Source organism: Pleuronectes platessa, chromosome 14 (genome assembly GCF_947347685.1).
Source record: "Pleuronectes platessa chromosome 14, fPlePla1.1, whole genome shotgun sequence".
NCBI classification, from domain to species: domain Eukaryota; kingdom Metazoa; phylum Chordata; class Actinopteri; order Pleuronectiformes; family Pleuronectidae; genus Pleuronectes; species Pleuronectes platessa.
In genome coordinates, this window is record NC_070639.1 from 6,125,850 (window position 1) to 6,197,938 (window position 72,089).

General features: G+C 41.1%; 3 protein-coding genes and 1 long non-coding RNA gene across 4 annotated transcripts; 3 read left to right on the forward strand and 1 right to left on the reverse strand.

The window, feature by feature from the left end:
* The first annotated feature begins 3,759 nt into the window (after positions 1 to 3,759).
* cnga4 (cyclic nucleotide gated channel subunit alpha 4) lies at positions 3,760 to 7,633 on the forward strand. The gene is made up of 7 exons (XM_053440082.1): positions 3,760 to 3,911; positions 4,413 to 4,514; positions 4,595 to 4,701; positions 4,878 to 5,461; positions 5,564 to 5,809; positions 5,886 to 6,051; positions 6,562 to 7,633. The coding sequence occupies exons 1-7, from the start codon at positions 3,760 to 3,762 to the stop codon at positions 7,356 to 7,358; spliced, it is 2,154 nt and encodes a 717-aa protein (XP_053296057.1). The 3' UTR covers positions 7,359 to 7,633.
* Positions 7,634 to 13,610: 5,977 nt separating this feature from the next.
* LOC128456053 (uncharacterized) lies at positions 13,611 to 15,620 on the reverse strand. The gene is made up of 3 exons (XR_008341784.1): positions 15,586 to 15,620; positions 14,812 to 14,891; positions 13,611 to 14,570 (listed from the first exon to the last, which is right to left on the reverse strand). It is a non-coding gene; the product is annotated as an uncharacterized LOC128456053 (long non-coding RNA).
* Positions 15,621 to 17,154: 1,534 nt separating this feature from the next.
* Positions 17,155 to 41,979, forward strand: trappc10 (trafficking protein particle complex subunit 10). The gene is made up of 23 exons (XM_053439819.1): positions 17,155 to 17,335; positions 20,521 to 20,602; positions 22,824 to 22,959; positions 28,281 to 28,480; positions 28,586 to 28,781; positions 28,982 to 29,093; positions 29,248 to 29,495; positions 29,703 to 29,849; positions 30,101 to 30,215; positions 33,241 to 33,317; positions 33,533 to 33,624; positions 34,045 to 34,185; positions 34,495 to 34,604; positions 34,856 to 35,373; positions 35,493 to 35,634; positions 36,073 to 36,231; positions 36,797 to 37,026; positions 37,400 to 37,500; positions 37,717 to 37,840; positions 38,347 to 38,511; positions 38,641 to 38,821; positions 39,395 to 39,589; positions 40,267 to 41,979. The coding sequence occupies exons 1-23, from the start codon at positions 17,275 to 17,277 to the stop codon at positions 40,512 to 40,514; spliced, it is 3,780 nt and encodes a 1,259-aa protein (XP_053295794.1). The 5' UTR covers positions 17,155 to 17,274; the 3' UTR covers positions 40,515 to 41,979.
* Positions 41,980 to 45,557: 3,578 nt separating this feature from the next.
* gdf3 (growth differentiation factor 3) lies at positions 45,558 to 47,726 on the forward strand. The gene is made up of 2 exons (XM_053440315.1): positions 45,558 to 45,855; positions 46,755 to 47,726. Exons 1-2 carry the CDS (start codon positions 45,558 to 45,560, stop codon positions 47,606 to 47,608), a joined length of 1,152 nt encoding a protein of 383 aa, XP_053296290.1. The 3' UTR covers positions 47,609 to 47,726.
* Positions 47,727 to 72,089: the final 24,363 nt, after the last annotated feature.

The following is a 72,089-nucleotide window of genomic DNA, read 5'->3' on the forward strand; positions in this document are numbered from 1 at the left end:
GTTTGAGCGCAGACTGTAAGAAGCAACACTTTTCTGTGTGATTAAATTACAAATATATGATGGCAGTAGCCCAAGCATGGCCTTATAAATAAAAGTACACCAATGTCCCAGCCTCCTGGTGGACAAAGAGGGCCAACCCACTCGAGAATACAATTCACAGTGATGGGTCAGGGCTCTACAGTTAGTAATAAACCTCAGAGAAGCATGGTAAACAGCATCAATCTTACTTAGACATTTAGCTGAGGCATTCATATAAATCAAATCTCCATAATCTAAACTGGATAAAAACGTTTCAGTGACAAGCCGCTTTTTCACCTCAAAAGATAAACAAAATTTGTGCCTGAAGAAGAAGCCCAATTTAAGTTTCAATTTCTTCACAAGATTGTCAATGTGGGGTTTGAAGGAAAGGGAGTCATCAATCAAGACACCAAGATATTTATAGATATGAACCACCTCTATGACATTTCCCTCAAGAGTGGACACTGTGGGGACAGTTTGAGGTACTTTCTTAGAGTTTAAAAACAACATTTGTTTAGTTGTTTCAGTGTTGAGGACTAATTTAGTTGCAGGAGTGTGTGCTGGACTACATCAAAAGCTTTATGCAGAGATTCAACAGCTCTAGCAGGAGTTGATCCAAAACAGTAAATAATTGTGTCATCTGCATAAAAATGCATGTTAGCATCTGACACGTTTTTTCCCAAATCATTAATGTACATAATGAACAAGAGGGGTCCTAATATTGAACCCTGTGGCACGCCCTTGTGGACACTCACAAATTCAGAACACAGACCATCATATTTAATACACTGAGTCCTGTTACTCAAATAATCTGTGAACCAGGAAACTACATGATTTGACAAACCCAAGCAAAAAAGCCTATGCTTTAAAACAGCATGGTCCACAGTGTCAAAAGCCTTTGACAGATCAATAAAAAGTGAAGCACAGTGCTGCTTCTTATCAAGAGCAACTAATATATCATTGATCACTTTTGTAGCTGCAGTGATGGTACTGTGTTTTTTCCTGAAGCCTGATTGCAGTTTTGAGAGAAGATCATTAAATGTTAGAAACTCTTTTAACTGATCACACACAATATGCTTACTTTGTGTGTTAATTAACTACAGTTATCACAAGCTACACTCATATGAATAAGACAATGATTTCATGGACTATGGATTATTTTGATATAAAGATTTGTTATTAAAGGGAAAGTTCACTGAAAATTTTAAATGCACTCATTATCTACTCACCACTATGCAGAATGAGGGGTGGGTGAAGTAGTTGAGTCCATAAAACACTTTAGTATTTTCAGGGGTAAACAGAGTTGCAGCAAGCAACACCATAAAATGCCTCCACACTGCTCCTGTGGGGGCATCCAAGGTTTTGTAAGCCCCGGCATTCAATCTTTTAAATGTTGGCTGAACTTAAGTCTTACATAAGGATGTTGAATAACTCCAAATTAAGTGTAATTTGGATTTATGTTGAAACAAACTTTATCATTGTTGAAAGCATCACACAGAATATCTGTTATCCAGGGCAAAATATATATTTTCAAAAATAATCTCAAAAACCCTAATGAATAGACTCAAGACCTTGTCAAACAAATGAGTAAGACTTTATTCATGTTCTCTATTACACAGTTTCTGTTGACTAAATAATGATTTTAATGTTTATTTTCATTTAAATATTTAAAAAGTAATTTGAGCTAAAGCTTGCCAAATAATGAATTTATCACATTATGGGGGTATATTATGGGATCAACTAGAATATTTGGCAAAAAAAGAGGATAGATAGATAGATAGATAGATAGATATATAGATAGATAGATAGATAGAGAGAGAGAGAGAGAGAGAGAGAGAGAGAGAGAGAGAGAGAGATAGATAGATAGATAGATGGATACTTTATTAATCCCGAGGGAAATTCAGATCATTCAGTAGCTTGTACATTTAACACATTTAACACAGCGAGAGAGAGAGAGAGAAAGATGGTTAGAGAGTGAGAGGGATGGATGATGGATGGATAGATAGGAAGATACACACAACAGTCAAACACAAGAGCATATGAATTATAAAAGGTCAAAATGAGTCAAGAATCAGTTCACTGCAGTTAGATGAAAGTCTCGCCACCAGAACTACTACAAATCTGTCACTGTAAAGAAGTATGTGCTAATGGAGGTATTGACAGCACCAATATTTTAAAACAATTAGTCTATAGCAGTGGTTCTCAAAGTGGGGGCGCAATGTCACAGACAAAAAAAAAAAAACGGCCGACGACCTGTCAATGGATAGTGAAAGCTCCCTCAGTCGTGAAATGCTAGGGGCTGGACTGACACAAACAAATCAAATACTGTTTTGTTCCTGATCCACCAATCAAAAGAGGAGTGTTATCATTTGAACACGAGTTGCACGTAAGCTTCCGAGTATAAAAGTAACTGCAGGCATGGTCAGCGCTCACCCTCACTGAGACGACACCCTGCAGAGTTTGTGCGATTGCTCTTGTTTCCTCTATAATTCAGATATTCATTGCTTTATAAACAGTCTTTTTAAAGACTCACTCCTTCCTTGGTAATACCTTCCTGCACTTGTAGCAGGCCTATTCGTATCCTAATCTATGGAGTAATTTGCTCCACAGTCTTTTTTAGAAAGCTCATAGCCCCAAGAGCTAGCCTTCTAGCTAGCTAACTTTTTCCAACTGCATATAGCCCTTTTCTCCTTAACACCTACCTTTACATCTTCAATCGTCCACCGTGTTGCAACAAATAAAACACCAGCACTTGAATACTATTCTGTACTGTCCCTGTCTACATTGTGTACTGTTCCTTTTGTTAGGAACCATTGCCTAGCACAGCCTTATTCATTATTCATGTGCAAGTTGCTCACAGCCACACAAACACACTCACAAGACCATGCCATTGCAATTAGAACTTTATTAACATCACACACACTGTTTCAGCAAGCAAACACAACTATGGACAAGTTTCTGATTCGTAAAAGTCAGGCAACCGATGCACCAGTTGCGAAGAAGCCAAAGCTTCGCAAGTATTACGAGAGCTATTTGCAGTTTGGTTTCACCGTCACTGGCACGACTGAGCAACGTCCTCAGTGTGTTTTGTGTGCCGAGGTGCTGGCATATGACAGCATGAAGCCATGCAAATTAAAAAGGCACCTCGACACCAAACACCCCGACTTAAAAGAGAAGCCTGTGGACTTCTTTAAAAGGTAAACGTGATGGCCTCCAGAAACAACAATCCACCATCTCCAAGCATAGGACTGTCTCCAAGCTATCTATCTATCTATATATTGTGGTGTAGTCAAAAACACACAATACTGCACTCCTCCTCTCTCAAAGAAAAATAAATGTAAAGATGACTCAATTGGGACTAAAATTGGGACTAGAATACACAGGATTTATTTTTCATTTTGTGACTTTAACAACAACGGATGAATGATACTTAATGAACGAACCCCTCTGGGATGTGCAGAGGAGGACCTCTCTGGTTTTCTAGGGGAAGGAAGAACTCCCAAAGGACACATGACATCTGTTGTGCTTTCCTTCCATAGTGACCAGCATCACCAGGCAGTGTGCATGTTCAAACCTGGTTTGTTGTTAGGTGAACCACACAGTGCTGCCTTATGCATTTCATCTTGATTGTCTGAATTATTGTCCAAGAAAGTGCGACACTCATGCAGGAGGGAACAAGATCAAGAGTAACATTCATCCTCATCTAGAAGCATGTGTTAGTCTAATGCTAAACTTTGGAGAATGGAGAAAACAGGTGAGGTTAATGTCAGCGGTAACAAATGGCTGAGACTCGTCCGGTGGCATCAAGGGAAGAAAGTGAACGAGGAAGGAGAAGATGGAGCCAGAGATGAAGGGAAACATAACATCGCTCTGGATCTGAAGTTGAAAGTTAAGTGAGTAACTAAGAATTGGATCGATATAGTTGCAAAAAATATACATTTTTTAAAACACAGAACAGTATTTTAAAACTTTAAATAAATGTCCCAACTAATTCAATCTACTTGAACGCTTCCCTTTTTTCATAATTAGAACATTTCATCAATTGTATAATCATAGGCTTTTACTACATATCACATGACATGACTACAGTATATGTGAAAATTAATACTCTCATTGTTACCACAGGCTTTGTCAGGTAAAAGAACGCTCAGAACTAATCTTTGTTGATATTCATTCCACTGAGGTATTTGCAATATTCTATAGATTGAAACATATATATACATAGGGTTTCATTTGCAATTTTTGCTCAATTTAAATAATTTATTGTGATGTGAGTAATGAAACATTCTATATCTGTATATATTTTGTATCTCAATATGTACATTTTCCTTGGGTGTGACAGATGAAGTTCTCTTCTGTAAGTGCTGTTCCTTCTCTCCTCTTATTCTTTGCAGTTGGAGAGAGTTGGCGGTTGATCCGGCAGAAAAGTTTTATTATGTCTGGCTACAGGTCATGATCTTCCCTATTGTCTACAACTGGGTGATCATTATTTTGAGGTAAAAGCATGGGGTGTGGTATATATCATATATCTATGCATGCTGCCTATAATTTGTTAAAACTCTCTTGGCTTTTTCAGAACATGCTTCACAGGTATTGCAACGAGCTACCTGCCTGTGTGGCTTACACTGGACTATCTGTCAGACCTCATGTATATTGTTGACATGGTCATCACTGTTCACACAGGTAAATATTAATTTTCAATGGGATATTTGAAATATAACAGAACTTCAAATAGAGATCAGGTACATTTAGTATTCTTGAAAAGTTAGAACCAATCTAAACTTTGAAAAAGTAATTCCAGTGTATGAGTGTATGAAGTGTGCTGTGGGCCTTACTAAGTCTTGATCTCCCCACTCTAGGTTTCTTGGATCAGGGTATCCTGATAATAGATCTAAATCAACTGAAGAAGCGATACCTGCACTCAAAACATTTCTTGAGAGACTTGATTTCCGTGCTGCCCACTGACTTTCTCTACTTTCTCTTTGGCATCCAAACACCAATGGTGAGGATCAACCGCCTTCTGCGCATGCCACGACTCAACGAGGCCTTGGATCGCATGGAGACAAGAACCTCCTACCCCAACACCTTTCGTATCACCAAGCTCATGAGCTACATCTTTGTATTGATCCACTGGAATGCCTGTCTCTACTTTGCACTTTCCAACTACATTGGTTTCGGAAGTGACCGTTGGGTCTACCCAAACATCTCCAATGCAGAGTTTGCCTCCATGCGCCGTCAATACTTTTACTGCTTTTGGTTCTCTGCCCAGATTTTCACCACAGTAGGAGACACCCCCCTGCCGAAAAGGGAAGAGGAGTACTTGTTTATGATTGCAGACCTGCTCATTGCTGTGCTGGTATTTGCATCCATTGTTGGCAACGTTGGTAATGTCATCTCAAGCCTACGAGACCGAGATAATGTATTTTTCCCCAACCATGAGCTGGTAAGTTGTTCCATTTTTTTCTGACAGTCTTATTATATTATGACATAAAAAATGTAATATATTGGAGATGGATGATTGATGAATAACACAATTTAATTTCAGGTGAAGGCATACCTACGTAGCCATCACATTAGCAAGGAACTTCGTCAGCGTATCGACAACTGGTACCAGCATCTGCACATCAACAAGAAGATCATGCGAGAGAATGAAATCCTGCAGCAGCTGCCTGTGCACCTGAGAACAGAGATCGCTGTCAGCGTTCACCTTTCCACGCTTTCCAAAGTCACCATCTTCAAGAGTTGTGAGAAAAGTCTGCTGGAGGAGCTGGTGCTTAAGCTAACACCTCAGGTCAGGGAAAAGTTGGCTCTAACGTAAAAAATAATTGTTCAGGGATATATACTTTTATAATGCCTCTCTCACGCAGGTGTTCAGTCCAGGAGAATATGTCTGCAGAAAAGGAGATGTGGGCCATGAGATGTACATCATCAGAGAGGGAAAACTTGCAGTTGTAGCAGATGATGGGGTCACCGAGTTCGCTGTGCTGACTGAAGGAAATTTTTTCGGAGAAATTAGTATCCTCAACATCAAAGGTAAGTCAAGTACAATTTCTTGTACATGGTCATACAACAATTATTAATTAATGTAGGAGGTAAACAGACCTACAACAGTGCTAAAAATGCAGAATATCACAATATTTCAAATGCTTAAGGCAGATAATGAGAGACGGGACATATATTTCTTTGGTGTTTTTGGTCTATGTAATATATATTGAGTACAAATCAAGTGTATAAAGTACCAAGACTAGTGCTTACACTGGTCAGGACTTAACTGGGGACTGTTGACTATGAATGACTATGTGTTTGATTTGCTACAGAACAATCTAGTTAGCTTATTCGTTGCATAAGTAACAATTGAATCAGTCTTTGTTCTAATTTTTTCATTTATTTGTATCTATTTATTTAGATCAATCAGCTACTGTTTACCAAATAGCTGACAAAAACAGCACTGTGAGCAACTATATAAACAACTGTAAGATAAGAATACCTAAATATTACTTCTATAAGCCTCTGTGATTAAAGACAACTGCAATTTCCTTTTAGGTAACAAGTCAGGAAACCGTCGTACTGCCAACATCCGAAGCATCGGCTACTCTGACCTGTTTAGCTTGTCTAAAGAAGATCTAACTGAGGTGTTATCTGAGTTCCCTGCAGCCAAACATCACTTGGAGGAAAAAGGAAGACAGATCCTCACCAAGATGGGCATGTTGGAGGAGAGTGGGGAGGGAGAGCAGCAGGAGGAAGAGAAAGTGGAAACCAAGATAAAAAGGCTTGAGAGCATCTTGGAGGTGTTGCAAACCAAACTAGCTAGACTGATGATGGAACTAGAGTCGAGTAGCCACAAGATGCAGGCCAGGGTTGAGCAGTTGGAGAGGGAGGTGGCAGTGCTGGAGACTCAGCTGCCAGAAGATGGGGAAGAGGCAGAAATAGCAGAGGGAAGAGGTGAAGGGGTGGGAAAGGAGGTTGAGTGGGAGCGAGAAGAGGCAGAAGGTGAGGAAGAGGAGGGTTCAGATCCAAAGGTGAAAAAGCAGCAACAGACAGAAGATAGTAATGATGTGACCAAGGAGGGGGACAGAGAGAGCACGAAAAGCACAAAAGAAAATGTAGAGAGGCTTGTTGAGGGAGATAAATCTGGGCTTAAGGACCCAGATGACAAGGAAAAGAAAAAACACGATGATGGAGACAAAACCAGAGAAAAGGGATATGATAGACCTGGGAAAGGAGATGGAGCTGAGATCAGACCTGAAGAGGAGCAAGAGGATAAAAGCAGAGAAGGAGAATCTGAAGTGGGTAGAGAAAAGACTGGAGAAGAAAAAAGAGGAAAGGGGCCGAAAGATTAAGAGTAGAACAAATTAGTCTAAAATCAAAACAACTGAAAAGGAGAATGAAGTGTAAATATGTATTTTTGTTCGATTTCTATGAATACAAATGTTGAAAACCTCAACATATTTTTGCAGTATAACCTGTACCCATAGATGGCATCATTGTACCCTAGTGCAGAGAAACTGTACTAGATTGGAATCAGAAACGAGAGATGATGTCAGTATAATACATTTATATCCATACATGTAGGAGAGGTACACAAACATTCAAAAAGTATTTTAACGCATCTTTCTCTGAGGTAAATCAATCTGCACGCAACAAAACTATTTCACAAATCTCCTCCACAGTCACATTCCTGAGCAAAGGCCTAATCCTTGAGTCAGATGATGTCACATTTACCGTCGAGAACACACAACTAAAGGTGCATCAGTATAGTATTCACTCTATCTCTCCTCCTTGGGTTGGATGGTTGGTTTGGTTAGATTTGGGTTGTTAGGGTATTTGGTTTAGTTAAATCTCAACATGATCACACGTCCATAAACCACATACTTTACTGATAACCAAAGTACAAATTACTTAATGATTTAATTTACTTAATTCAATGTCATGGACTACACCACGACAGTGTAAGGTTTGAATCTTTTAATAAAATCCCGGCTGTATTAGATTTTGAGGATGGATAAATGGATGTAAAGGGCAAGGATGAATATAAATGAAGGACGTCTCTGTCAGGCTGGGGAGGATATGCGATGAACTAGGGCCTAGGTTCTAGGCCGATGGAGACTCATTGTAGGGGTTCCATCTCAAGCTCTTTTCCACCGAACTGGTGTCGGACCCCCCAGGACCTAGGTAGAGCATGTGAGAAATATGTGCCAGATTTAGTTGGAAGGGATGCAAGTAGGGATGGGGATGTAGGTAGGGGAGGATGAAGGGATGTAGGTAGTGATTAGGATGTAGTAGGGGAGGCGGAAGGGATGTATGGAAGGGTGGGTGGGTTTGAGAGATCTGAGGCAAACGGAGCAGGATGTGTTGACTAGTATAAGAAGGGTAGATGGGAAATTAGAGGAGTGGTCAAGGCGCGGTCCCCCTCCCGAGCCTAAGTTAAATTATTAACTTCATATAAATTAAATGTTTGACTTTATAATGTCACATGTGATCTCCATGTGTGTCGTCTGGAACAACAAAGAGAGAAAGGAAAGACCTGCTGATCTCAGAAAGTCCTGAAGATATGATGTGGAATACATTTTTTTTTCTAAATATCTCTTTTGGTTATTTTCTTAATGCACCCAGATCCAGTTCCTTTATGTCTCACGTGACACTGTGATCTGCGTGAGAAAAACATTTTTTACATAAATTATCAGGTTCCAGTGTAAAACACCGATCCAACTTGCAGGAAGCTGACCTGCCAGAAGACTTTCTTGCCTACATGTGTATTCAATTTAACAGACTCCACAGATTTTTGAGGAAAATCTTTTCTCAAAGGATGCTGAGAAACTAGTCCATGCTTTCTTTACCTAGACTGGATGTTGTGATTCTTTATCACCAATATGCTCCAGGAAATCTGTGAAAAGCCTCCAGTTGGTCCAAAATGCTGTAGCAGAGTGCTGACAGCAACTAGAAGAACAGACAATTTTACTCCAAGCTTCTGCAGTGGCTGCCTGTAAAAGTCAGCATAGAATTCAACATCCTGCTCCTTACTTACAAGCCCTTAACAATCAAACCCTTCATACATTAAAGAGCTCATAGCACCGTATTGTCCCAATAGATCACTTTGTTCCCTAAATACTCTTATGGCTCCGTCTGTAAGAGTAGAATGGGAGGTAGAGCCTTTAGCTGTAGGCTCCTCTCGGAAGGCTGACACCATCTCTACATTTAAGGTTAGACCTAAACTGTTCCTGTTTGATAAAGCTTATAGAAAACATCAGAAAACTGTCTTTAATCATCATGTGTCCCCTACTATACTGTTTGTTGTACTTACCACGTTTTAACCTCTGTAATTCTGTAGGCCAAAGTAACGGAATGCAAATTTGAACTGGAAACATAAAACACGGAATTCTGATTGTTGGGAAATAAAAGCTTCCAAAAAAAGTGTTTTGCTTTGATCGTCTGATTATTCAGAAGAGGCATTCACATACTCACTGTACAGGCTGATTGACTGTAAGGATATAAAAGTGAGACATTTTTATGAACCAACGAGACCGGACACATTTTGATGATAATTGATCCAAGCCATTGGTTGAATTTAGCTGATGTCCATCTTCCTGCAATGATTGACTCCTGTGCTATCACTAAGGGGGTTAGGGGTTGTACAAGAAGATGACTCCAGTGCTATCACTAAACAGTCATTCTCTTGTGCAGCAGGGTAATGGCGTTTGAAACAAATTGCCATTTTTCCGTTGTGTAAAAACTGTACAATGTACCTGCTCTTTCCACAAATATCTGTCACAGTCGTGTACCTCCTCACATAAAGTGGTTGCTAGCTGGGTTTCAAGTTTAATTTGTCATATGCAGTTAACACAGGGTCAACAGTGCAATGAAAGGTTTCGGACAAGAAGAAACCTTTCAGCTCAGCAGTGCAATAGTAAACGCATAGTTGGGTGGGGTTTCAACCTGGCTGCCATGTGGTTAAAGTCACGGCTTTTCTTACCTACAGTGCCTTGCATAAGTATTCACCCCCCTTGGACTTTTTCCCATTATGTACTGTTACTAACTGGAATTCAAATAGACTTAAATAAACTTTTTCCCGTTTGATCAACAAAACATGCATAGTACTTTGGAGGTGCAAAATAAATTTTATTGTGACACAAACAATAATGAGAACAAAAAAAGTTGACATCTGTTGGGTGCATAAGTATTCACCCCCCTGTGTCAATACTTGGTAGAACCCCCTTTCGCTGCAATTACAGCTGCAAGTCTTTTGGGGTATGTCTCTACCAGCTTTGCACATCTAGAGATGGAAAGGTTTGTCCATTCTTCTTGGCAAAAAAGATGAAGCTCAGTCAGATTGGATGGAGACCGTCTGTGAACCGCAATCTTCAAGTCTTGCCATAGATTCTCTATTGGATTGAGGTCTGGGCTTTGACTGGGCCATTTTAAGACATTAACATTCTTTAATCCAAACCATTCCTTTGTAGCTCCGGCTGTATGTTTAGGGTCATTGTCCTGCTGGAAGATGAACCTCCGCCCCAGTCTCAAGTCTTTTGCAGACTGCATCAGATTTTCTTCAAGGATTTCCCTGTACTTGGCTCCATCCATCTTTCCCTCTATTCTGACCAGTTTCCCTGTACCTGCTGAAGAGAAGCATCCCCACAGCATGATGCTACCACCACCATGTTTCACTGTTGGGATGGTGTGCTCAGGGTGATGGGCAGTGTTGGGTTTTCGCCACACATAGCGTTTTGCATTGAGGCCAAAAAGTTCAATTTTGGTCTCATCTGACCAGAGCACCTTCGTCCACATGTTTGCTGTGTCTCCCACATGGCTTCTGGCAAACTCCAAACGGGATTTTTTATGGATCCCTTTCAACAATGGCTTTCTTCTTGCCACTCTTCCATAAAGGCCAGATTTGTGGAGTAGACGACTAATAGTTGTCCTGTGCACAGATTCTCCCACCTCAGCTGTGGATCTCTGCAACTCCTCCAGAGTAACCATGGGCCTCCTGGTTGCTTCTCTGATTAATTTTCTCCTTGTCCGACTCTTCAGTTTGGGTGGACGGCCTCCTCTTGGTAGGTTTGCGGTTGTGCCATATTCTTTCCATTTTCTTATGATGGATTTTATGGTGCTCAGAGAGATGTTCAAAGCTCTGGATATTTTTTTATAACCTAACCCTGCTTCATATTTCTCCACAACTTTATCCCTGACCTGTTTGGTGAGCTCCTTGGTCTTCATGATGCTGTTTGTTCAGTAATGATCTCCAACAAACTCTGAGTCCGTCACAGAACAGGTGTATTTATACTGAGATTAAATTGCAGACAGGTGGACCCTATTTACTAATTATGTGACTTGCAAATGTGACTTGTGAATGCAATTGGTCACACCAGATCTTTGTTAGGGGTTTCACAGTAAAGGGGGTGAATACATATGCACTCAACACTTTTCAGATTTTTATTTGTAAATAATTGTGAAATCCATGTAATATTTCCCCCCACTTCCAAATGATGCACTATTTTGTGTTGGTCCATTACATAAACTCACGATGAAATAAATTTTAATCTGTGGTTATACCATGACAAAATGTAGAAAAGTCCAAAGGGGGTGAATACTTATGCAAGGCACTGTATAGCAGAGTGCCGGCTGAGTGCAGCCAGGTAGACCAGGAGGAGGAGCATGTTGGAGGAGTGTTGTCACAGTCCAGTTTGGATCAGCCTCCAAACAGGACACTTCTTAAAAACCAGTACAGGTGAATTAAGGGACAAACACGACCCTATAACAATGTGAGGAGAATATTGTGTTGTGACAGTAACTTGAATCTTTTATTAATGAATTGTATTGATAATTGATTAATCTTTCGATTTTTTAAATTATTATTCAATTATTAATCTGATAAAAGTCAAGCGCTGCATATTATCCTTTCCAGAACTTTATGTGAAAATATACTTTGTCTTCAGGTACAATGCTCTTTCTATGCGTATTACAGATATCAGATACTTCTGTAGGACTATATTTCCCGTTTCATGTACCTACAATTTAATTCTTACTAGTCACAATTCAATATATCTTTAATTCTCCTAAATTTGAGATGCCTTAAATTACATGTGAATTAGTAAGAATTCAATTGTAGATATTTGAAACTAGAGTTAGAGGTAGTAATAATTACAAGTGGTGTAAAGTAACGAATTACATTTACTCACGTTACTGTAATTGAGTAGTTTTTTGTGTACTTTGTAATTTTTTGAGTAGCTTTTGAAATGGGTAATTTTACTTTTACTTAAGTAGATTTTGACTGAAGTATTGTACTTCGCTACATTGGAAATTACAGCCGTTACTGAGTAAAAAAAAAAACAGTTCAAAGGGGCAAGGCAATTCTCACTGCAGTGGTAGATACTGCATAGAGTGGATGACGTTCCCTCACGTGCACGTTCAACATATGAAAACTGATCGTAAAGTTCACTGTTCGCGAAAAATATGCGCGACATGCACAACACTGCACAGGGAGCCACTGCTGAGCGGCTGCAGAGGCGCGGGTGGCCGACCTTGTCTACGGCGAAAGAGCGATTTGTTTACTGCTCCGCCGTTAAAGAGATGTGGACGTCATCACATTAGTTCGGCTATAATATTAGTTCCGCCTCGCATTTTCCCCTCCCGGCCGCGCGCGCACATGTTATGCCACCGCGCAGTTTGAGAATCACTGCTACACAGGGCCGGCCCTAGCCATTTGGTGCTCTATGCAAGCTTCACGCCTGACGGCCCACCCCCCCAGACTGCATTTCTTTTCAAATAAACAAAGATCGCAACGACATGGTGCAAGAATTCGATTTAGACAGCGGAAAACATTCCGTAACGTTTTAGCTAGACTTCAGATAATATGAACGTGTTAACCGTTCAAATTCATTATTTATCATTAAGTTGCGTTCAGTTCAACGTTCTCATACAAATGAACGTCTTCAATGAACGCGTTCTTTTGAACTCGTTCATGAACAACACTGCCTGAAACTCAACACTGGCCTACCCATAGATATATATAAACACTAGATGTCTCGTCCGCGTTGCCAGCCAATGGAGTCGAACGTCCGCACATGGCGGCCATCTTGCCACAGGCAGCTCGCTCACCCATAACATTGTGTTGGTAGTGGAGGATGTACTTTTTAATTAACTATAACTTGCTCAATTTTCAACCGATTTTTAAACGGTTTGGTTTGTTATAAACGCTGGAGATGTAGTTATGACACTGCATACTTATTAATAATTATGTTATGTTCTAAAAAATAGAATAATGTTCTTAAAATAGGTACAAAAATTCCCTCTACAAATGAGATGTATACTTATGAATAATTATAACCATGGGTTTTTATATGGAAATATCATTAAACAGAATAGATAGGGGCAATAAATACACAAATGCACAAGGTTTTTATGTTAAATCAATATATAGGCTACTAAAACTCAACATACAGAATGGCAACATGAGATATATGTATACTTTTATAATAGGAATATTACTAATATAATAAAATAATTTGAATTATCACATGTTTAGTTTAAACAAGTCATAATTCAAATTATTGTATTAAATTAGTAACATTCTTTTTATAAAAGTGACATTTATTTGCAGTAAAAAAAAAAGGTGTAAGAGTTCCATTTACAAATATACATAAAGAAATGCTGCAAGTTGAAAATCCTCACCCTTTACAGAGATGTATACTTATGAATAATTATAACCATGGGTTTTCATATGAAAATAATGAAACAGGACAGATGGGGCCATAAATACACACATGCACAAGATTTTTATGTTAAGTGAATATACAGGCAACTAAAACTCAACATACAGAATGGCAACATGAGACATATGTATACTTTTATAATAGGAATATTACTAATATAATAAAATAATTTGAATTATTACATGTTTAGTTTAAACAAGTAATAATTCAAATTATTGTATTATATTAGTAATATCCTTTTTATAAAAGTGACATTTCTTTGCAGTAAAAAAAAGGTGTAAGATTTCCATTTACAAATATAAATAAAATATAAATGAAAATTCCCACCCTCTCTAGAGAGAACTAGACTACTGTGGAGGTATACAGATGGAGGAAATCAATACAAATCTATAATATTTACTAACCTCTAAAGAGGCTGGTGATATTCGCCTAAAACGCTGATATGATATGATAATGGTGATTCTTAGGTGAGTCGCATCGACTTTGTGAACGTTATTTTTTCTATTTCCGGTCTGACTGAGACGTTGATTGTACCGGCTGTGGTGATCGGATCTTGAAATGGTTTACATCAGTGAAATCAGAAAAATCTTAGCTTTCTAAAGATATGTTGCTTTAGTACCTAGCTGTACGTCTGTAAATAACAATGTTTGATGCTGATCGGTAAAACAGCGCAGGAAACCAAAAGTGTGGTGCAAAGATCAGTTCTGTAAAACCGTGGTAACATTTGGCTAATGCCCTCCACTCCTGAAGTGCTCACTGCAGAGCAGCGTCCTGTCAGAAGCAACAAAACCGTCCCTTCTTAGGGCAACCTCCCACGTCCTCCTCCTCTCTCTGGTTTTGGGAAACCTTAAAAAAAAAGTGAGAAATGTACCCAGATATTTAAATTATTGTCAACATTTTCATTCCGCATTTTCATTTATGTATGTTTATATGTAAATTAAGAATAAGAACCACACTAAAAACAATAAAAAGGTGTCCAAACAATCTAGCAATACTATTATGCCATAGCCCCGCTGTTCCTGTACATACTTCCAATGAGTAACTAACGATTATCCTAAAACTAAATCATAATATTTTAATATCCTACGGGTGAAAGGTGATCCCACGGGTTCTCGTTTTGAGACATCGGCGATTGGAGCATCCGTAGGCGGCACAAAAGTCTGGTATCTTAAGAATCAGAATCAGAATCAGAAAGGATTTATTGCCCAGTAGGTTTACACCTACCTGGAATTTTTCTTTGGTAAAAAAGGTGCATACATTTAACAAAAAAAACAAAAAAAACAAAACAATAAGTACTACAAAAACACAATAAGGACTTCACATAAGAAAGAAATAACTATACATGAAACAAACAAAATAAAATTAATACAAGATGTAAATGCAAAACAGAACAGAATGAGGATGTGCAATATGCAATAAACTGTAGTGTGTGTAAATGTAACACAGAATTGAGGCGTGGGGATAAGAGTCAAAGACAGATGGGGGTCAGTTGCAGCCGGGAAGAAGCTGGTCTTGTCCACTGGCAATAAAGTCAGCAATTTCCTGTATAAATCATAATGCAAGATGTGAAACCTCAGTTAAATCATGTGCAGCTTAAGTTATATTGAAAAGAAAGAACAATTCTGCCTCTCCCATAAATGTAAAATTACTCTGTACTAGCCTAGCCTAGCCTAGCCGTGGTACACAACTAAGCTGCACGATTAAGTCGTTTTTCGGAGAGAAAAGCTGCGATTTCAACATGTTCAAGCATCCAGAATTATAACCACATTAATAACGTTTGTAAGAAACCAAACCATTTGTAAATCCGTCAAGATTTCAGCGAGATAAGAGTATAAGTGTTTGAGCAGATCACTGACCCTACCTCAGGTTCCACAGATCCTTCCAGAAAGCCTGCCTGTGGCAAGATGGCCGCCAGTGATGACGTTCTAGACTCCGCCGGAAGACATCTAGTCTTTATATATATCTATGGGCCTACCTGCCCCTGCCACCTGCGAGCTACTCTTCAGCTGTGCTGGATTGCTGTTCACTGCAAAGCGAGCCCGGATGAGTTCTACTCACCTTGAAAATCAGCTGCTGCTCAAACTCAACAAAAGTTTGTAGACTAGTGCTCTAAAGGTGGACCAAAGTTTAACCAAATGTTTAAATATACAGTGCGACAGTGGCATTTTAACTTTTTATTTTAGCTGTCATGTGGTTCAGGTCTTGACATGTCCTCCCAAAAGTTCTTAAATGTTGTGTGGACATGTTAAATGTTTAATGTTTGACATGTTTAATGTCATTGCACTTATATTTGTAAAGATTCTCCTTTAATTAAAAATAACTGTTTTTGGATTGGATTTATGACCCCTTGTCCTTTATTGCACTGTATAGGAGCGGCCCCCATCAAGTTGTTGGAAGTAACTAAGTAACTTTTACTTAAAGTACATTTTAAATGAACTACTTTTTACTTTTACTTGAATAGATTTTTAGATGGGTACTTTTACTTGTACTTGAGTAAAATTTCATCAAAGTAAAGGTACTTTTACTTGAGTACAATATTTCAGTACTTTTTACACCTCTGATAATTACTACATAACTTAACTGTATATATCTCTGATGAGAAACCCCACACACAAAATTCTAAAGTAGTTTGAATCATACTAATAAGTGTTATTACAAATGTTGAAAATTAGAGTTTTGAGTGGTCAAAACAATAAAACATACTAAGTGGATTAACAGTTCCTGTGCTTGTCCAGCTTCAGTGCTGCTTTCGTTTGAAGAGGCAGAAACCCATCTGTAATTATTTGTCCTTATTAATGTCCCTGTGTTTAATGCTATGTATGACTATTTATATAGCCTTGTAATTGTACCCCCACCTGTAATTGAGTATTTTTACAGGGTGTTAATTACACTTTTACCTGATAATTTTTACATTTTTTTACTTAGGAGTATTTTGAGTGAAGGACTTAATAGTGTTTTGACTTATTAATGATTTTTACAAGTAAATAAGTATTTTGGACACTGTGGTATTTACACTTTTATTGTATTTGAGTATTGTGTATGGTGTGGTGATTGCTAAAAGCTGTAATTTGGTATTTTTATAGTCTGATAATTGTACTTTTACTTGTAATTTAGTATTTTCATCGGGTGATAATTACTCTTTTACGTGTACTCTGTGATAAAAGTACTTAGGTAGCATTTGAATGCAGGACTTAACAGTGTGATACTTTTTCCTGTTTTTTTTATATATATATAGTGTGATGATTGTACTTTATTGTATTGAGTATTTGCTGTATTATGGCGTTTTTTTTTTTTTCGATGTTATATGTAATCAAGTATTTTAAGAGTCTGGTATTTGTACTCGAGTAAAGCATCTGAAAACTTCCACTTCACGTGCCCTTTAGAAAAAAAAGCACAGGTCGGCCCTTTAATGACGCACAGTTGACGTACTTCCCGGAAGTGCAGTTGGGACACAGGCCCCATCGATTGAACACAAGTGCTCACATAAGCACTTACTAATAATAAAGCTGTGTTTGTATGTCATCTCCATGGGGTCCCACCGCTGACACATATGGAGAGTCAAGAGGAAAAACCCATCATCTATACTATGGAAAACAAGCCGATCGTGACATGTGAGTGTTGATGAAAAACAAACGTCCACTCTTATTTTCTCTGTGACAGTTAGCCTGCTAGCTTGTGTCATTAGCTTGTTCTAGCTAAGCTAGCAGGCACACTCATATTAACCAGGTTGAAAGCACCGCATGTGTGTGTCTGTTGGTAATGGAGGTTTAATTTGTACTTTCTAGAGATGCGATATTTTCATACTTCAACGCTGTAAAGCTGTCTGTGCTAAGTGTTAGCATGGGAAGTGGTGGCGCCGTCAGCTAGCTTGTGGCTACATTGATTAACAGGCCGAGCTAACGATGTAACGTCACGGCCAGTCGCTGCAGATTTTTGGGGAAGGACTTCACCTTGTTCCCCTCTGGACAGCCACCTCTTCTTTGGCTCAACAGCACAGACACCAGTCGCCACATGATGCCTGGACGGTGGGGTCGGTTTTCCATTCACAAACCCCTTGGAAGCGTCTCGGTGGAGGGGTTATTTTAGGAGCCGGGTGACAGCTTCACCTCCCGCCGCAGGCTGCTCCTTTTTTTTAGGTCAGACTGGTCCTGAGAGGTCCGGTGCAGGCAAGTCGGAATTTTAAAGGAAATCGTAAACATGGCTGTGACACCATCAGTAGATTGTGTAGATTCCAAGTCACATGTGTTTCCTGAGAGTGTGTGCACCTGAAATCCTCACTGTGACATCTGTGGAATATGGTGGGAAAACAAACAACTTAAGGGTTGTGTCCCAAACGGTAATCATTATTATCTGTTACCACACTGATCATTGAAGCATCCTCTGGCTCCAGCTTTTCAAATGCGTTTCTACTATAGGGAATTGAATATTTTAGACTTTGAGAGGAGATGCAAACCGAGGCTGAGCTAGGAAAGGGCACTTCCAAATCAGAATATGTAATGAAACATTTTACATTTAACAGTGTTTGTTATTTGTTTCATTGTGTAAGGCGGCAGATGCCTGTTGTTTCATGCAGTGAGCAGTGTTCTGTGAGAGGTGGGTTGCAGATCTTGGAAACCGTCCATCCATGATCTGTAGGACTTATCCATTGAGGGTGTCGGGAGGGCTGTAGCCAGGCCCCGCCGACATTGGGCAAGAGGCATGGAATTTTTTCATTACATGCATACGTCCTGTCGTCATCACCTATGTGGGCTGTGTCGGCCTATATTTGGATTAGTTGTTGACAGGTATGCGTGTGACGGTGGCCTGTTGTCAGTGTAGCCATTGTATTTGCTAACTTTTTTTAAACAAAGTGCATGGAAAAGTTGTCTTTCCATTTTCAATAGAGAAAATGTATGAACTGATTCACCGTGTTCATTTCCTTGCCACTGTGATATCAATACTACCAGAAAAATGGATGTCCTACGAGCAATCCTGAGCACCGCTGCTGCTTCTTTTTCTTCTATTGTTTAATTCTGTCCCAACTACACTACCACTAAAAAAGGAAACAGACCTTGGTTCTCTTTGAACCTGACCGAGATTACATTTTGGTTCATTGTTCTGGACTGTGGTGTGAGGCACCTTTCACACCTGTGGTTTTGGTTTCGGACTAAATTGAAAAGTCACAAGGTCTGAACAAAACAACGGAGGTGTGAAAGCGCCCCAAGACAATATCAATCAGCTGAGAGTTTCACATCAAATCACTCAAATAAAAAAGATTAAGAAATATCTTGTCACAATGTTGAGTGGACACCCGGGATGCAAACATTAAACGTAGTTAAATTGTTGTTATGTTTATACAATGAGCAACTACACTAATTGATTCACAATGTAGTCAGACATTCAGCACTGAGAGGTGTTTGGGCTCAGCTTCACCACACTGGATTAAAAAAGAACTGACTGTGAAGTTTGAGTGCTGACTTTCCACTTGCAGGATGTTTGAAGGTGTTTACATCCAAGCTGGCTAAACAGTGGCAGAGCAGTGTTCCCGTTTACACTCTTACAAAAAGGGATTATTTTTACACGGTTCCTTCATTGTATGTGGTGACCCAGTTCTGAAATGAGGCACCAGATGTGAAATTTAAGTCACTTCATTCTTGAGCTACAGTGGAGATTGTATTAGGAGACCGGGGTCTTGGATCAACCCTCCAAAAGATGCTGCATGTAGCACTTTAGACCGACTGACTCTTGTGTCTCAAAGCATGTGCAGGAACATAGGAATCAATTGCAATCAAGAGCTAATATCCAAGGGTTTTGAAATGGACCTGAAGTTACTGTTTTAAAAATGAGTGATCAGTTGTGTAGTTTGGGTAAACATTGCTATAATAGTGTTGTTCTGTGTTTCAGTGGAAATTGTTCTGCTGATCAGCCCTATGAGATGAATTGTAATTTGTGAATACGGGCTATACAAATAAAATTTGATTGATTGATTGATGATCATGATACGCTGCTTTCAGTGTTATCTATTTAATTGGTCTGGAGCCTGCTGTCAATGACAAAACAAGTAAATCAGAAAAAGGTCAAGTTATTCATTGCAAATATACCAACAACAAAAAGGGAAGAAGAAATTTCAGCAAAGTGTCTCTGATTTTTTTTTTGGAAAGAGGCGAGAGTCTATGTTGCAAACACTGTCGTATACCTCGTCGTGTGGTAAAAGAAGTTTACTCATTCAAGATAACAGATTATGTACATTTAACAGGCTTTTAAACATGAGAGAGCAGATAAAGGCAAAGAGCACAGCAGGACATTAACCCATAAGTGGTCACTGTCTGTGTAAACCTTTAATACAGTACATTATCTCAAATGAAAATTGGATCTCTGGACAAACTGACAAACAGTGCTAGTGTTCTTTTAGACTTTAGAAATACCCTTAACTTCAGTTTGTTCTTGATAATTCTGCTGCATATATTTCCTGATATGGTTTCTTTGCTCATTAATGCAACATAATATAATAATGTCCTCTATGGTCACTGCTGTTGTGGAACTTCATCTATGTGGAATTTGAAAACATGAGCATAATATGTGCTCTCTTTACCAATTTTACTAGGAGAGTAAAAATTAAATTTCTGAGGTTTTGCATTTGCACTTGAGTTTTGGGGTGCGTTCCTATCACTTCAATTATTTCATGATTACAAATACAAGCACTTTCTAATTATGTGTTCATTTGTTTTGGGGTGCATTCCTATCACTTCAATTATTTAATGATTACAAATACAAGCACTTTGTAATTATGTGTTCATTTGTTTTGGCCCCATCCCAGGTGCTGGAGACCAGGGCTTGTTTACGTCTCTCTATACGTCATTGGCCCAACAACTTCCTAGGGAGCCAATGGAATGGAGGAGGTGAGTACTGCTCTACTGAATGCATCATGGGACTTAAATGGTATTAAATATATATTTCGGACGCTGTAGTCGATGGGCTATGTTGAATTTTTGTTTAGTTTTGGCCCTCTTACATATTCCACTATAATTACCACAAGACATCAGATGCATTACCCATTTATTTTAAAAGGCAAGCATCATTTAGTTCTTTAACTGTAAGAGTTTAGAGTTTAAATGTGTGGTTGTGGAAAAATAAATAATCAAAATTGACTTGGTCAGAAACGTGTCTCACTCCCCTTTCTTCCCTTTTTGCTCTGATAGAGAGATTTGATAGTAGGGATGTCCCGATCCGATATTGATATCGGAAATCAGTCCGATATCAGCCAAAAAAGTGAATATCGGATTTTATCGGACTGAATCTAAAAACTCCGATATAAGCGCTCCGATATAAGCTGTCCATTTACCGCTCCAGGACTTCTATAATAGGTGACTCTGGTTTGATCACACTCCAACACAGTAGGTGGTAATGCCCCTTAATTAACGTTGGTGCCGGCCGCGGAAGAAGAGCGTCTCTGATCCAGCATGCACAGCCCACGTGATCACAACAACGACAACGTGTGTGCCTGCAGCAAGGTGTAGTGATGTCGGCTGTGTGGAAGTATTTTACCGTAAACTCGGACACGCATTGTGAGTTATTTACTGGGTTCACACCGGACGCTTCAGCGCAGCGCCAAGCCTTAAATAACAGCTGCTCCCATCCACTCCCATGTTAAAACTTTGTGCCGGTCACACCGGAGGCTGAAGCACCGCGAGGCAGCCTTGGTGCAGCGCGGTGCTTCAGCCTCCGGTGTGACCGGCACAAAGCCGTGCAGCGATCTACTGGATCAACGGGTGATATTATTAGCGCTGCCCGGCGGTTCAGCGTCGCTTCAGTGTCCGGTGTGAACAGCCAGGCGCCGGGGCGATAGGGATTAGCGCGGTGCTCTGGCGTCGCCTCCACGTTCTGTGTTCCTCTTTCAAAATGAATGCGCTGTCGATGTCTTCTAAAATAGACTCAATGGCAGCATCTACACATCTCAGCTCGCCAGCGGCAGGCATGTTTGTTGAAAACGAATTCAACCCGAGGGCACTGTGATGACGTGGTTGATTACGTTACCGTTGATCATCTGTCAATCATCGTATAAAGCCCGCCCTGACAATCTGATTGGCCCAGTCCGGCCATAATTTTTTCTCAATGGAGCGACCCCAGACCGAACTGCCCGACCAAATCTGTTGTGGGCGGGGCTAAATTCGTCTGGCATCCAGGCTATGACAAACTACCACGGGACAGCAAAAAGGCAATGGCCATAACAGAAAAGATAGCCCAGTTTATTGTGCTTGATGACCAGCCCCTGTCGGTGGTGAGTAATGTCGGGTTTAAACGCTTAATGGAGCACCTCGAACCTCGCTACATTATTCCTACAGTTTTTGTTGTTTTTGTCCCTGCCCACAGTTGTTTCCAACATATGCTGACAGTAGAAAAATAACTGAAGTGAACTTGAATTGTTTGCACTTTAAAATTTAATTTATTCTATTCAATTGTATAATGATGTTGGTAACCAGTGGTTATTTTGCACTTTAAATATAACATTTTGTTTTCATTGGATTTGTTGAGGTAATACTCTTATGTTGAAGGTTAAAATTTATGTAACCAATTGGTTAATAATAAATGGGTCAGTTTTTCCTATACCTACTGTTGCTGACTATTGTTTTCTGTTATATCACTACAACATCAGTAACAGTAACATCACTTTATCAAGCCTTTTCTAACATTCCACACAACAAAATAAGGAATAAATATATGTATGATTTGTGCCTATATCGTATCGTATTGATATCGGTATCGGCCAATACTCAAGGCTACAATATCGGTATCGTATCGGAAGTGAAAAAGTTGTATCGGGACATCCCTATTTGATAGTGTGTGGGGGGAGCTCTGGGGACTTTGTATGACTTACTCTCATCCTCACGTTTTATTCTGTTGTGTATTATGTAAGGATGTCTTCTATTACGGCTGAATGGAAATGGAGGAGGAGATATTACATCACCTTGAATTTTACGAGTTGAAATGAGAACTAAAGTGTGTAAGGCTTTTAACATGACGTCTGCTATGCTATTCTATTTAAGAGTATTACGTGTGAGTGTAGATAAAGGATACCAGTGATGATTATCTATGTAAATCTCTGATTTCCTTTCTTTACAGGACGTACGGCCGTGCACCAAAAATGATCCATCTTGAAGCTAATTTTGTCCAATTTAAAGAGGAACTCCTCCCCAAGGAGGGCAACAAGGCTCTCCTCACCTTCCCCTTCCTCCATATCTACTGGACCGACTGCTGTGTGAGTACTTTTGCAGCACACACTAGGGATACCATGGTGTGGAAATGTTCCCACTTGGTAATAAACTGCTGACAGCTCCGGTGTTAGTGATACCACCTGACATTTAACCAGAAAAGACGTGTGTCTGTTCAGTGTGGAGCTCTGAGTGACATATTTAGATTTCACTGCCCTGCTTCACTCTACTGCTGCATTTGAACTCGTGTGTAGGGTTGCAAAGGGGCGGACAATTTCCGGTAAATTTCCGGAAACTTTGCGGACTCTTTTCATGGGAATATTCAGCTAGGGAATTTTGGGAATTTTGAAAAAAAGAAAAATTACACAAATTAAACGCTGAGCACTAAAAACATCATTCAAAACTCTATTTTAAAGATGTATGGAATGCAGCACACGCTGCAAGTTGAATTTCAACCCTCCACTGTGCATTTCTCCATCACATGCACAGATAATTGCCAGCATCCTGCATACTACAGCAGAGCTATTGAGGCCTGCTGTAGTGTGCAGGACTAGTCAGGTAAGTTTTGATGATTTTACCGGGGAAAATATATTAGCATGCTGATTTAGGATTGTTCATCTAGCCTATTTCTATTCATTTATCAATCAATTGTAAAATATTTTTAAAGACTATTCCAATTGGCCAACTATTTATATCTCTGGCATTGCTTTAGTGTTTTTTTACAAGCTTTTTTCTCATCTTATTCTACAGAGCATTGCCACGTGCATTATCTCCTGTGTGGAGACATTTCACCCCAGCCAATGTAGAAGAAAAGCTGTGTACATTTCAGTGTTAATTTCGTTGATGAAAACGATGACGAAAAATATTCGTTAACAATCTTTTTCCCATGACGAAGACGTAACGAAAACGATTGTTTGAAAATAAAAACTATGACTAAATCTGTTTTAACTTTCGTTGACGAGACGAGACGAAAATGTTGGTGGTTGACTAAGTCAGAATAATTTTTTTAAACATCATCGTATCAGGCCGCCATGAAGTATAAGGAGCGGGCGAGTGAGTGTGTGTGTCTGTGTGTGTGTGTGTGTGCGCCCCAGATAGCGCACCGGTCCCGAGGTTCCGCCCCCCGCCTCGCTCACTCGCTCAGAGACATAAGATCTGAGCTCGTCCATGTGAAGCAGCTTCTTAACAGTGGAAACAGTGAAAACACAGAGTTTCTCTGGTCTCAGCTGCTCAGAGATCAGCGCAGCAGCTTCTTGATCAGAGCAGAAGCTGCAGTTAGTTTGTACCGAGCTTCAGTTTCTGTGTCCGCCTCCAGTCTAACCTGCTCTCACTTTTTGTTTTCACATTTAAAACTAAATATATATTTTGCAGCTATATGTTTTTATTTATTTCAAAATAGGGTACTTCTTATTCAAATAGCCCTACAAAGTTCTGTATTTAATTTATTTCAAAGTAGGCCTACACTTGCCTGTGTATTTTCTTCTCTTCATAAGTGTTCTGTGTTTTCCTTTGTTGTAACAGGTACAAATAGCAATAAAATGTCAAGAGTTTTCTTTATTGTCGTTCTATAATTTCGTAAATGCAACAAACTATAGTTTAGTATAGTATAACTTTATATTAAACTTTATTAGCTTTGTTATCAAACATGTTTTGCGGCTCCAGACAAATTTTATTTGGGGAAAGAGGGGGCAAAATTACTCTTTTGAAAGTAAAGGTTGCCGACCCCTGCTATAGACCTGTGCTGGTAGGGATATCTAATGGACAACTTAAGTACTGCAAGCTAGACTATTTTGCAGTTTTAGACAAAACACAGGGTCCCTTGGCCTAAGAAGAAAAGGAGTTTAATGTGGCTACTAAATGTGACTAAAACTAGACTAAAATGTAATTCGTTTTCGTCGACTAAAACTAGACTAAAACTAAGAAGGATAAAAATGACTAAATGTGACTAAAACTAATATGCATTTTCGTAAAAAGACTAAGACTAAATCAAAAATAGCTGCCAAAATTAACACTGGCACATTTGCATATACTGTGCAAAGACCTATGTTAAGAATGACACAAAGATGCAGAGGCATATAGTCAAGTGCCCAAGGTTTCCTCAGGGCTCAAATCAGCCTATGACAAAACAAAATGTTTATATTTATGTCTGTATATGACAAGGTAAATACAGTTAGTATAAATTACCCACACAATTTCCAGTTTATTCCCGTTAATTCCCGTGGAAAGTTTCCAGGTTTGAATATTCCCGGAATTTTGCAACCCTACTCGTGTGTAATGTTTAATTATCGAGACGATGGTGGTCAGCTTCTCATGAACTTTTGTGCTGTTGCATCATTGTAGAGCAGAGGTCTTCAACAGGGGGTCCGCGAACCCTAGGGGGTCCGCAGAGGTAGTGCAGGGGGGTCGCGAAAAATGTTTGGTTGATTTTTTTATAGTTTTGTATTTACTTTCTAACCAATTTTTTCCCCCCACAAATTTAAATGTCTTTAAATACACATTAACATGCATCCGACATATTGAGAGGCTGATTTGACCCTCTGCCTGACAACTTCCATCCGTCCAAGGTTAGATAAGTTGTGTGCTACCCATCAGGGTCAGACATTTCACTAATGTGGGCGTATGTGTGCCATCCACAGATGGCTTGAGGATTCACTGTCTCTTCTACATACATGTTTAAAATAAAAACATGAATCTGTGAATTACTTAATAGCTCAGTGTTGTATGCAAGATGTATGTTTATAAATGGCAATGGCATGGCCACCCTGTACCTAGCACATGTTTAAATTAAAAACATGAATACATTAACCCCTGCTATATTTGAATAGCTTAGTATTGAATGCACAATAACAGGGTAGCTATCCTATATCCTTATATATGGCACTAGTCCCAGTTTAATATAAAACACAATTTTCTAAAATATATATTGTGAGGGGTCCCTGCTCCATCTCTCCACTAGTTTGGGGGTCCTTGGCCTGAAAAACGTTGAAGACCCCTGTTGTAGAGTGAACAGCTCTCTGCACCGCTGTCTCTCTCTGGAACACATTGACTTGTCTCTGTACATTTTACACACTGATCCTTTTAAGGGTTCGGGCATCATAAAAGCATGGTCAAATCAATGAGTGTTGACAATTAGAGATTGAGTCAAAGCTGGTTTCTTTATGTTGTTAAGGAATTTGGAGAAACAGAATATTGATTCAGTTTGTTGAGTCCATGTCTTTGCAGGACTGGGTAACGACTGCTTGTCAAATCTCTAAGAATAGAATAGGTCTTGCAGTTATCCTGTCTGGCCAAAAATAGGTCACAGCTAGTTTCAAATGCAAGATACATCTACACTCAAGGTGGTATCGGCAGATATGCAAGTTCACTGAGTTCAGATAATGGTGGCATAACTATGTTGACTTTGAAAATGTCATTATATAATGCTTCTAACCTATTGTATGTGTATAGTGTTTTTTAGAGATTATTTTAGTTAAAGATTTACCTTATGTTTGCAAATATTCAATGCAACATTGTGCACATGGTGTAACTTCAGGCAGTTTAAGGGGCCTGAACTCAACATCTACTCTGGTCAACTTGCTTCAGGACAGCAGAGTTGAGAAAAACAAGAACGGGAAAAGGGAAACTTGTGCTGCTGACAGAGCAGCTGGTTAGTTTAAGGAAGTGCTGTTATCGACCCGTGACTCATGACATTTCCTAAGGATTAGTGTGGGAGTAGTGAGCCTGTGTGTTCTTGCAGGATGGAACAATGTAGGTTGTGTAGTCGAGCATTTCATCACTCAGTTGCACAAGCTGTGATGACACAGTCGCAGCAGTTAAGTTTTGTTTTGTTTTTAAGGGGAAGGTGTTAATATAGAGGTACGTTGGGTGTAAAAAGGTACAAGGCGTTCTGCTGGAAGAGTTTTATAGACACATTTAGAGTTAAAGAGATGTCAGTCAATGCACCCACTGTTAACATTACAAGCAGACTGAATATTGTGGACAGGCAGAGCTGTCAAGTCCTTGTCTTTTTTTACACAGAGCAGCAAATCCTGTGCACATAGCATGACAGCATCACAGGTGGTGTGGACAGTTGGGCAGCGCTGTAGACAATGTCCAAACCTGCACAGGCTATAAAACCACACTGCACAGACGAGGCACACTTAACATCTGTATTTGTATGGAAATAAATTACTGGCTTTTATCTTACCGCTGAAATAGTTCAGTTTAGCTTCTGCATCTACTTGTGGATCCATCCACAATCAGCCAACTGTGGGAGGCACCGGCAACCATGTTAAGGACATTCAGACAAAAATATGAAGCCAGTGTTATAGATAATTAATAAACAATGATAAATAATACATTAATCAACACTTTATACTGCAGAAGAAAGATTTTAATGATGCTATTTAGTAGGGTTGCTCGATTATGGAAAAAATCATAATCCCGATTATTTTGGACAATATCGAAATCATGATTATTGAAACGATTATTATGTGCCCTTATTCGGAAGTCTACGCTTTTTTCTTTAAATGTCTGTGGTTGGGTAAACACAGATGAATGCTGCGTGTCTTATTCCTCCATGAAACCAGGATACCGGTGCCCGGTTATTCAAACCCTTAATGATGGCAACCCTAACACTCTCAATAAAAAACACTTTGTAACTGAGAACTTTTAAATTTCCTCTCATTATTAAATGTCCCCATCTGTCCCCCCACTACAAGCACACAAGCCGACAGACAGAGAGAGAGAGAGAGAGAGAGAGGGGTTGGGGGGGGCTATGAGGACCATCATCATTTACCCCTGAACCCCAACATTGAACGGGTTACATACAACAACAAGCGGAGAAATGCGGGCTGACAGGCAGGCTTATGTCTGGTGTGAACAGCAATGCGGCTGCTCGCATGAGAATAGACGGTGAGCGGCCGCTACATTGTGTGGTGCTGCTCCTTGTCGGATCCTCGAATCCGAAGTGTTCCCATACAAGAGAACTTTTTCTCCCGTTTTTGTCGATCAAAGACGAGAGAAAAAGTTTGTCGGGCTGCCCTCCCTCTGTTTTTTTCCACTCTAGCTGTTTTTTAAATACCGCCTGTCACCACACACACAACTCGCCTCCTTCACTCTACAGCTGCTTGAGAGTGAGTGCCAGTCAGCTGGGCCGCGTTGAATGCTTTGGGGGAAGGACTGAATTGCGCATGCGCGTCTCTTTAAAAAAAAAAAAAAGACAAATAATCGTTTCAACTCGATTATAGTAGTTTGGCGATCGTTTGACCCCATAATTAAAATTCGATTAATCGAGCATCCATACTATTTATGTCACACTTATTCCATAGGTCTGTTACTTTCCGCCCTCACATGGTCTTAATATTAAAGGCACTTTGTTTTGTTGTAGGATACGGAGGTATATAAGGGCACAGTGAAGGAGGACGTGATGCGCTGGCAGAACAGCTTGCGGGTTCACGGCTCAGTAGACTGGGTCATCATCGTCGTGGAGACCAACGATACTAAGAAGAAGAACAAGACCAACATCCTGCCTCGTGCTTCCATTGTGGACAAGATCCGAAGTGATTTTTGCAACAAACAGAATGACAGGTGAGGAGACTCCTTCTGCTTCTGCCACAGTAACAGTAAAAAGTGGTTGTTTTGTTCCTACATTGATGTCCCAGAGTAAACAAGGCGTCTTGTTCTTCGGTGCAGGTGCGTGGTGCTATCGGATCCTCTGAAAGACTCGTCTCGCTCTCAGGAATCCTGGAATTCCTTATTACTCAAGCTGCGAACTCTCCTCCTGATGTCTTTCACCAAGAACCTGGGTCGATTTGAAGACGACATGCGGACGCTCAGAGAAAAACGCACACAGCCCGGCTGGAGCTTCTGTGAATACTTCATGGTCCAGGTAAGCAATAAAGAAGCACATATAGTTTTTTTTAAGCAATGAAGTGTAAACGCGGTTGTGTTATTACTGAAATAACATAAAAACTTGTCTGGCCATTTTATAAAACTACAGATTAAACATTAAACTTAGAAACCAACCCTGATATTTAAATTTCAGAGTGCAGCTGTGTCTCATGTCCGTGTGTTTGTGTGAATTTGTAGGAAGAGCTTGCCTTTGTTTTCGAGATGCTGCAGCAGTTTGAAGATGCCTTGGTCCAGTATGATGAACTCGATGCTCTTTTTACCCAGTATGTCCTGAACTTTGGAGCTGGAGGTATGTTTCTACTACCAGTACAATAGACATTTGCAATATGGCAATCCTATACAGTAAAATAAGCCAAATAGCTATTTGTGAATGCGTTATCTGTTAACACTATAAAAAAATGTGGGTTATGGTTTTGTTCTTACTGGTGTTTTTCTATCCACAGATACAGCTAACTGGCTCAGCTCATTCTGTGCCCCAGTAACCAACTGGAGCGGCTTGCTGCTTCGGCGGCCCATTGACATGGAAAAGAGGGATGGGATCCAGCGAGGGGAGGCTAGCCTGTTGGATCTGAGGAGCTACCTTTTCTCCCGCCAGTGCACCTTACTCATCTTCCTCCAGAGGCCCTGGGAGGTCACCCAAAGAGCACTGGAGCTGCTGCACAACTGTGTCCAGGAGCTACGCCTGCTCGAGGTAAACAGACACCCCTACATGTTCAGTTTGTATGAAAGTAGAATTTGATTTTGTGGAAAATAAGAATGTAGTATGTTAGACATACAATGGTGAGATTGAGGGAATGTTCGGACATTATTAGACGGGAGGTCAAACACAAATAATGTAATGTTCTTATTTAAATGGATGGCACTGACTGAACTGAATGTAACTCATTTTCTCATTCAGGTGTCGGTGCTGGAGGGGGCGCTGGACTGCTGGGTGTTCCTCAGCTGCTTGGAGGTTTTGCACAGGATCGAGGGTTGTTGTGATGAGGTCCAGTTAGCATCAAACTGCTCCCATACTGTCGGGCTGTGGGCTTATGCAACTGACAAGGTAGGAAATAAATAAACGATGTTGCTTGTCTCAATCATGCTGTTAACATGAAATAATTTGCACATCATTTTCTGATCTGCAGCAGTGCATTAACATTTTTTGGGGGGTTTTAAACAACAAAGTTTTAATTAATTTTATCAATAACAATTTGAATATCACACAGTAAATATTTGGTTTCAGATAATTTTCTCTAAAGTTGATTTATATTTCAAATAAAATTCTTCCTTCTTTTTCCTGTCTGCCTTCATCAGCTGAAGTCTCTGGGGGAACACTGTGGCCTGGTGTCAGAGAAGGGACCCACATCTGAGGACCTGAACAGGACTGTAGATCTGCTAGCTGGACTGGGAGATGAGAGACCTGAGACTGGTGAGTTTATGGAACTAGTGTGAGTTTTGAAAATCTAAATGCAAGTTTACAGGGGCATCCAGCTTTTACTTTTTCCCATTTTTGACATTAACACACAGGTTGTAATTTACGGCCCTTATGCACCAAGGTAACAGTCGATGCTCGTCTGCTGCCTGTAGTTGTTGAAATGTATCCTGATCCATTGGCCTTACTCAGCCATCATAGATCACTTAGGTCTTTGCACCCATTAAATGCATAATTGTCTTCATTTTTTTTCTCCATAAGGAGATGAGCATTAGTTAAAAAAATGCCACATCCAAATTTCCCTTTTGTCATCAGAAGGATTTAGAGTAGGGATGCACCGATATGGAAATTCTTGGCCGATACCGATATTTAAAATAACAATCTGGCCGATAGCCGATACCGATACCGATATTTGTTTATTTTCTTTTTGTTGTTATTCATTCACCCTTTTGTGCCAGAAAAATAATTAAATAATTATTTAAAAAGCACTATTTAAAAAATGTTCAGCCCTTCATCACTCTTATCTTTTAATGACACAAATTGAATCAGATTTATGAAACAATCTTTGATTTAACTAAACTTTATTTAACAGAGACATATAATGACCATTTTTCCGCAAGTTGAAATGGTTCCTTGGGATCTTAATGAAATGACTGTAACATATTTTGGTCAAAATACCACAAGGATTATTTAAAACAGCACCTTTTTACCCTGTCTAAAACAGCCCTGTTAAAGTATCATTATAGAGAACGCTCTTCTCATTGATTTACGGTAGCAGTATTGCCCGTTTATTAGAGGTGTTACGGCTTCTGTGTGTATAACGTATGTTGTCAGTTCCCTCGTTACCTGTGCATGAGACGGATGAATAGAGCCGATGCACATGAGAATAAAGAACTTAAACAGACGCTACGCTCATACTTTTTACGCCAAGTTACACTGCGTGAGTCAAGATAACTTAACAAGCCCTCCTCAGTTTTAACTGTTTTTAGTGTCGGGGCAGAAATCACATCGCATCAACACCCACCGTGGCCCTTCGCGATGCTTGTTTTAATTAAACAGTCGGATTCCCCTGGTCCGCACCAGTTCTCAGTCAGCTGCTAGGCGCCAGCCGAAGGGTTCCCCCAGCGGTCGCCGTAGCTGAGGTGATCCGCGAGAAGGGCCCGACACGCGTCCAGAGTGGCCGCCGCCACAGCTCTCCCAGCTGCGGCACGTGCCCAGCGGGTTTACAACAAATATGAACATCGGCCAATGATATCGGTGAAAGTCAAGTTTATTACCGATAAGCCGATATCAGTAAACGAGGCGAATATCGGCCTCTACCGATGTTCGGCCGATAAATCGGTGCATCCCTAATTTAGAGGGATCTTAGGAGGTCTTAAATAGTCTAATAGTCTTCAGTAATCTGAATTGACGCTTTATAAAGTCTAAAAATATATTTGAAAAAGAATGTAGTGGGTCGTACATATGTTAAGGTTTGTCTGAATTATATTAATATTTTTTTATTTAGCTCTTTTGTCGTGTGTTAAAATTTTATTTTTCCTATTGTTTTGGTGAGATGCTTGCATGTTTTGTTGTACTTTCTCAACAATACAGATATGATGTAATAAAACTACAATTAAGACCAACGTGGAACTGATAACTGTGTTTACAAACACATCAATATTCTTGCTGTACACTCAGCTTCGCTGTGGGAAAGACTGTCTGTATTTTTGCAAAATAACGTGGCATTTTGAGGGTTCTGCTATACTAGGCTGCTTCACCTTATCTCCAGTTATTCTTCGCTCCTCTCTTCATATTTGTCGTACTTGACATTGGGATTATATTAAGTTCCTTTTTATCTTGAAAGGGTCTTAAAAAGTCTGAAATTTAACTTGTTGATATATGGCTGTCCTTACATACTCCAATCCCAAACATTGCAAACTGTTGTTTTTCTACTGTTTTATTTTTGCTTTATGTATTTTTTAGTGCTGTCAGTTACATTTTTTTCTCGAGAGATTAACGCAGAGCTACCAACTCTCACGCTTTCGCCGTGTGGCACACGCTTTTGCATGTTGGTGGTTGACTAAGTCACAATAATTATTAAACATCATCGTATCAGGCCGTCATGAAGTATCAGGAGCGGGCGAGTGTGTGTGTGTGTATGTGTGCTCCCAGATAGCGCGCCGGTCCGGGGCTCCGCGCCCGCGCACTTGCTCAGAGAGACACTGTGAGATCAGAGCTCGTTCACGTGCAGCAGCCGCTCAGTGACTGACTGCTTCTTAACTATGGAAACAGTGAAAACACTGAGTTTCTCTGGTCTCAGCTGATCAGAGATCAGCGCCTCAGCTTCTTGATCAGAGCAGAAGCTCCAGTTGGTGTCTATGTTGCTTGTCTGTTTCAGAGGCCTGACTGCTATGTTCACAGCAAACTTGAAAAAAAGAAAATATTAAGCCATGGTTTAGCTGCACTATAGGCTGAGTCCTTGTTTACCTGAAATGTGCACTTTATAATTTTATTTTGTACTGCCCTGTTTGGCAATGTTGTTTTTCAATAAAATAAAACAACTGCATAAAGCAAGCCAATCCACTTGTCCATGTTGATAGAGCATTAAAACGAAAAAAAAAATTATGGAGAAAAAATAAATGAAGGGACATTTAGAATACATACAAATTTGCGATTAATTTTGAGTTAACTATGAAATATTTTAATCGTTTGACAGCACTAGTATTTTTATTTGTCTTGGCACATACATGTGACTCAAGAGTATCTATATTTCCTCTAATGCTGTTGCAGACTGAATATACATTTCAGATGCCACAGTTCAAGTGCAGCTTTTAACAGAGGACACGAAGCAACACAGCAGTCTGATTATGTGGTCATTCATTGCTGTGTGTCCATGCCTTTAGGGTTTGAATTGCCTCCTGTCCGAAACAAGTCTGAGCTTGTTAGACCAAGTGTAATGAAAAAGCCTGACTCTTATTTGGAGGACAATTATAAACTGTGTGCTCCTCGTTTCTAAGTCTTTTGTGTTTTTCCTCCTCAGTCAACAGTTTGCAGAGCCCTTACAAAAAGCTAAAAGAGGCTTTGTCATCTGTGGAGGCCTTTGAAAGACACTATCTTGTAAGTCAAATCCTCACCATGGTTTTATTTCAGGAGTTTTCAAAGCTTGCCATCAAACCCATTCCCTGAATTCATGTACCAGTTTTTAAGTTCAATTTGTCTGACGTAACCTCCTGGAAACTTCAAGCAGTTTGTCTGATTATATTTCTCCTCCCGCCCCCCTCTCCCTCCCCCTCTGCCTCCACTCTCATCTTGTCGGACACTTCTTGCATCAGGAGCTCTCCCACGCGGCTATGGAAATGTACAGGGCCATTGGGCGGCTACGCTCTGCCAGACTGGTGGGGAAAAGCCTTGCAGAGTTTTACATGTAAGGAAGGTTAAAGCTGCTGGTTTAAGCAAGCCATAAGGTTGTTTTCAGTTATTCTTGCTGAATAAGGATATTCTCTTCAGAACTCATTACTTGTAAACACCCACGTAGTCCCAGGGAGGCGTCGAATTAGACAGTTTATGTGAAGCCATAAAAGTCCAGTTGACCGCAACATTTCAAACACATTTCTCAGAAGTCAAACTCCTCATGCAGTGACAGGATTAACTGTGTTTCTATGTACTATAGATTGAAGCGGCTTTAAGATTGTTTAATAATTTCACTTATTGTCACTAGCTGTAATCTATGTATTTGTATAGCTTTAGAGGGTTTTAAAAGCATTAGAAATGTATTTTTAAGAACAGATCATTGTCCTGTTGCCTTAAAACCCCAAGTTGATGATTTTGTTTGTGTGTGTATTAGGAGGAAGGGGGACCCCGAGAAAGCAGAAAACTTCTTACAGGAAGCTCTGAAGTCATATGTATCAGAGGGGTGGAGCCTCCCTGTCACTCACACCAGAAAACAGATCGCGGCATGTCAGAAACTGCTGGGCAGAACTGAAGAGTATCCTTTAAAGCACCAGGGTCACATAGGTCGCCTGTCACTGTTTCAATATGTCAACTTTCCAGTGGAGCAGAGGAAATTACGTCATCAATGACAAAATGGTTCTTTGTGCCTTTACTTCTATAATAGAAAGACTCTGTCATTTTTTTAATCAGGGTTATGTTGCTGGACAGTGTTCATACTTGTTGTTGTCCTACATCTTTGGGAAGATAACAGAAGAATCCATTTCACCTCAAAGTTTGTGATTGATTCTTGCTCCTTGCGCGAAAGCACCGTATTACTTTTCTTTTTCTTAACGACTCACCACAGCTACCTGCAGACTAGTGCCTTGTTGGCCGGTGACGCAAATCTGACCACAGAGGAGAGGACACACTCTTGTCAGGAAATTTTGACCTTTGCTGCCAAGTCAGGCGAGGACTGTAAGTAATCAGGAAAAGACCAGCATGTATATTTTCTATAATCAGTCTTTTTGAGCGGGTTATATGGTTGTTATCTGATCAGTATAACCACTGATCTACATCAGTATGTACGGTATATTAAACTCCAGCTAATCATAATAAAACGTGCTTCCAAGTATAATTAACAGTAAGCTCTTACTGGTGAATCCAAACAAAACATTGAACAATAGGAAATAATTGTTTTACGTTAAAGTAATTTTCTTCCTTCGCAGGCCAAAAAGTTACCCTCAGCATGGGCGTGTTTTCTCAACTCACACGGCTCCAGTTCCACCCAGCGACTGCGTCCGTGCACTCTGGAGCCGTCCTGCAGGTGGAGCTCACTCTGAGATGTTTGATGCCCGTGTCCGTGCACATACAACAAGTAGCTGCTAGCATTCACTTTGACTTGGATCACGGGAGGTTGAAGGCTTTGCAGAGACAAACAAACCCAGGGACAGTAGAGTTTAACCATGGCAGCTCGTCAGCGGGCCCCCCCTCCTCCTCGGCCTCGGGTCCTGCTTTAGAACTGGATGAAATTCACGACAGAAGTCCGTCAGACAATTCTCTCAATTCTACAGGAGTGGTGTGTAAAAACACTCACCTGATCATGCGTCGTCATGAAAGCAGCTCGCCACCAGACACACCCAACTGTGTCAGTCCTGCTGTTGCCATGAAGGAAGGAGCACAGATGCTGAAAGTGCAGGATGTAACATTAGAACCTGGGGATAACAGAATTACCTTCACAGCACCAGTAAGAGATCTTTTTGTTTTTCCTCCTTTCTCAAGATTTGCTTGACTGCTATCCTTTATTCTTCTCACCTCACACCTTTTGCTATGTCACCTTGTACTTCTCCCTTTTCTTCGTTGTAGAGTGGGCAGCCGGGGACTTACACATTGCGTCAGCTGTGTGCCACAGTGGGTCAGGTGCAGTTTGTGCTGCCTCACATCTACCCATCAGTCCAGTATGAAGTGTATTCTCAGGAGCCACAGCTCACTGTAGAGCCGCTCTCAGGTCAGATTTAATTTTATATGATGTGTGAATTGTGATTCTACATTTTTTAGTCTTATTTATGCTGCCTTTACGTACAAGAACAGTGAAGGATTTAGTGCTCAGTACGTCTTAAGAAAGAGGCATAAGTGGGAGAATTATTTGTCCCTGTGCCTGGGCAAAGAAACGTCTTAGAAACGACTGTAGTTTCATACCAAATCACAAAGTGTCTGAAATTTTTTTGCCATCGTTGAATGTCTTATGGCTCTCTCGCTAAAATTATTGGCTGCTATGCCCCCCCAAGATTACCGGTGGTTTCCTTCCATTTCGTCTCTTTCTTCAATGTCCGTAAGCTTTCAGAATGCGTGCACAAATGAGCCTTCACTTATATTTGATGTTTTAATGTTTGACATCCATGTCAGCGTGAAGCATGCCTAACAGTCGCTGTTTATCTGTTTTCAGAGCCGCTGTTAGCTGGTCTGCCTCAGATGGTGAAGTTCACTCTGTTGACGGGTCACTACACTGTGAAGAAAGGAGACGCTCTGCAGCTCAGTAACACAGACACCATGCCCATCCTGCCTTCCAGCAGCTGCTCCGCCCGCATCAGCAACCCTGCGGGTGGTCAGTTAATTTCACTTTATTTCAATCTGAATTACATTAATCTTAAGACGTCGTCTTTGATACTTAGTTAGTCATTTCAGTATTTGTTTTGTTGAACTTTGGATTTAATTATTGTTTGAGAGTAGTTGTCTTTCTTTTAAATATATTTTGCCGCTTCTTCTTGTTCTTTGGTTTGAAATCTGCCGGAAATCAGTTTTTTCCAGCACTAATATACCAATTTTAACTAGTTTTCTCTTTATCACCCCAATGTAGCCATGTTTCTTACAAAATGTTTATAAGACTGGTTTTCTACAGAAAGTTGGTTACAGCCAGTAGGTTGCCAAGTGCAAAGTGTGGAATTTTTTTTTGGAAAGAGCTCCATTGTACAGTCGGTAACGCTCTCTTTTGATGAAGTACTCAGTTACAATGGTTCTCCTCAAATCTAATAAAAATGTGGACTGGGTTTGTTGGTATGGAAACAGTTAAAAAGTCGTCTCTAATTTTTTTTTTGTTAAGAGCTGTAACTGACACACATGCTGCTTTGAAGTTTTCCTGACTTCTCGTTCTGTCGTCGTGCCGTGTTCAGAGTTGCTGAGTGAAAGCGTCCTCTCCATCCAGTCGTCTGAAAAGGTGACCAGCATCAGCCTGCCCCCAACCCCTCCCTACCACACTCTGGAGTTCCAGCTGGAGGTCCTGTGCATCATCCCATCCGGATACGACCGGCCCGCCAACGAGAGGCTGACCAATGGGGAGGTCCGCCATAGACCACGCAGCTACAGTCATCCTGACACGCCCATGACCGCCATCGACCAGAGGGTGAGGCCCACAGACAAATACACACGTTAAGAGTGGGGGACAAATTTCTAATTATGTGGGGTAGATAGTGATGGAAAGATTTATTGTTTGCTTGTGACAATAAGTGACATTAGTTTGTAGCAGTTAGGATTTTCTGTTTTCCGAGACTATTGATTCGACAAAATAATTAATTTGATTTAGTCACTTTGAATTTGTATGTTTTAACAGAGATTTTATTTAACTTCTCTGATGCAACCCAATTATTATTAGGAAAATAATCACCATTAGCATACCCATTATTAGTCGGATATTACCTCGTTTGTGGGACAGTTGGCTGTTTTTTGTACAATGATGAGTTAAAAGATTGATGGTAAAGTTTTTGCTGTGTCCACAGATGTCTATAGACTGTCCCTGGTCAATTTACTCCACGCTGCTCGCCCTCACCTTCTACATCCCCTTCAAGACCAAACACTCACTGCTTTCTGCTGGAAACCGGTATGTCTCCAATTCAGAAATCACATTGACTAATAGATTTGATTTTGTGATCTCAACATTTAAGAAATCATGACGCTACTAAAATGATTACCTTGTTCATTAAATGGTACTATTTTTGAATTGTTGAACAAACAGTAAGAATCCATGGGAATTAACTGTCTCGCTTAGATGCCAAAGTCTCATGTCTGGTCTGTGACCTTTGCCCTGATTCAACAGGAAGTACATCCAGGTGTGTGTGCAGAATGTGTCAGACGTGAACTTCACGCTGGCAGAAGTGAAGCTGACCGAGAAGCAGCATGAGTCATTGGAGCTACAGTCCCTGACCACCAAAGCACAACAGGTGAACCAAACAAACGTCACTGAGAAGAGAATACATCAGTAAATAGTTTTGTAAGTCTCTGACAAAGGGTTTAGTTTTTGTAAAATATTTGATGGTTAATATTGTAATATTAGAGAGTCCCCAATTCATAATAATGAATTCTGGGTAATGGAAGAAGGACCATGTTTATCAGCAGCCAAAATGTTTCCTTGTTTCCTGAGTGGGGCTGAGCAGTAGAGGAAGTGGGAGGAGCTTAGATATCCGCAGGAAAGTGAACTTTAAACTGTCCGGGCACTTTTGAGGCATCTTATCTGATGTGCAATTCTCAAGTACAGTATAATGATCTCCAAATAAAAATGTCAACCATTGTCTTTACCATGTGACGACAGTTATATATGAGGGAGATATTTTACAGTTTTTCAGAGTTTTGGTATTTATTTATTTTTGTCTGATTGTCAAAATGCAAGATTGTTAAAACTACATTAACTATTAATTCATGTTGTTATCTGGTGTGTTTCTGTGTGCAGCTTTTGTGCAGTAAGCACAGTGTGTTCTGCTTGTGGGAGGTGAACTGGAAGGATGACCTGCCGTCCTGTCTCCAGTGTGTTTTCTCTGCCAACTTCTCTTTAACCAACCAGGACGTCTCCTCCCTCAAACCTTTCCATTACCAGTTTCAGCTCGAGAGAGTCACTGTAAGTTGTCTTTGCTCTAATGGCTCTGATTATGTTGACACGGACAGGGAAACCAAACATGTCTGTTTTGAGTTTATTGCCACAACCAGAGACTGTGCGACTGTAAATAACCACTTTTGATATTGTCAGACATTGTACAGTGTGAGAGCTGAGATCCTGCCCCCTGCTGGTGAACAGTACTGTCGTTCTGGCCTCCTCTGTGGACTTGAGGTGTGTATAACACGACTGACTGAACCTGCAGAGGGGGAGATTGCAGAGGAGAGCAAGACAGACAGTGATGGACTCAAAACCACTAAACTCATGTATGAAGGTAAGTCTGGAGAAGAACACACCATGTGAGCTTTTCATCCAGTAGCATGGAAAGTATTTCAAACACAAGGGTTTTGATGTTTTGGGGTTGCTAAACATTTGTGCTCATGCGACTCATTCGAAATGTGATTCAAACAACTACTATTTGCTAAATAATTAGTCAAATGGCCAAAAATATTAGAATTGGGTTTGTTTCACTGATCAATCAACGTCAAACCTAAACAAAAATGTCGATGTTCAAAGTTGAATACTCATTTTCACATGATTAAAAAAATGTATCAGTTAATAATTTTGTTGTAAAAATGTCATAAATTATTGAAAACAAAACAATCTGTGTTTTTGCGATGTAAGCCGTTTGCTAAAAATACACCGAAAGCTCATTTCCCCCCCCCCCTCGAGGAGAACAGATCCAGGCAATAAATCATCGCTTTAATTTACATTGAGAGACGTATTTGTTAATTTCTCAGGAAAAAAAGTTAATGACTTTAGGGATTGTTTGCTCTTGGCACATAGAGACTGAAACAGACAAAACATCGGTTCTTTGTGACCATATCTTGTGTGTGTGTGTTCACAGTGGCTGACAGCAGCAGTAACTGGGCAGTGTGTGGGAAGAGTTCAGGGATGGTGTCGATGCCCATGACAGCAGATGCCACCCACAAGGTGCAGATCGAGGTGATGCCTCTGTTCGCAGGACATCTGCCCTTCCCCAAAATCAAAGTGCTGAAGTACCTGCCCCACACTGCAGCGGTGGCCATTCAGCCAGACCCTGGTAGGAAACTCTGAATGTAGAACCACAGATCATTAGTTGTTTATCAGTTTATCACTTAATGACGAAAGGGAAGCTTGAACTTCCCGGAAAACATTAGATGTAAAATCACTTAAAGACATTTAAAGCATGCTCAGTCTCCGACAGCTGATGATCCACTAGCAGCAGGTGGTATCACAGATGTGACAGCATTACTTATTAAGGAGGAGTCGTTGTGAGACTGAATAACAAGTTGTTAACAAACTGAACATGATGAGCCCATTGAGTTTAGATGAAGCTGAAAAATGCAAAGTAACACTGAGGATTGTGTTTTTGTAAAGACATGTCACATTCACCTGCTGCAACAGCAGACATAGTTGAACTATTAAACCACTAAATATAACACATTTTAACTTGAATTTAGTTTGCTTGGGTTTATTTTTAGGCCCAATAAAAATATATTGCCTTAACAAAATAATTTGGCAATCATTTAAAAAATGTTGTTCTGTATATTTTACAGTTTATTCACTCATTTTATCCTTAATAACATTAATTAAAAAGAAAACGTATACAACCAAATATCGAACTTTAGTAAGAAAATAATGGTCTCTGCATTTTTCCTTCAGTAAATCTTATGGTCTTTTGTCGATGCTTTTTCTCATCCTGTGGACGCTAAATAGTTTGTTTGTTGCCCTGCTCAGACAGCTGCGTGGAGAACGACAGTCTGTCCCTGCTTGACAAGACGTTGGACGACCAGGGGGACACAGCGAGCATCCGGAGCCGGGGCAGCGTCCATTCTGTGGGCAGTGCCGACCAGCAGCAGAAAGGCGTGGCCATGCCACGGCTAGAGCCCTTCGGCCCCGGACAGGCGTTCAACCACAGCCACGCACGGCAGGTCCTGGTGCTGCCCTCCAGCGACGACCACATCATGGAGGTCAACGCCACATGACCCTGGTGGCGAGAAGACTCCCCGTCCTCCTCTTACAGGACTAAACCGAGGCCCTGGATGGACTCTGCTGAGCTTTTGCTCTGGGGAAGATCTGCAGCATGAGTCCATGCCGAAGACCTCTGCAGGTTTGCCGGTACGGACTCCTGCCCTCCCCCAAGCATGAACCATTCACATCACTGGAAACATAATGGACAAGACAGTGGAGAGCCAATGACATCTGCTGATAACTTAAAATGAAGATTTTTCTTTGCCATACTTTGTACATAGGTCATTGGATGGATTTATAGTTATAAAGATATAAATATATATATGGACTGATCGATCAGATCGGCGACTGCTGTGCTCCTTCAAACTGAAGAATAACACTCCTGATTTTCCCATGATGCACCAAAGCCCTAGATGTGTGTGCCCTCGATCAGCTGTTCAAGTGCTGTAACTTTGACTGAGTGTTTCCAGCTGTACGTGCTGTCGCTGAGCCTGTCACCGCTTTCATATTTGAGAAGTCACTTAAATAAGCTGCTGGCTTTCATTTCAGATATGATACAAGTCAAAACCAGGCAGGTTAACAAACCTGAGGAGACAACATATCCACAGTCCTCACAGGAAACATACCCACTGGTGTATAGTTAAGAATAATTTAATTCATAATATCAGCCAGATTAGCCCACAGTAATCTGACCGACACATGAAATATGATAAAGATCACAAGTGGTCAACTCTAAATATGTCTGTTTCACACCTGGAATCAAAAATGTGTCCTGGATGAGTTTCCTGTGACTACTTGTGAGGGGATCTCACCTCCTCACTCTAATAATAACATCACAGCTCTGCGCGCAGCTCGATGAAATGAGATTAATAACTTTATTTCTATTTATTTAAAGCAAAATCGTAGTTAGTCAGAATCGGATGAAAACATCAGCACAGAAATAAAAATCTCAAATATAAACCCAGTGATGACTTAACAGTGTGTTGTGTGTGTGTGTGTGAGTATATGTTCAGCTGTAGTTTAGTGTATGTGTGAAGGTCTGTGTGTGTCCGTATGAGTGTTTTGGTGGGATCAGATCAGATGAGATGAGATAAGAATCATCATGCACATTATTGTCTATCAGTTGTCTTAACTATCAGTGGATTGTTTATATACTGTGTGTGTATATTTATTCTGTGTGAGTGGTGTTCGTGTGTGTGTGTGTTGCCAAATCCTTGTCGGAGCTAGCACACATACTGTTAGCCGTTGAATGAATGAATGAGTGAAATAAGTTTTTGTTTTTTAGATTTATTCATTCATTTATTTGAAAGGATGAATGTCAGCTACTTCTGTCCCCACCTCCTACACACAGACACACACACAGTGTAACTACAGCCTTGTTCTCTCGGTTTGACCACTGTACATACTGATCTGTAAATAATGATTCAAATCAAGATCATCTTTGATTGACAACTATATTAAAACAAATCTTGGAACTGATTGAATGTGGGGTGTTTGTAGCAGCATGTTAGTGACAGCATCATAAGCACGAGAAGTGTGAAACAACCCCAAAACAAAGCTGTGAGTATTGAACAGTAAATGGACGCTTTATATAGCCATTTATGTATTTGCGCAGGTTATTTTCAAAAGTTGGGACAATAATAACATCGGAAAAATTGTTTGCCATAATATGCCATAACTAATGCTACAAAGCTTATGGTGGAATACAGCACTTATACGATTCACATTTTTTATTTTCAGTCTAAAACATCAACTGATCACTAAAACTATAAGCTTGAACATACTCAAGGCTGTTCATATGCATCCAGGATCAGATTTTACATAAGTCTTTACTGCTGAATAAGTTTGAACATCGTGCATCAATGTACCTTCCATAGAACTTTGATAACCTGGCTGCACTGACTTTTATCTTATGCAAAAGGTTTTGATAACTTTTTAGAACAGAAGGTGCAACAATATACGAACGCTAACAGAGTAACAGGAGCAATTGTCATCCCCAAGTCTGAAGATGTCTCCCACGGCATCCCAATAAACCTCACTCACTTTGCGTCACCCATTCCAAAAGCACATCGATGAGTGGCTAAAGCTGCTGTCACTCTGATACATGTAGGTGTTCACATCCTATTGGATAGTTAAGTCTAAATATGCATTCCTGGTTATTCCCTAAGCGTAGACGCTACAATGTACTGCTAGTTGGTCCTTTATCTATAACCTGACCTTATGTAGTGCGAAGAGAGAAAAGGGAGTATGTGTGGAATGAGACAGGCTCTATTCTCCTAGTGGTGTACAGATATAATGTGTGAGGATGGTCAAAGATTCCTCAGCCCAACCCATGGAGCATTAGTGAGCTCTGACCCACATTTGCTATTCCAGTTTGTCATGGAGGGAGAAATTCAGTTTCCCAACACTGCACCTTCACATTCACGCCCACAAACCACGACCTATGAAACAAACAACAGAGCGACACCCACCATGCAAACTGTACACATCATTGAACAGCAACAAGATCAAACAAGGACGTCTCATAAAGATTAATAAACACTGAGCTGGGTCAGTGATGGGACTGTTGCACCGCTATCGATCTGTTCCTGTGTGCTGATGGAAAGTGGCAGCCATCCCTAATACGATCTCAAAGCGTTTCCTCTTTATGTTTAAGTTCATGATCTCCCAGGTAGGATAGAAGAAAAAACCTGAGGAGGTCATAACATCATTAAAAGGATTAAGGTTGTGTTTATTTATTTTCTTACTTTAGGCCTCGATAACATGAATCCGTCTGAGATGGATAAGTGACTGTCTTTGAAACTGCTCACACAAACTCATCCACACTGAGGCTGCTGTCGTCGTTCACAGACTAAAAACATGTTGGAACATGCTACTTTATTCACACAATGACATGGAAAACATGTATTATTTATGAAACACAGTAGACACGCTGCCAAAGAAGTACCTCCGATGGACACTAGGTGGTGTCATAACCTCACTACAGGAGTACATACAGCGCTCCTCTGAGCCGAGGTTTCCATCGCACTGATCATACAATGCATCCTGCACTGCGGAGTAATAAGGGAGAGCGGGGTAATGTGGGACATCGGGTGATGTGAAACACCCCCTGTATCTAGGCAGCGGAACACTTTTTTGGTCATGTGACTATTATGTTTTCAAGCCCCTCCCATTCCCCCCTTGCCGTGAAGGAGAAGTTGGTGCTGGTGCTGTGGAAAGTTTTTTTTTACACAAAATCTATTTTTATACACATTATCTTGCTTTGAACTTAATCAACTGTTGTGTCAAAACAAATAGAATCAGGTAGAAAAACTTATATCATACATGTTGGTGAACTTCCTTTCTCTTTTCATAAAGAGAAAGGAAAAGTGCACCAGCACCAAGAGTCTCCCTACCCTGTCTAGTGCCCCTGAGCAAGGCACCTTACTCCCCCAACATCTGCTCCCCGAGCGCTGTACATGGCTGCTCACTGCTCTGTGTGTCCTGCACCAGATGGGTCAAAAGCAGAGATTAAATTTCCCTAGCTGCATGAGTGTGTCTTTGCATGACTGTGCATGTGTTTGGGACAAATAAATGCATCTTTCTTTTCATAAAACCATGTGATTGATGCTAGCTGAAGATTAGCCTGAATTGCTAAAAGATGTTGTTTTTCAAAAATTGTGGCTTCGGGGTAAAGTGGGACAAATGCTGTGGGGTAAAGTGGGACAGTATCTCACTTTACCCCACCATGAAGCACAAGTTAAGTTTAGTCTTAAACATATTTTAGTGTTATATTACATTATATATGTTTTATTTTTAATGTCATAAACATTGTAGAAAAGCCATCATGCCAAGAAACTATACACCAGGAAGACAACCTGGGGCCAAACTTCCCTCGCAGAGATGGAGAGTGCAGCCGCTGAGGTCATGCAAGGAAAGAAGTCCTTAAGAAAAGCTGGAAGGGATAGAAATATTGATAAGACAACCCTCAAAAGATTCATAAAGAGAAAGGAAAAGTAAAATCAGTATTCTGGGGTGCAGTAGCTGAGGCAAAGAGAATATTCCCAGATGAGATAGAGGAGGAGCTTGCCAAACACTTGAAACAACTAGCTAACCAGTTCCATGGCCTTGCTCCAGTTAAGTGCCGTGAACTGGCATTTGAATACTCAGAGAAAAAACAATATCCCTGTCCCTGCCAATTGGAGAGAGAAACAATGTGCAGGTAAGCTAGGGTGTGCAAGAGATCACATGAATCATAATAATCATAAATGTGCTTAATTGACCAATCCCCATGATTCTGTTACTAGTCCGATATTAGTTTTGGAATGTGTGGTTGTCAGGATTTTAACTATTACAACATGTGTTGTTATGGTAGTTGTAAAGTGGAAAAAGTAAGTGGACCACTTTACCCCGTAGCTGGGGTAAAGTGGTCCACAAGACCACTTTTTTTAAAACAATCATATTTTCACTGCCCTTTGTCCTGAAGACATTCTGATCATTTCCATTGCTAGAAAACATCCTGAATTAATTGGAAATGTGTAAATTTTACTGATATATCATTTTAGCTCGCCTAGAGGAGAGCAAATGTAAAAAATGTCTCACATTACCCCGCTCTCCCTACCTCGTTCTGACAGTGTATTTTGTAGTTCAGAATGTATAACTGTAGTTCAGACAGTGTTTGTAATTCAGACAGTATAATTGCAGTTCAGACTTAATACTTGTAGGTTCAGACAGTATATTTGTTGTTCAGACATTTTTGTTGTTGTTCAGATAGTATGTTTGCTGTTCAGACATGTTTGTTTTTGTTCAGACAGTATGTTTTTACTTAGTATTTTTCTAGTTCAGACAGTGATCTTGTACTTAGAAAGTGATTTTGTGGTTCAGACAGTATGTTTTGTAGTTCTGATATCTATCTCCACATGTCCCCGCCCCCCTCACCTTATCTCCGCCTGTCTGTCACCCTCTCACCTCCTCATTAACTTAACTATGCAGCTGCACACCGGGAGGTTTCACGCGTGAAAACAAACGTGGTACGTGTATCTGGAGCAGGTGAGGAACCAGCAGCAGTGAAACCAGACATGAGGCCTGACCTGACTCCTCTGTTGTTTGCGGTGTGTTTCCTGGATGTGTGGGATCTCTCGCACGTGGAGGAGATGCAGAGCCAGGAGCGGATCTTCCTCAGCTCCCTCGGGCTATCCGGGCAGCCCCGGGCCGCGGGGACCCACCTGCAGCCGCTGCAGGCCCGGAGCCACGTCCCCTCCGCGCTCTGGAGGATGTTCCGGAGGTCCGAGAAGCTCCACACCCAAGAGAGCGAGCCCTGCACGGTGTCTGAGTACGGAGTCCGCGGCAACATCATCCGATATGTGCAGGACCAAGGTAATGAAGTGACAAGACAAGTTATATTGTGGTGATTATTGGTATTGTATTTTTTTACCCAGCTCAGATTAAAAATCAACCGGAGTTGATTTTTCCAAAGTGCTTTAAAAACAATGTGTTAATAAAGTGTGGATAAAAAGGAATGTGTAGAGCAATGATAGAATCCAAAACAAAGCAAGAGGAAATTAAAGTTCAAGTCACCGAAGTTAAGATAAAAGTAAACAAGATAAAATGGCAGAATCAGGATTTAAGAGGCAGGACTTTAAATTAGATATAAATTAATCGATAGTGGGGCAGGATTGACTATTTCAGAGGTTGTGGAGGCAGCAACAGAGAATATCCTAGTTTTCTCTACTTTGAAAACAGGAGTTAAAAATCTGTGATGATGACCTAATTCAATTCAAACAATTTATTAATCCCACTCGTGGCAAATCATTTGGAACATGTGCAAACAAAAACATATACATGATACAAAATTAGAAATAGGTAAATGAGCCATCTTCATCTCCACCCAGTACACATTTTTTAACTTTTCATGTGACTGGCCCTATAGTGTTCAGGCAGAGCCAATCAAGTCAGACTTTGAGGCCGACGAGCCTCAAAACTTATGAGTACACAGGTATTGAGTTACAGAATATTGTCTATGTTATATAAGGCAGATCAAACAATCAAACTCACACAAAACCTTAATTTGATGTAAATTTGTTTTTATAAGTGACTAAAATAAAGCTAAGAAATCCATTGTAATCAATAAGTTAGAATTTTAACAATAAATTCAGTAAAAGTTATAATAAATCAGTCAAACTGGACAAACTCTTCATCATTCAAGTAAAAACCTAACTAATGTCCTGAAACAAAGTGAAGCTCTTGTAAAGACTGATCTGGCTGATGTGTTGCAGGCAGGCTGGTGTCAGGGTGGAGCAGCAGCTGTCAGGCCTGTGTGGAGAAACAGCTTTATTTCAACATGTCCGTCCTGCAGCCTGTGGAGTTGCTGTCTCTGGCTCAGCTGGAGGTCAACTTCCACTGGAAACCCGTCAGATCTGCAGAGCTCCTGCAGGCTCCCCGGGCCCTCGGCGTGTCTCTGTACAAAGTCATGAGAGCAACGTTGAGAGGGGCCGACCCACAGGCCAACCGCAGACTCCTGCTGTCCCAGTCCGTCCAGCTGCAGCCGGAACCCACCTCAGTCACTCTGGACCTCACCTCGCTGGCAGAGAACTGGCGCAAACCGGGACGCAACTACGGCTTGGTGTTGGAGCTGCTTCCCCTCAGCGCAGAGCCACAGGATCTTCTTCCGTTTCACCCCGGTAACTCGCTCCCGCTGGAACCTGCCCTCATCCTGCCGCTGATCCAGGCCTCACTGGTCGCCGTGTCCCTCAACCCCCAGCAGTGTCGCTCCAGGCAGCGGAGAAGCGCCATCCACCTCCCAGTGACCCCCAGCAACGTGTGCAAGGCCCGACGCCTCTACATCGACTTCAAGGATGTGGGCTGGCAGGACTGGATCATCGCTCCGCAGGGCTACATGGCCAACTACTGCCACGGTGAGTGTCCGTTCCCGCTCAGCGAGAGCCTGAACGGCACCAACCACGCCATCCTGCAGACGCTGGTGCACTCCCTGGACCCGCACGGCACGCCTCAGCCCTGCTGCGTCCCCATCCGCCTCTCGCCCATCTCCATGCTCTACTACGACAACAACGACAACGTGGTTTTGCGGCATTACCAGGACATGGTGGTGGACGAGTGTGGGTGTCGATGAACGGGACACTTCTGATTGGCTTTTGCAATTGAAACGTTAATTTCCTGTGCAGGTTTTTAATTTGATTTATTTCTGTTATATCAGTTGGATGATTGTTCAGATCCTGCCTTCAATGTATCATGTGACATCCTCGTTGGTTTTAAAGAGTGTAAGATTTAATGTTTGTTCTCAGGGAAGGTTTGAACGATTTAAAAAATATTGTGTCAATAAAATTACAACATGCAAATTCATCATTAATTTGGATGGAACTTTCTTATTAATCCGCACAGACATAGTGGTCTCAAAAAGGCTTATCAAAGTTGAAATGGGTGGAAGAACAAATTAATTCTCAGGCTGGATTTTTCCAGACTGCTGCTACAGGATTTGCTTCAGAATTTAGTCTTCTATCTGGTTGACACACAAAGAGCTGCTTCACTCGAAAAGGGAAACAAATACTCTTAATGTGATGTTTTCTTTTTAATAAACTGCTGGTTTAGATATAGCTTTATTGGATTAATTAGTTTCTATGAACAGATTCCGCATGTGAATGTGCAGGATTTGTAGGCGAAGGACAAGATTATCTGGATTATGATATTGACTCATTTCACTTGTAATCTATTAGAAAACGGTGCCATGCCAAAGAAATCCAATGCGGCATTTTGTCTGAACAGTCCCAAAACCCAAAGATATTAACTTTACAGTGACATACTGAAAGAAAAGCAAATAGCGGTTTTGTGACTCCCTTCCTGTCATTTAACTTCTATCACAGCCTTGTATAGTCGAGGAAAAAGGATGCGGATTTCAAGTGACTATAAATAATTTTTGCTGCCCTAAATTCTTAATGCAAATATTTAAATTTCTCCTACAACAGTTTAAACCTTGATACAAAGATTCACAGCTGTGAAAGATGATTCACTCGTATGTTGGATAAAGTTTTGGCCTTTTGAGCTTCACCGGCGTTTCCCTGTGATATAAATGTTTCACTGACTGAGACCAGCTCCTCTTTTTATCTGCTCTATAAGAAATTAACTCTTATCTCACCTTCCTGCATGATAAGACCCACCCCCCCCTCCTTACATCCCCTCCCTCACAGGACCAGGCAGACCACTGGGGTTGCCATGACGACGGCCGGTCGCCACAGCAACCGGGAGAGGCTGACAGGTTGTAGTAATTAGTGAGAGAGAGACGTGGCGAGAGTTCGGGTGTGAAGATGCAGAGAAGAGGAGCCACAGTGAGACCTTTTTTGGGCTCCTTTAACGTTCACAGACGTTTTGGTGATAAAATATAGAACGGCTTTCGATAAAACTTGGGTGAGACATGGACCAAGAAAGAATTACATTCTGGGATGGATACAGACAAAGGAGAAGATCAATACTTGCTTCACTTTCTATAACATTGTAAGAGGCATTCATTTGACATATTCACCAATTTCTTAGGGAATGATTCATGGTTCTTGATGAAAAATGGGTTGAGATTCAATGACTGTCAAATACTTTGTAAAGTTTCTTATATAATTTATCAGTTAATAATTGCTTGATATTTCATAGAAATAATACCTCTTTATACCTCACACTTATAGATAATACCAACTAACTACCAGCCAAAGTATCTATAATAAAATTAGGGTATGAACAAGTTATTGTTTGTTGCTGCTGCAATTTAAATTGAATAACGAAAACCAAATCAGGTTTTTATAAAAAATTATTTATTATTTAGTGTGAAGTATCATTTTTGAGGGGTTATACTGGCCAGTTTAGATTATTGGGGGAGTAACAACTCCTTTGATTACCCCCAGAAATTACTCCCCACCTTGACAGAGGTCTGCGCTCTTCTGAGTGTCATACCTTCTTCCAAACTTCGTCTTAAATAACATAAAATAAAAATAATATTGACATAAATGTTCTAACTTTAAATCAGGAAGATGTGCTTTTATTACTTACCTGTAAATTTAGCTAAATTTCAAGTTACAGGGTTCATACACATATTGACCAATGGATTTCCATGACTTTTCCATGACTTTTCAATAACTTAATAAACCAAATTTCCATGACCAAACATTTTGTGAAATCTCGGTATATACATAAAAAAGTGTCAAAATTTTGTATTTAAGCTAACAATGACAATTTCAAAGCATACAGTATACCTTAAATTACACATGAATGAGACCACACATTTTTTTGAGGTCTTTGTCTGTTGTAACCCAAAGGATGTACTTTTCCAGTTGTAGCCAAGCATGGTTAAATCTACACTTCCCTGGCATAGTGCATTATCTCGCCTGCTTCCCCACGAACTTTTCAATTAGTATGAGTATGCCTGCTTATATTGTAAGCGTATTTCTTTTAAAAGCTAATGAATTATTTAAAACTCAGCAAAAATGTCATGTAAATATGAATAAAACAAATTTCCATGACTTCTCCAAAACTTATGGGATTCTTTTTTAAACTGTCCAATACAACTATACTGGTCACAGATTTAAATAACTTCAAACAACTCTAATTATTAAAAGACCCTTGATCTGAAAGCAGTGATGTGTTTCCTCTCTCATTAGGTTTTTATTTTTATTTGTTTACTTCTTTCTCTTGATCTCTTCCTCTGAACAGCTCTGCCAGTTTTCTCTGTCCCACAGGTCGACTGTCTGATGCGTCCTAACACTGAGCCGGAGCAGAAGATGAAGCAGCGAGCGAGGGAGTGGGGCAGTATAAAGAGGAGGAGGCCTCAGGCTCTTCCACAGAACTTTGCTGTCAAAGACAAAGTCGTTTCCACTTAAACCTCTGGGGCCAACGACACCAGCTCTATCTCCTACAGTCACACTCACACTGGTGTTTTCCTTCTTGTCTCTAAAAGTAAAAGTCTCCCTCCTCCCAAATGAATCTTCACTATGACACAGTGAATGTTTTAATGTTTCCATTGGGGGTTTTCTGTAAGTCAGGTCTGAGGCTGCAGCACTCTCAGACAGCCTGAAATAGCCTATTAGACGCTGGGTTTGGGGGAAAAGAGTCTGAGATTGGCACAGTTATCCACAGTCCCCTGGGGATGAATCCTGGTGTCTCTGCTGTCCCTTGACTCGACTGCTAGCCCCACCATGAGGTTGACATTTGTGGTTTTGAGTGAAACATCTAAACAACTGTTAGATGTTCCCCCTCAAGATGACTTCGGGGCAGTCCCTTCACATTTAGCCATGAAACATAACAAGGTTGATCTGGTGATATGAATCTATACGCTGTATTTTTTCTTAAAATAAAAATGTTTGTTCGACACGTGGACTAAATGTCACACACACACACACACACACACACACACACACACACACACACACACGTTTGTTGAGTCGTAGCTTTGCTCTGTTCATTGGTTCCATAACCATAGCATAGATGTATCTGACACAATGAATAATAGCTTCGCTCTTTCTTTCTCTCTCTCTCTCTCTCTCTCTCTCTCTCTCTCTCTCTTTCCCTCTCTTTCTCTCTCTCGCTCTCTCTCCCTCTCTCTCTCTCTCTCTCTCGCTCTCTCTCTTTCTCTCCTGCAGCTGCAGTTTGAGCTCAGTCAATAACAGTCAAATTAATAATCAATACCAGTAATCAGTACCAGAGGCTGCGCATGACTCAGCCCTCCTGAATGGATGTGGCACATTCTGTCCATCCGGATTTCTGTCTCCAGTCCCTCCATCCGTCTCCATTCAACGATAAAGCATACACTTATATTCTAGACAATAATGTTTGTGACTTTGTAGTAGGAGTTCCTGATCTGAACTGAAACTCCAACGTCAGTACTGGACCATCGGTCATGTTATTGGTGCTGAATGGGACTGACTCAGAAACCTGGGGGAAAATTTGTTGTTGTTTGGGTTAAAAAGTGGGAGATTGGTCAACATATGTACACCGGAAAATGGACTTGATCGGGTTTCACAAACACACTCTTTTCAAGAAAAGCAAATACAGTAGCCTCGTGAAGAGGTTCTGCAAAATGCTCTGGTATAGAACATGATATGATGCTTTACTTTTTATACTTTACTGTTGATATTTAACATTAATTTTCTTTTGATAATTAAATTGAATTACATTTCAGAGGGAAATATTACATTTTGTATTGGACTACAGTTTCCTATATTTGTATTACATAGATTTAAACAGTAAAAACAAGTGAGTTTCATAAATTCATTTAGAAATAGGAAACGCTTAGAGGAAGCATTCAGACTTAGTTCATCTACAACATAATGCTGTTCCTCTCTTTCAACATAATTTAACAGCCTTAAAAGATCTATTCTTCATAATGAGCAGAGCTGCTATGACACTTGACAACATTTCAATTCAAGTGCTTGTTTAATTCCACTTGAGTCAGGGATGTAGTGGAACAGTGGATTGAGTGGAGCTGCTGTTATTTAACCAAAGGATCTAAATCTTTCTGCCACAGGGAGGAAATATTCTTCTATCAACCAGCAGGGGGCAATGTGGCTTCAGTCCAGTCCTGTTTGCTGCTGTTGTGTGTGTGTGTGCGTGTGTGTGTTTGTGTTTGTGTGTGTGTGTGTGTGTGTGTGTGTGTGTGTGTGTGTGAGCTGACCACTGCAGAGACCATCAGTAGTGATATGTGTGAGTCTGTGTGTAGACTATGTGTACACACTCATCATACCAAAACCTCATATCAATCTAATAATATATCGAATACTTCCAGAAGTCTGTCTGTCTGTGTCTCACATACCTGCTTCACACTCTGCATGTGTATTGTTAAGGGGCCAATGAGGTGCAATGTTGAATTCCTTTCAATATTAACACATTGTAAATCCTCCAGTTAAGGTTCTGCTGCAGCTCTTTACCGTGGCTCAATTACTGCAGGTCACTAGTACAGGTTCAGATAGAAAACTGCAACCAGCATCACCACAGGCCCAACAAGCGGCTCATTCCAGCGATGGTTTGGCTGATTTAAGTATTCCTCTCTTTACTTTGATGAAACTATTTAAAAATGGCATAAAAACACAGCCTCAAATGCATTGCATAATAAAATGTTGAAAGTCTTAAAGCTGCAATAATAGGTAATTTTATGGCGAATCACTGATGAGTAAACCAACAGTGACTTTCCTCCCTTAGCTCCTCAGAGCTTTTTAGGCTCTTTTGATTTATTGTGTAGTTGACTCCTGCAGCACAACATGAGGCATCTGTTTTCTACAAACGTTTCTCTGTGAAATATCAACTGAAAGGTTAATACTGTGCATCAGTGGCGTTGGTGTGCACAGCTCTGGTTCTGCTGCCTCCAGGTGGCCAAAAAATCTAAATTTTATTAGAAAATTTTAAGAAATCTAACACTGTCCTGGATCCATCCAAAGATCGGTCATCCTCTAACCCCAAAACTCTGTCTCAAGCAGCGAAAACTCTCAAAAAAGAAATGGCTGATTTCAAACTTGTAGATGTCTGGAGAGATAAACACAAGTCAGTACGTGAGTATTCCTTCTACTCACATGCTCATAAAAGCTACTCTAGAATTGATATTTTTCTTACTCATGCTGACAGATTTCACCTTATATCCTCATGTGAATATCTAGCTATGACTCACTCGGACCATGCTCCTCTCATGCTCCAGATGGCCCAAAAGAACGTTACTAGTAATTTCAGACTTTGGCGATTCCCCACACACCTACTTAACGATGTAGATTATGTTAAACTTATTAGTGATAGAATGGACAGTTTTATTAGCATTAATAAAGGGACTGCCTCGCCAACAGCTGTTTGGGAATCCTTAAAAGCTTATGTGAGAGGTGAGACTATAAGCTATACATCATGGAAAAAAAAACAATACATGCTGAAAACCAAAACAGTTGAATCAGAGATTAGGAATCTTGAAAGGGAACATTCTCAGACTCATAGTGATACGACTTTAGATCTTTTAAACATCAAGAGGACTGAATATAATCTGCTAACCACTAGGGTGATCGAGAATGGTATGGCTAGAACGAAACAACAATATTACGAACATGGCGATAAAAGTGGTAAATTATTAGCCTGGCAGATCCGAAAAGAAGAAAACTCTAGATGCATCCCCTCAGTCAAGACCAGGGATGGTGCCACAATAGTCCATGATCCCAAATGTATTAATGACATTTTTAAGGACTTCTATGTTGACTTGTATTCCTCTCAGGGGGTCGATACTCATAAACTGATTAACTTATTAGAGGGGCTGGACGTTCCGGGGATGGAGATGGGGACACGGGAGAGCCTAGAGGCAGATATTACTAAACAGGAGGTTTTGAATGCAATTGGTAAACTTTCAGCAGGAAAATCGCCAGGGCCAGATGGGTTCTCTATGGACTTCTATAAAGCATTTGCATCTAATTTAATAACACCGCTAATGGATATGTTCAAACACTCACTTAAAATACATCAACTACCTAAAACTCTAGAACAAGCTCTGATTATTGTCCTGCTGAAACCTGGTAAGGACCCAAAACTCTGTGGTTCCTATAGGCCCATAGCTCTTCTCTCATCAGAATATAAGGTATTCACCAAGGTCATAGCTACCAGGCTGGAGAAAGTGATACCCGACCTCATATATAAAGATCAGACTGGCTTCATTCAGAATCGCTTTTCCTCTGATAACATTCGTAGGTTCCTCAATGTAATTTGCTGCGCCAAAAACATCAACACGCCGGCCGTTGCCCTTTCATTAGATGCTGAAAAGGCATTTGATCGTTTAGAATGGCCCTATCTCTTTGCAGTTTTAGAAAAAATGAATTTTGGTCCAAATTTGATACAAATGATAAAAATACTCTATCTTAATCCATCAGCAATGATTCGAACAAATGCTGACATCTCATCACTTTTTACCCTGTCACGCGGCACTCGCCAGGGCTGCCCCCTGTCCCCTCTCCTCTTCTCATTGGCAGTCGAGCCCCTCGCAGTTGCTATTAGAACGCATCCTGTAATAGAAGGTGTTATGGTCGAAGACAAAAAGCACGTAATTTCGCTTTATGCCGACGACATTATGCTGTATTTGACTAATTTGGAGACGTCGCTACCTGCCCTCTGCACCCTGTTAGAGGAATATAGCTGCATCTCGGGGTACAGGATAAACAAACAGAAAAGTGTGATGATGCCTCTTAACCCAGCTGCTCAGGGATTATCAAGAGGAGACATTCCCTTTCATTGGGACCCCTGTAAAATTTGCTACCTTGGTCTGCAAATATCCAACCAGCTACATCAGATTTACTCTCTCAACTATGAATCCCTGTTTAAAAAAGTTGAAGCAGACCTAGACAGATGGAGGTCTCTTCCCATATCCCTAATTGGAAGAATAAATTGTATTAAAATGAATATTTTACCCAAATTTCTTTACTTGTTTCAAGCATTGCCAAAACCAATTCCGAAATTTTTCTTTAAAAACCTGGACAGACTGATATCTAGATTTCTGTGGAATGGTAAAACTCCCAGAGTCAAGCTCAAAACACTCTGTCGGCCCCCTGAACAGGGAGGGCTAAATTTACCAGATTTTCGGCTATACTATTTAGCTGCTCAATCCCGAGCTATCTGGACTTGGATTAAAGATTTAGAACACCCTCCAGCTTGGAAACAGATTGAACAGTCTCATACAGCGGAAGCTTTGTGTAGCATTCCATTTATTAACTCTTATCACAAGCAAAAACCTGTATCCTCAAATCCAATGATAAAATTTACATCCCAAATCTGGGATGAAATCAGAGCAAAGTCCCATAGTGTTCGCACACTGTATGGCTCTACTCCATTTCATTTTAACCCGGCCTTACCTGGGGCTTTGAGAGATGGTATTACTAGAGAGTGGTATAGCAGAGGTATATGCACCTTTGGACACTTATATGAGCACAATAATTTGAGATCCTTTGAGCAACTGAGGCTCTCTTTTGGGCTCCCCTCTGCACATTTTTATAAATACTTACAAGTCCGGGATTTCATTAGGGTACAGCAAGGTGGGAAACTTACCCCCTTAGAGGACTCTGAGATAGACAGTATGATGCGAGACAAGCATAACTCTAAAGGCTTTTTATCCTATGCTTACAACAGACTAATGAGCCTGTCAGAAAATACAGCTTTGAAGGTAAAACTTAAGTGGGAAACAGACATTGATTATGCCTTTGAGGACTCTGAATGGAAGAAGATTTGTAGTAGCTCTCAATCATTCTCCTATAACAGCCGACACAAATTATTACAGTTTAATCTTATACACAGGGTTTACTTGACTCCTCATCGTCTCCATAAGATAAGTAGTAACTACTCTGAATACTGCCCTAGGTGTAAGACTGAAATAGGATCCCTTCTCCACATGTTCTGGACGTGTGATTGTTTGGAGCAGTACTGGAGCTCTATCTTGGACATTGTTAAAAGAATTGTAGGGGTGGAAATCCCGGCCAACCCACGGCTGACACTATTGGGGGACCTGTCGATTTTACCAATTAATATGAGAGTCAACACTCGTTTTATCAGATTAGCCCTGATTGCAGCTAACAAATGCATAGCTATCAACTGGAAAAGTGAGGACCCCCCTGGTGTTTCCTTGTGGCTTAAAGAACTCTCATCATATTTACCATCAAAAAAGATTTTGTGTGGTCTCAGGGGGAGGCCATCAGTTTTTGATAGGTGTTGGGGAGGATTTGTGGCATTCCTACACAGTGGAGCTGCTCCTGGGCGTGACACGGGTGGTCAACATTGAGATAGGACTGGATACACTGAATGGGACTGTTGTTATGTTGTTACATTGTGTGTGATCTGGATTTTGTTGTGGTTTATTTTTGTTTATTTATTTAATGTATTTTTTTAATTTATTTTTTTTAAAATTTATTTTTATCTTTTTTGTTTTGATTTGTCAGTATTATCTTCGCTGATGTTGTTGTTATTTTATTTTATTTTTTTGTTGCTGTGGTTATTGCTGTTGTCCTTTTTCGTTCCACTCTGGCCCATGGGGTGGGGGTGGGGGGGGGGGGCAGGGATTTGATGCCCTGTATCACTGTTGTTTGTTTGAAAAATTGAAATAAATAAATTGTTCAAAAAAAAAAAAAGAAATCTAACACTATTTGATGTGGGTTTATATATTTGCACAAATACTACAACACAAAAAACTTAATGCATTCAGGCAGTTCAAATGCTTGTGGCTTACAGATAAAAATATAGAAGATTGGTACTGATATGTCCGTTTATGAGTATTTTACAATTCGCAAACATGTATTCACAAAACACAAAATCATAAGTTGACAGAAAATATCTGCTCATTATTTGAATCATATGCAGCCTCAAGTGTTCTTTCTTGAACAAATAATAAGTGGTAACAGTTAAAATGGTCAAAATCCAAACCCGAACACATGAACAATTTCATGTGTAAAAGTCATTGTGGACTCCGGTAGCGGAAAGTCAATGTTACTGTAGAGCTACATTTTACTGTGAGCACGTTTTAATATGAGCAGAAGATCGTATGAGTGGCAAAGATGACATTGAAGCACTTCATTTATCCCAAACACACATACACACTCATCGTTCCACTCAGGTCCACAGTGAGTACTGTAATACACCGTATAATACGACAAGCACTCTGACTAATGTTCTGTCAACACACACTCACACAGACACAGGCACACACACACACACACAAACACACACACACACACACACACACACACACACACACACACACACACACACACACACACACACACACTTCTTGGCTTCCATGTGTCTAATCCTTTTACAGTCTATGTCACACTGACATACATTTGGCACACACACTCTGTCACCTAATCAATGGTAATGGAATCACTGTGTATCCTGCCTGGTAACACAAGCCACTCTGTCATTAACATGCTAACCTACACCTTCGGTCACACGCGTACACGTGTTTGCATGTTGGAACATGTAGGAACAATCGTCACCACACTCAGCCAGATGTTACACTGGAGATGATGTCACTGTGCCCCCAAAATCCCCACAAGAGTGTGAGATAATTCATATTGTTTAAAGCATCACAACTTACCTTTTTTACATAATAACCAATTAATCAAATGACCGTGTTATTTGTGGGAACCACTCGTGGTGATGAAGCCACAGAGGATTAACGACTCTGCACTTTTTCCCAGCTCTGTAGCCTCATTGACTTTATAGTGTTTTAGGGAGAGGAACTACATCCACACTGGTTCTCTGCAGCTTGTCTGCACAGTTTTAGTTCAGTTTCAGAGGAAACCATGTACACTAACCACACTGTGTGAGGAAGAAGATCCTCTACTCTGCAGTTGGATGCATAGTTTGCAGAAAATACTATGAACATGAAAGAGTCAGTAAAATTGAAAATAGTAGAATAGTAAGAATAATATAAAAGCCCCAGAGTTCAGGTATATTTATAGCAGTAGCATAGCAGTAGTAATCCTCCCATTTCTACCTGAGAAGATCTCATTGTAAAACAGGAAATGTGACAATCAGACCTGCATGTGTTTCCTTTATCTGATTGGTTCTTTCAGACAGTCCCTCCACTTATAAGAAGCTGATTGGTTGTGGTAGCGGGAATAATGGAAAGAGGAGGTGTGAGTAGTGTGCTCGCTGCGTTCTGCTAAGTAGCTAGCTGTCACACAATAAGCTAAACATGAATGTTTCTGACACTAAAGTAGCCAAACCTTTCGACAGTTTTACAGTGTTTCGGTTTCTAAGCACAAGTCTGTCCATCTGCTGTGTAGCCATCAGATAACATCTCTGGTAGCGTGGTGCTAACGTAGCCACCCGCTAAGAAATTAACCCAGATATTAAAAGTTATGTCTCTAAATCTGCCTGACTCATTTACATAATAATTCTGGTAAGTGTTTTTTCTCTTCGTGTTTAAGGAGCTAAGCACGACTCTTTGAGCTTCTGCGTAGCCGTGGGTTAGCATCTCTGCTAGCGTAGTGCTAACGGTGTACGTATGACCTCTAAGGGTCACCAGACAGCCACTGTGTGACCAGGAAAGCACGGCTGCACCTCTGGCTCTGAGAGAGATCCACCGCTGTTCTTCTTCATCGTCTGAGGACCGAATGTGGACATTCTTTTCTTCCTGGGACCACATTTGGACAACGTAAGGAGACTTTCATTTAACTGTGTCCTGGGTGAATGACCTGTTGCTAAGTGAGCGAAGACATTATCAGCCGTAGAGGACTTAGTAGAAGATTGAACTGGCTTCGTGGACTGACAGTTAAGGCACGCTACCTTTAGTCTTTCAGTTTATGCAAGTAGAACCTCTGTTCTATGACTCATAAGACGTCTTGTTAGGTGCAAGATTTGATCAAACCACTTTGGAATATTGTAATCCTTGTATCCTCCTCTGGTTCAATCAAATCAAAAGCTCTAACATTTAAATTAAAATAATTTCTATGGAATCACCTCAATCAATGGATTAATTTGCAGAAGTCAAGTCAATTTGCAAACTGATTACGCATTCAGTTCAACTTAGGTGGACTCCAGCTAAAAAGGTCAAGGGCACTTTTAATGATGGAGCACATTTGAATGTATAATACATAAATGTATATGCCCCTGAGAGATGAGTGCAGCAGACTGTGTATCTGTTTCACTGAAAGACAGAACAGATACAGCAGCATAACAGGATAAGAAACATATATTTTTTTATTGCACTGTCTTTAATAGTTCTCTCCATCCACCAGTTAGAGTGGCTCCCAGCAGCTTTGTGAATGGGACTTAAGAGGAAAAACTCTTAGCTCAAAAGTTTTTGGTGCCATTTAGGAGATCTCCTGGTGGTAAAATAAAATGCTCAGTGAATGGCCCCTGGATGTCAGCGTGAGTTGTGGCAGGCGGTGTCCTGTAATGAGGTGACAGCAGGTTCCACCAACACACACACACACACACACACACACACACTGACACACACACCTGGACACCCACACACACACACACACGCTCACACACACAGAGGTGACACCATTACCCCTGACCCTTCAGCTTGCATCTGTGTGTGTGTGTGTGTCCAGGTGTATGTGTGTGTGAGGGTTTGCAGTTGGCAGTTGGAGTATATAATTAAAAGTGCTCACTGCTTCACAGTCGGACAGCTCAGTGCGTTCACATTAATTCTTACACAAATATGATTTTAATGAGCATCTAACATCAGTGTCTGATATTAAGCCACATCAAGAGCTTGTGGTCAATGACCCTCTGCGGGTTAAGGTGCCGTATTTATGAAGAACATTTTCTGTTCAGTGAGGCGCAGGAAGTGGAAAGTCTGCTCCGACGCCCATTTGCATAATTTGTCATTTGTGTAAATTTTACATTTCTGCAGCTCATTATCTGGAGTCCTGTCGTTCCAGGTAGCCATTGGCCTCCATGCATTTTTATAGCATTGTTTACCTGGCCTGTTGTGATGCTGGTTGCAGCTTTCTTTCTGGAACTGTAGAAGTGACTTGCAGTAATTGAGCTGCGGCAAGAAAAGACCTGCTGTGGGACCAGGTCCACAGAACCCTTTATCGACAACATCACTTCCATTGATGAGTCCCAGCCACCACAGAGAGCTGGTTTTCTGTTTTATTTATTAATATCCAAGTTTAATATTTAACTTATCACTACTCTAAATCGCACCTTTCCTTACTTTCTTGGACCCTTAACAATACACATACTAATTGTGAAGGGGACAAGATTAATAGTTCTTGACCTATTCGAGATACATACAGACAGAATTCTGGCATTACTATAAATTAGAAGATTGATTGTATGATGTTTCACAATGAACGTCGTGCCTGCTGTAGTTTTATCAGTGTTGCAAGGTAAATAGTCATGCACCTTTCAAATCAAGCTGAAATTGATGTATTACTTGCAAATGATAACAATCACAGTAAACAGGTTTTCGTATCAATTATTCCCATCAATGTTGACCAATGAAAACCATTGAAATCAATGACATCCATGTTAACTAGTAGATGTCTGAAATGGTAGGAAGAATATAAGCTACATACAACAACAAAAAACTAAAAAAAAAAAATGTCATTGTACTTTTCAATTGTAGTTGCATTTTTTCATTCAGTGGGCAAAAACACATTAAAACACTTATTGAGTCCTTCAAATCTGGGATGCAAATTATGCAATTCTTCATTTTAAATGTTTGGGAGCCTCTGAATCACTGCTGGAACAATACGAGAAATTTCCAGGATTAAAGTCACTGATCCTCAAATTAAATATTAAAATCACAAACTCCCCTTGAGAAACAAATCCCGCTTGAATAAGACTTTAGTTTGAGTGGGAGTCTGAGGTGACGGAGGGCAGTCGCTGCCAGGAATCACACACTGAACCAGAGATACAACAGGTACTGAAGAAGGGAAGACCTACAGAGAGATCTGATACAGGAGTGTGTGTGTGTGTGTGTGGTGTTTTCTTCCCCCACTGGGACTTCAGACCAGCAACCAGCCGGATTTACAGCATATTGATTAAATTAGCATTCGTTCCACAAACTGAATATTAACTTGGCCAACACACACACATGCAAGCAAGCTCATACGCACACACATTTACATACATGAACACACATCTTTGTCATTAAAGTGTGCACACAGCTTATTATGAATTAGGACACGCGCACACGCAAACCCACACAGAGTAGCCGTACACACCAAGAAGTGATTAATTCTTCCTTGGAGAATGAAAATTGATGCTCAGAAAAAAAAAAACATGTCATAAGGCCCGAGGTGCGTCTGGTTTGTAGGTCGGTGAAAAATGGCAGCAAGCGATGATCACCTGTCCACTCCCCGAGGAGGAGAAGGCCTTTTTGCTTTTACCATTTTTTTTTTCTCCAGGGACTATTGAAATAGCCTTTATTCAGAAGCACCCTGCACCACATATGCAGGGGGCTGTCCAGTGTTCGTCTATTACTAGAATATATTCCCACATGAATACACTTCTCTGTTCTCAGCCTAGTGTATGTCCACTCGTGAGTCAGCAATTAGTTTACTTAATATGTGGAGGGATCATGATCAATTAAACGGAAACAACAACAAACAACCTGCTTCTTCTCATGTTGTCCTTTGTCTTCTTTCCTTTCCACTATAAACTGAAGCTTTGGCCATAATACCTAAACATTTAACTGATTCTTCTTAACCAGTCTGATATAGTCCACTGAAATCTGCTGAAGGCGTCTTTCTCATATAATTAAAAACAATCTCATTAAAATTAATGAAACTCCTTGATATACCGGCCTAGCAGGAGACTAATGATATGCACTAATCAGGCTTTCAGGATCATTTGCTTCTTCGTTTATTTGACTGACTTTTCTCTTTCTTTCTGTTCCCGTTGACAATTTTCATTCAGTACTTTCCTTAATCATCATTTATGGTCATTTCGTAATTTCATCATCATAGTCTGCTTCTCTGAATACATGAGAAACACCGTCCTTCAGCAATATTCAACCACCTCAATCCCGCAGTAGCAGTGTGAGATACCTACACTTATTTCTGAAGTTTCACTGCAAAGAACATCATTACAACTTTTTAATAATATCCATTTTAAATTTCATTGTACTGAAGAAAATAATGATTATAAACTATGATAGACAGACTTTATTTGTAATTGAGGATATGGTTGTAATATTACAAGACTCACTCACTCATCGTCATCCGCTTATCCGGGGTCGGGTCGCGGGGGTAGCAGCTCAAGCAGGGGGCCCCAGACTTCCCTTTCCCGGGCCACATTGACCAGCTCTGACGGGGGGATCCCGAGGCGTTCCCAGGCCAGTGTTGAGATATAATCTCGCCACCTAGTCCTGGGTCTTCCCCGAGGTCTCCTCCCCACTGGACGTGCCTGAAAAACCTCCCAAGGGAGGCGCCCAGTGGGCATCCTTACCAGATGCCCGAACCACCTCAGCTGACTCCTTTCTAAGTAAAGGAGCAGCGGCTCTAATCCGAGTTCCTCACGGATGACTGAGCTTCTCACCCTATCCCTAAGGGAGACGCCAGCCACCCTTCTGAGAAAACTCATCTCGGCCGCTTGTACCCGCGATCTCGTCCTTTCGGTCATCACCCAGCCCTCATGACCATAGGTGAGGATAGGAACGAAGATCGACCAGTAGATCGAGATCTTTGCCTTGCGGCTCAGCTCTCTTTTCGTTACAACGGTGCGGTAAAGCGAACGCAATACCGCCCCCGCTGCTCCTATTCTCCGACCAATCTCACGCTCCATAGTACCCTCACTCGCGAACAAGACCCCGAGGTACTTAAACTCCTTCACTTGGGCTAAGGACTCATTTCCTACCCGGAGTAAGCAATCCATCGGTTTCCTGCTAAGAGTCATGGCCTCAGATTTAGCGGTGCTGATCCTCATCCCAGCCGCTTCACACTCGGCCGCCAGCCGATCCAGTGAGTGCTGAAGGTCACAAGCCGATGATCCAATGAGGACCACATCATCCGCAAAAAGCAGTGACGAGATCCTCAGACCACCGAACTGCAACCCCTCCCCACCACGACTACGCCTCGATATCCTGTCCATGTATATCACAAACAGGATTGGTGACAAGGCGCAGCCCTGGCGGAGACCAGCACCCACTGAGAACGAAACTGACTGGCTGCCGAGGACCCGAACACAGCTCTCGCTTTGGGAGTACAGAGATTGGATGGCCCTGAGGAGAGATCCCCTTACCCCATACTCCCGCAGCACCTCCCACAGTTTCTCCCGGGGGACCCGGTCATACGCCTTCTCCAGATCCACAAAACACAAGTGGACCGGATGGGCATACTCCCAGGCCCCCTCCAGGATCCTTGCGAGAGTGAAGAGCTGGTCCGTAGTTCCACGTCCGGGGCGAAAACCGCATTGTTCCTCTTCAATCTGAGGTTCGACGATCGGCCGAACCCTCCTTTCCAGCACCTTGGAGTAGACTTTACCAGGGAGGCTGAGAAGTGTGATACCCCGATAATTGGTACACACTCTCTGGTCCCCCTTTTTGAACAGGGGAACCACCACCCCGGTTTGCCACTCCTTTGGCACTGTACCCGACTCCCACGCGATGTTGAATAGGCGTGTCAACCATGACAGCCCCTCAACACCCAGAGCCTTTAGCATTTCTGGCTGGATCTCATCAATCCCTGGGGCTTTGCCACTGCGGAGATGTTTGACTACCTCAGTGACCTCCACCAGGGAAATTGACGACGAAACACCATCAACCTCGAGCTCTGCCTCCAACATAGAGGGCATGTTATTCGGATTCAGGAGTTCCTCAAAGTGTTCCTTCCAACGTCCGACGACCTCCTCAGTTGAGGTCAACAGAGTCCCATCCTTACTGTACACAGCTTGGATGGTTCCCCGTTTCCCCCTCCTGAGGTGCCGGATAGTCTTCCAGAAACACTTTGGTGCCGACCGAAAGTCCTTCTCCATGGCCTCTCCGAACTTCTCCCACACCCGCTGCTTAGCCTCCGACACGGCAGCAGCTGCAGCCCTTCGGGCCTGTCGGTACCCTGCAACCGAGTCCGGAGTCCTCCAGGATATCATATCCCGGAAGGCCTCCTTCTTCAATCGGACGGCTTCCCTGACCACCGGTGTCCACCACGGTGTCCGAGGGTTACCGCCCCTTGAGGAACCTAAGACCCTGAGGCCACAGCTAGCCACCGCAGCTTCAGAAATGGAGGCTTTGAACACCGCCCACTCTGGCTCAATGCCCCCAACCTCCACAGGAATGCCAGAAAAACTCCGCCGGAGGTGTGAGTTGAAGATACCTAGGACGGGGGCCTCCTCCAGACATTCCCAGTTCACCCGCATTACTCGTTTGGGCTTACCAGGTCTATCCGAAAATTTCCCCCATTCCCTGATCCAACTCACAACCAGATGGTGGTCGGTTGACAGTTCCGCCCCTCTCTTTACCCGAGTGTCCAAAACATGCGGCCTCAGATCAGATGACACAATCACAAAATCGATCATTGATCTTCGGCCTAGGGTACTCTGGTACCAGGTACACTTATGAGCACCCTTATGTTCGAACATGGTGTTTGTTATGGATAATCCATGACTAGCACAGAAGTCCAATAACAAACGACCGCTCGGGTTTAGATCAGGGAGGCCATTCCTCCCCACCACGCCTCTCCAGGTGTCTCCATCGTTGCCCACGTGGGCGTTGAAGTCACCCAGCAGAACTACGGAGTCCCCTACTGGAGCCCCATACAGGACTCCATTCAGGGTCTCCAAGAAGGCCGAGTACTCTGAGCTGCTGTTTGGTGCATACGCACAAACAACAGTCAGAGTTTTCCCCCCTACAACCCTTAGGCGCAGGGAGGCGACCCTCTCGTCTACCGGGGTAAACTCCAACACCGCGGCGCTCAGCCGGGGATTTATGAGTATCCCCACACCCGCCCGGCGCCTCACGCCCTCGGCAACTCCGGAGAAGAATAGAGTCCAACCCTTATCCAGGAGTACGGTACCAGAGCTGAGACTGTGCGTGGAGGTAAGCCCCACCAGATCTAACTGATAGCGCTCCACCTCCCTCACAAGCTCCGGTTCCTTTCCCCACAGCGAGGTGACGTTCCACGTCCCCAGAGCCAGCTTCTGCCGCCCGGGTCTGGTCCGTCGAGACCCCTGACCTTCGCTGCCACCCATGTGGCTGCGCACCCGACCCCAACGGGTCTTCCCACAGGTGGTGGGCCCATGGGATGAAGAGAGGGGGGGTGCCACGTAGTTTGTTCGGGCTATGCCCGACCGGGCTCCGTGGCAAACCCGGCCACCAGGCGCTCGCCATCGAGCCCTCCGTCTGGGCCTAGCTCCAGACGGGGGCCCCGGGCTTCCTCCGGGCCGGGTCACATCTCCTCTTCCTCCATTATTCATTGAGGTTTTTTTTAACCATTCTTAGTCTGGCCCCTCACCTGAGACCACTCTGCCATGAGAGACCCTACCAGGAGCACAAGGCTCCAGACAACACAGCCCTCAGGTTCATAGGGACACGCAAACCTCTCCACCACGATAAGGTGACGGTTCCAGGAGAGGATTACAAGACTATCAATGTGAATATAGTTGTGATATTACCTATATTCTTCAGAATAGACTAAGTTACTTGCACAATCTTTTTAAAGTCCTAATAGTCATGATAATGTGTTGCTAATGAGCCAAAAGATGATGTATCTTGATATTTGTGAAACTTAAACAAACATAGAACTTAACAATATGCTCCTCATTTGCAAAGGGCTGATCATCAGATATTCTTCCTTTTTTAATTACCTCACAATATTAAAACTTTATTCACATAATGTTATGACTTAATTATTGTAATGTGTAACAGGACAATGTTCCATTCATTACTTTAAATTCCATCGCAGTTAAAGGCAAAGTAAAAACATTTTTATGAACTCATTATCGTTATTTTCTACCCCATATATATATATGTATATATGTATATGTGTGTGTGTGTGTTAGTGTAGGATTGTGCCTCTTTACTCCATATTTGATGTCTTTTTGTTTCAGAAACCAAATCTTTGCCTCCCTCCAGTCCTCCCCCTCCTTTTCACAGCTTCCCTCTCTGCTATAAGATGTAACATGATGCGGTTATCACCATGGAGATCTCCTGGAGATGGACCGTCTCTGGACAGTGTCAAGAGTCTCGGCCTCCATCTCATTATAGATGTGATTCCAGCTTTGACAGCCTCTGAGAGCCAAAGCAGATGGACAGCTCCTGTAGACGCCTACACTAGAATTGGACGAGTCAAATTCAGGGGCAGGATTTTCCGCAGCAGCTGTGCCTCAGAGGAAAAGTGTGAATGTTAAAGGACAAAGCTTACATAAACACAAGCTCAGCAGCTTTGTGTTACCAATAATACTTCTGATGGAGGACCAGTATTTAAACAACAAAGAGCACCGCTTACTGGTTACAGTCGACAAAAGAGCTGCAAAATCTAGCCCTTTAAAATTAATATGTTTTCCCGAGTTTCGTCCTGAAGTGCAAAGTAATGTAGCTTTTCTTAAAGATGGTTTGTGTCAATTTAGGGAGATCTTTAAAGTTTAGCTTGAAATGGTTATTTCATGCCAGAAAAAACGTTCCAGCTCTGCCAGGTTCTTTCTCTGTGGTGACCTATTCAGTGATTTCAGCTTCCACCTGCGACCCTCAACGGACAAGCAGAATAGACAGTGAATTAATGGAAAAACTGTGAAACGTCCTGATTGACAATTGACTTGACTCAATGTCCGAGATGTTTGAGCTAACATGTGGATGTGGAGACATGTCAAATTATCAGAAGACCAAAGATGATGAGGAAACATCACTTCTTCTAAGATCATACTACCTTCTAGTGCTTAACTTCGCTCACTGTGTTTCAAGCAGTTTTGCAGATGAATTCTGCTGGTAACCATGGCAACAATACTGATGCTTCCTGCAGTATTATCAGGCAAGTTATCAAATATATGTTTAAGCTGATGATAACGACATTGTGACGTCCTGTCATTTTAGTTTGTTAATTTCAGTCTCTTTGTATTTTCTGTTTCCTGTTTTATTTTGTTGTCCCGCTTTCCTTGTGTATTTCGGTCTTTACTTCCTGTTGTTGATTGTCGTGCCCAATCCTCATGTGTTTCACCTGTGCGTAATTGCCCCTTCCTTTCCTCTGTATTTAAGCCTCTGTGTTTCCCCTTTGTCCGGTGTCGGTTTGTACTCGTTGTTGTGCTACACGTTTCGACATGTGGTCTTCTATAGGTTTGTTTGTTCATGCTGTCTCGACCAGCTTTCTCGTTCCTTGTTCTCCATGCGCCTTGTAGCCAGAGTTACTGGTGTTCATGTTCCTGTTTTGTTTTTGTCTTGTTTAAAGCCTTTTATTATATTAAATACCTTTTTGTTTGTAACCTCTGCATCCTGGGTCCATCTCCTTCCACAAACCGTAACAGACATCTTCCTTTAGTTAGGTGGCTTTGGTATCAGGCTCTAATACACTGTGTCCCTGACAATATGGTAATGATTATTTGATAGTATTTATACAGATATCTTATTATTTAGCTAGATTATTAATATTCTGTGTTTTTTCATTGTCTTCCCTTGTGTTGTTAATCTGACTTATTTGAGCCTTGGTTTTGGGTTTGAGCGATCTTTGCTTTTGTTCCAGCTCCATTTCATAGTCTACTGTAACCCGAGCAGTATTATTAGATTCAATTAAAGACTATTAATGGTGCTCTGTGAGATAACAGAGCAGAGAGTGAGGGCTGGAGCATCTGTGAGCATGTTCTCTAGCTCGGAGAGAACAGAGATGGAGACAGATTGAGGGAGAGAGGAGAATGAAAAGGAAATAAGGTCCAGTGCGTCCGAGAATAGAAAAAGAAAATCCATTTATTCTGAGAGGCCTGCAGGGCTGGAGGTAGCAGGAGTCCACTGTTACTCTATATATACACACACACACACACACACAGAAAACCTCATCCTTCTGGAAAAAATTGATTATTTTCCTCTTTTTCCTCTTTTTCCTCTTTTTTCCTTTTACCTTTTTTCCTCTGTCAGTGCAACCACCATAACCACACACACACGCACACACACATAGAGTCACTCACCTGGTCACTTGCCCGAGGGGTTGTGATAGTGTTCACTCTTTGCAGGGGTCTGTGTTTCCTGTCTGCCCGGGCACAGAGAATAGAAGGTCATCAATAAACATGCTGAGGGGAGAGGAGAAAAGGCAGGGTAAATGTTAATTCGAGAGAAGAGGGAGGAAAAGGCAATAGAGGGAGAGGGAATCCAGAACAAGGCTGTGAAGAAGACAAGAGGAGAGAAGAGGGGAAGTTATTAGATAACAAGGATGAGGAGGGAACAGATGAAATTAAGAAAATTGGGTTTTGTCCTGAATACAGCTCAAACTTGAAAATCGATTTGAGAAAACCTGAAAAAGAAAACTTGTGCTCAATCATCCACTGCTGCTATGGTAATTTCAGGAGTTGGTTCGTTAAGATAAGCAGATGGAGCGACTAAATCGCCAGTCAGATGCCATTAAAACATCGCAGAAGAGGAAGGTGCAACAAATTGTAAATGAAAAGAAGAGCCATTAAATCATAACCAAATGAAAACAATGTAGAAAACATGATGATAACATGATGATATTTCTGTTTTTCCATGAAATAATTCGAGGAACATTATAGTGTCCCCCTTTGCTCCTGATGTATTTACCTGCTGCTGTTTTTGAATCTTCAGTGTTTAAGTCACATCTTCATGTTTACCGTAGTTTATTTTCCAAGTCTGTTTTCTTGTCATATTTGCTTTAACTGAAACACCCCTCATTTGAAGAGTGATTAGGTCAAAGCCTTGCGACCAGGTTGTCCCATTTCAAAGTCTCCTTCAAACAAGGCTGACAAATGCATCCTTCCATTCCTGATTAATGAATGGGTGAATCCTTGTTGATCCAACCTGTCCCAAGATTCTTTGTATGCCAGTGACGAAGCTAACAAGCTAGCTATACCTGCGCCCGAGCTGCAGTTAATGCGGCAGCTCAGAGTAGCTAACGATGCAACCTGAAAGAGTTGGACAAGCTGGGGACTCGAACAGGTGACCAGACCACCTCATTTCGGTTTGGCCTTTGCTATCTTCTTGAAGGGACCTTTGTCGTCTTGGGCCCCTGGTGGCTGGCCAAAGTATAGGTCATAAACGTGGTTTCCACCGTGTTAGCACAAGGGACACGGTGTTAACTAAAAAGAGTCAAAGTGCACGTCAAATATATCTGTCTCAAATATGGTGTTTGTCATTTTGGGTAGTTCTTATCTCCCTGATGTTTGATCACTACTGCACAGACTCTGGCATCAAATGTGCAAGATGGCATTTGCCATATTTTTGTAAAAAAGGAGTGGATGTCCTTCCCCTTTACTCAAAGTTTATGATGAGGACACTGTTCATATCCCATTAACCCTGGAAGAAATCAGTAAAAATTAGGACTGAACAAATGGTATTTACTTTTGTGTTCAGTGGGATCAAGGACTAAAGTAAAAAAAATAACTCAAGACAAACAAGTTCAAGATGAGAAGGTCATAGAAATATATTAAAGAACAAATATTCAGCTTTTTTTTTTAACTCTCCTCTTCATTGCACTCCTCGCTGAGTTGAGTCATCTCCCCCTCCTCCCCATCTCACCTCAAAACCTCTTCTCTCTGCTCCATCTGTTTCTTTTACCCCAACTAAATCTTTTCCCTCTTCTTCCTCCTTCCTTTTTCCCTATCCTCCTATCCCACCACCGCTGTCAACCTATTTCCTCCTCTAATCCGCTAACCTTGAAACCACCTCTATACCTCGTTCCAAGTACAGAAATACCCTCTGTTCTCCTCAACTCACTGAAATATCTCCTGTCACCGCTGATATTATCCTTACCTGAAAGTCATACCAGAAAAGTCATGTCAGTCAATCATGTTTGTGTGTCTCTATCCACACATTTCCACCCACACCCATATTTTCATTTTAAGCGTCAAAACCTGCTGGAGAACATCAAACATTTGAGAGACTTTGTAAGATATCACCCAAAAAGGTTTTGTGCTCTGCTAAAATAAATGTGATGAACGATTACAGAAAGAAAATTTCTTCTTCTACTTCAGATAAATTATTCATGTCCAGCTGCCCCTGACAATTACTTTCCTCCTCACAACCTGGAAACCAAAAAGTAAACAAAGCACGTCAGTAGTGTGTATTTCATCATATACATTGGAAGTAGAGCATGCAACAGTTACTGGTGCTCGATTACTTAACATTGTTATCCCTTTGAGAATGAAAGAAGTTAGTTGATAGAAACATACACAGAATACAAAGTGAATTAACTTAAACAATATAATAATATATTAAATACATAAAAAACTGTTTGTTAATGATACCTTTACCACATAAAACAATAAGATGCCCCTTACACATTTATGTAATATTAAACTTTAGTACCTGAATTTTCTATATAGAATGTTTAACATTAAACAGAACTCTAAAACAGACAATAATCCGTTTTAAACTTGAATGGCACTGCAGTAGTGCACATACTTTCGCTAAGGCACAAAAGTCTCCTTATTAAAACACATTCAAATTCACTAGATCCAGATTTTTATCACTTCCCTAAACATTTTCATCAAGATCCTTTATTGACTCTCTTGGAAATCTCTGACAATGTCCAAAAAACCCCACAATCCCATAAAATCTTGCAATGTTAAAGAAAGTGAAACTCCTGCTTTTTCCAGATCCATGCCCAAATTAATTGGGTTCTTTCTTGACCCATGTTCCATCTGTCCAGCATGTTTTGTCGAAATTAGTTTAGTAGTTTTTGCGTAATCCTGCTATAAATCCAAGAAACAAAGGGGGGTGAAAACATTGACTTCTTGGTGGAGGTAAATAAAGAAATGGTAAAATTGAGGAAATTAAAACACATTTACCCATTGAACTCCGTTGTTATTTCAGCAACTGGTTTGTGGCGTGCTCCACATTTCAGAACAATGGTTTGGAAAGCTTCATGGATGGTGACTTCCATTGAAAAGCACAGCAGGCAGCAGTTTACTGATGATCTGATCTCTCACTGAAAACAATGAATGTTTCCATGTGTATGATGATTCATGGCAATAACCTGATACCTTCAGACATGTTTATTGGCCTTTATGTTTCAAGTCTGCTTCAGGTCAACTTTGGTATTGCTGACCACACAGTAAGTCCAGTCTGCCGTCCACCACAACCCAGCACATTGGGACTGTAGCTTGAGACTGATCATTTCATTTCTTTTTAGTCCCCTTTGGCTCTTGCCTGTAATGGAATCCTTTTGAGGAGCACTTCAGAAATAATTACCCTTCTGAAAGGAGAACTTTGGAGAGGATAAATGGAGCCATCCACACCACTGAACGCCCAACAGGCTATAAACATGTCCATCCACATATATGGCTCTCCCTTAGTTTCTTTGAGAAGAAAATATATCATATATACAAGATGGACATGAGTAGAATATAGTCCAATTCATGAAATATCCTTGCAATAAATCCTGTCTTTTTGAAGCTTTTAAATGTTCCTGTGACATGTTGCCATTTAAGATATTTAGTCCAAAGTCAACAATGACTTACTAAAGCTTCAAAGATTCCTATTTTGTTGTGTCACACCCATCGTTTTGGTGGGGGTGAAAAGTAGCCACAAAGTTTGATGGATGGTGAAGATCTCAAACTTAACAAAACAGCAAATTACAACAAATCATCATATTCAGTGAAAAAACTTCCATATACAAAACATAAACTGTAAGATGGACAATGCATCTTGTAGTCCTCCCATTGTGCTAAAACGAAGCTAATATATCCTGGATACGTCTGTCACCATCTTGCACTTGGGACGTCATTTAGAGCCAGAGTCAGGAGTGTAGTCACCGTATTGAGACTTAGCTGTTGCAAGGATACAACCAGTTGTGAGTTTCACCCCATTTTTCCTTCATTATACTACATCCACCGGGCGATCAAGGCGCTTTGCTTTCTCTTTTGCGGAGATGTAACATCGTCCATCTTTATATACAGACTATGATTCAAAAACAAAAATTGAAGCACTGCAAGTTCCACGGAGAAAGGGCCACAATTTAATTTGACCCTCACTTTAATTCTTGTTTTACCCGTAAAGCACC

Bases quoted from the DNA above. Each gene is read 5' to 3' on its own strand.
- cnga4 (XM_053440082.1), top strand. From the start codon at position 3,760: ATGGAGAAAACAGGTGAGGTTAATGTCAGCGGTAACAAATGGCTGAGA. The intron at 3,912-4,412 runs GTGAGTAACTAA...TATTCTTTGCAG, and splicing joins GATCTGAAGTTGAAAGTTAA to TTGGAGAGAGTTGGCGGTTG. The intron at 5,810-5,885 runs GTCAGGGAAAAG...TCTCTCACGCAG, and splicing joins TGCTTAAGCTAACACCTCAG to GTGTTCAGTCCAGGAGAATA.
- trappc10 (XM_053439819.1), top strand. From the start codon at position 17,275: ATGGAGAGTCAAGAGGAAAAACCCATCATCTATACTATGGAAAACAAG. The intron at 29,094-29,247 runs GTATGTTTCTAC...TTCTATCCACAG, and splicing joins CCTGAACTTTGGAGCTGGAG to ATACAGCTAACTGGCTCAGC. The intron at 38,512-38,640 runs GTAAGTTGTCTT...TGATATTGTCAG, and splicing joins TTCAGCTCGAGAGAGTCACT to ACATTGTACAGTGTGAGAGC.
- gdf3 (XM_053440315.1), top strand. From the start codon at position 45,558: ATGAGGCCTGACCTGACTCCTCTGTTGTTTGCGGTGTGTTTCCTGGAT. The intron at 45,856-46,754 runs GTAATGAAGTGA...GATGTGTTGCAG, and splicing joins CCGATATGTGCAGGACCAAG to GCAGGCTGGTGTCAGGGTGG.